Genomic DNA, 72089 nt, shown 5'->3' on the forward strand with positions numbered 1-72089 from the left:
AGCGGCTATAATTAAAATAGCAATGAATTCAACCCCCGGACAGGAGCCTCTCTAAAAGCCAATTGTGGTCCTAGATAGCTTAGAAAAAAAGAATTGTGTGCAAAGAAAAATAAACAGAGAACAATGTCAAAACTCTGTGTTGAAAGAATAGCGATAAGGATCATCTATTTAAACAAACCTAATGCTTGACTGCTTGTTGTGAGCTACATTTCATACATAAAATATGTTCTGTCACTGATATTGCCCCTTATCTAAAGGGAGAGAGGCAGACGAAATTTGCAGCCTGTGTGCAAGCAATGGGCTGTTTGTGGAGAGTGATAGAGGCCCAGAGCTGGAGATGCACGGCAGATAGCATCTGTCTGTCTGTCAGGCGTGCAGGCGGGCTGGAGCGGTGGGGAAACACAGGGAGACAGAGACAGAGGAGGGGGCAGGAGACTGAGTGGATGGGGCGCACACAGCGTGGACCAACAGACCAAAAGGCCCTGCCTCCTGAGCAAATAGGTGACTCCCAACACACACCGCCACCCCCCACCCCCTTCTCCCACATCATACAAACCCTGTCAAATGCCAAATCACTTGTAGGATATTTCCCAGCGGACCATGACAACAAAGAGAGGAGAATAAACAATACGCAAGCTGCCAGCGCTCCAGTGGGCGGTGCATTGGATGTGGCGAACATCACAGAGACAGCGGCTCTGGGTCACGTTAAGTTAAGTCACAGAGGTTGTAGGGTAAACGTGAAACTGTAAGGTTGGTCGTCTGCGGACCTCTGCCTGCGATACAATCACGGCTTCGCCTTTATCATGCTGACCACCTCATTATGTAACTGACCTTGGTGTTAGAGGAGTGCTCGTGATGAATTAGCCCGGTGAGCTGAGAATAGACCAGCACAGCAAAGTCAAGGCTGCAGCAGCAGCAGCCAGAAGAGGGGGGGGGTACTGTTAGTTGGTAGAACATTTCACATTACAGTTACAGAGGCGTGGAGGTCATGTGACCGCTGGGCCCTGAACGCAGCAGAAAAATACCAGCAAGAATCCTTGATTGAGAAATGATCAGAAGCAGCCAATGAATGAGCTCTATTGTTTGATATTTCTGCATTTTACTGTATGTCGGTATGCGAGAGGGCAGGGGCTCTAACATGCATAAGTATGCATGTATAAGCATTCAAATGCAGTTTGCTGATCTTTTCCCTACCTGGTCTGTGTAAACTAGGCTGGATATTTAAACAGGATTATCTGTTGGAATAAGGTCTGAGATGCAAGATGCTACCGTGCTGAAAAATTCCATTTGTCAGATCACTGGCTTTCATGAATACTTAAGAATGGAGGGGGGAAAAAAATCAACTGCTGAGTATCCAAGACTAATTACACTTGTAGGACACAGTGAGGCATGTGAAAAATAAATATATGCACTTAATTTAAAGAAAGAGGAGCGCTTTAAAGTCAAATATTGCTTACATTTGGAGGATTGTAGCTACTCGTGCTAACCACAGAGGGGAATGGTGGAGCAGGAGGGATTACCAGGCGATGTCACGTCGCAGATGATTGACCTGAAGATGAACACAGCTCCGCTTCCGTCTAGCTGTTTGCACATAACTATTAGCAGAACTCATCTGAGGGAGAGAGCCTGAGAGCGTGTCACAATTTGATTTGTGAATAAGTGGAGTGGAAAAACTTCCTGGTTATCAGTATGCAAGCCATTGTGTGAAATCTCCTTTGGCTAGTGTTGTAGCAGTGTTGTCCAGTTAATTTAAGGCTGCGTGGGAAAATGCACTATTGTTTATCTGACGCACCGGCTGAACTGATCAATATTGAACTGCTCTCTTGTATAAATTCATATTTTTTTCCCTCTAGATGACATTGTTTGTTGACGCTCTGTGCTGTTGTTCATGTCGAAGTCCAACCATTAAAAAAAAATAAAAATAAAAACAGCTCTGCACATGAAAGTCACAATAACTGGTGCTCAGCCCCCAATACATCAGTACACATTGATTAGACCTTGTAATGACATTCATACATTTTACACAACATGACTGAGGACCTTAAACTTCAAGAAAAAAAAAAAGCCCTTTAAGATTATTAAGATCAGATATGACACTAATGCAAACAACCGCCTTAAAAATCAATGGCATACCTAAGCTTCGGTGAGTAATTATTTCTGTGATTAGTATTGATCAGCGGCATGGCTATGTCAAGTTGCATTTTATTGGCAGAACAGTGCTGAGACAACTGACACAGTACTGGGGATGTGTGTGTGTGTGTGTGCGTGTGTGTGTGTGTGTGTGTGTGTGTGTGCGTGCGTGTGTCCACAAGTGAAATCCAATCATAAAGTGTGTGTCTGTAGTTACTTAAATGAGCATATTTAATCCACTCCGGTGGGGTTTGTTTTCTTCTCTGTGCACTTTTACGTAAATGTGACACAAACAATAATGTTCCCTTAGAAATTATCTTTATTATACTACTAATTAGTTTTACAAAATTGCAGGAAACATAATTATGCCCGTTGCCAAGTAAAGATTTGAGTGAATGAAGAGCTAAAATAGGAAGGAGTTCAGGGTGGATGGAGGGAACAGGACTTTGACATCAGAGACTAGGGGGGATCCTGACATCCTGACAGTGAAAGCAGCAGCAGCGGCGGCTTAAGGCTTTTTCTTTTTTTTTTTTTTTTTTTTTTAGTTTGCACAGTGTGAAAATGATATTACAACATGCACAAAAAGGCTACTTTTAGTCGATAAGTAAGCAGATGAGCTGTCTACCTATCATGAGTCACAACAGTACCGCAAACTGCGGCTGAATCCAAATGTCTGGACTTCTCTGTGCTGGTGACAGACTTGTCAGGGTATTCATAGAAAGTCTGGGAGGGTTTCTATGTCCACAATTCATCAGGTCCACAATGAGCTACGAGTAGATCTTCTGTGGATGTACTGAGAGTCCACTTGGGGGTGCTGACCTCACTGGACTTTGCTGAAACGATTACGCATAGTTCAGAGCAAATGGATGTGATAACGTGAAAGAAAGGAATAACAACTGCATTTCTGTTTTTGATGTACGTTTTATTGATGTAAAAAGAATATGGAATATGTACAGAATATGGATAGAGTGAATGATTTGGATTTGACTATTAAAGGAGCTATTTGCAAGTTTTTGCAATTGCTAAATAGGTAACGTTAGCATTAACAGCCGTTTACTTACTAATCTTGAAGAAAGGTTGCAAGCTCAGCATCAAACTTCATTTGTTTACTCGCCAAGAGCCGTCTCCAGTGGTTGAAAGCAACCATGACCTCCTTGTTTTGCTTCTATTTCTATCTCTTCTTTTATTCTACTGAAATTAGCATTCTAACCAGCTGGCCCCAGCGCGGTTAGCCCGTCTTGTCACTTTCCAATACCGAGTCACCGCAGCGTGTACTCTACCCTGAAGACGTAGCGCTGCTCGGAGGTCGTGTTATAACCTCTTGAATTGTCAAGGTTACGACAGCTGGAGCTCTTGGCAAGACTGGTAGGTAAACAGCTGTTAATGCTAACGTTGGCTATGTCGCAGTAGCAACACTTACAAATAGCTCCTTTAAAGTCTGCAGTGTTATAGGGGCAGAGGTTAGTTTTCATCTGTTTAGCAGCGCATGTAAAAGCCACATCCTATTTCTGTCATATACAAGGAAGCAAACCCTGTACATACTGTATCTCGGATGAAAACGCCAGTGTCAGAGCCATTAAGAACAGTTTCAAAAGACACTTTGCTACAGGGTCAGGAATTTCAATTAGCATCCATACAGTTCAGTCTGTTCTTAGCACATTTCATCCTCTCGTGGCCTTTGACTGTGATGTGACGTGATGACTGTGAAGTTGTCGCCGTGTGCAAGCTTCAGTCGCCACAAATGGATAATGTATTGCGACAGTGGATACTATTGAGAAAACAAATGAAACACGTCGTCCTTGGACATTTTGCAGATATGTTCTGTATGAACATTTAGAGACTTTGTGCATATGTCCAATTCTTAAGTCATGTGGCATTACATTTATGTCAAAATGTATTTCCTGTATATAATAAATCTCCATAATATTTTTCATTAAAACCAGAAATTTAAAAGTTATAGCTTTATAATTTAGGTGTGTATTATTATTATTATTATTTCCGCTGTTAGTGTGTACTCCTAGGTTGAAAACGCCTACAAGCAAACATTTTTTCCCCCACCGTTTTCCTCTTAGGCGGAGATCAGTAAGACAAGTGAGTGATCTATAGTTTGTCCTGAGACAGATTGTCTGGAAGGTTGCAGAGATTAGTCACATCTGGGGCTTTTAAGAATGCTGCAAATTGTGGCCTTTCTTTAACGCAGCCGATAAGGCGTTAAATGAAGGGAGCTGCCTTATCAGCCTGCTGCTACCCATAAATCACAATTGCCTGCTCCCCTCCTGTACCCCTGGTGGTTTCTATCTGCATCCCGGGGCTGGCAAGATCCCACCATCGCCGCCACTACCACCACCACATCACACAATAATCACACTATTTGCCTCCTAATTCACCCTCTACAGACAGTGCATTAGAAGCATTCTTCCATTATGTTTCCCACTCATCTGCTCTCTTTCAGTCTCTCTTTCTGTCTGTTCTTCTCTGCCTCTCGCCGTCCGTCTTTTCCTTTTGCGTGTATTCACGAGTCTTCAAACGGGGGAATCATTCTTCCTGTGAGTGCTATCAGACTTTAATCCACAGAAAAACACTGACACTCCACTACCAATTCAAATGAATAGAATGTGGAAACAGCCTTTAATGGGATATTGTTCTCCTTTTGTCTCATTCAAACCAAAAGGAAAATAGACTGGATAGTATAAGCTTTAATGAGCTTGTGTAAGTGACTCACATTTAATTATTTCTTTCTTTCTTTCTCAGTAATTATATGGCACTGACAGTGATTTTGTTGTGCTTGCCTGACAGTTTAAATTGCCTGAGCTCAGGAGTGACTGAAACAGAAATATTAACAATCCGAACTCGGGAACAATTCAACACCAGGAAATTCTGTGACAGAATTTGGTTTCTAATGAGAGACAGACACCAAACAGAGTGGCTGATAAACCAACCATAACACTGCTCTTTTCAACAAATTAAAAAAAACAAAAAAACAGTGTCTAGCGTTAGTTTAAAGGAATACTTCACCATTTTGGAAAATATGATTATTCGCTTTCTTCAGTTAAATGACAAGACAGTTAAGAAACGGTAAAACTCACTACCTCACAACCTTGTCGTCTTTCGCTAGCAGCTGTTGTGGAGTTAAATTCTGCATTTTAACGCTACAACTGTCTTTGCTGTTCCTCTGTTTGTCGTATTTTTCTGCAGCTAACCGACTGTAGGGTCGACGGTCGACTTCCTTTGTACACTGGCTTGTGTACGCCCAGTGTACGTGAATGGTCATGTGACGTTGCGTTTTCAGGTGTGTTAATCTGGATGGAGATGGAGTTTTTAAACGTACGTAGTGCGGACGTAACCTTGTTGATGGTTCGATCCCTGGCTCCGTGTGAACCCGGCAAGGGCATCCGGCGTAAAAACCTTCTTTAAATCCACTATGTGGACGGTGTTCCACTGTGGAGACTGACCCCTAATGGGAGCTGTGGAAGGACAACAACAACAACAACAACAACAACAACAACTACTTCACTAATGCTCCACTCTATTGACATGTTGTTGTTTGACATGTTGCTTGTCTCAGCTGTCTCGATTTAGTGATAATCAGTTATCAAAATTAAAATTATGTAATTATTTATGTCCATCAACTAATCAATTAATCAACTAACTTATTTTGAGTCAAATATATTGAACGCTACTCATCCAGAGGCTAAAAAAAATACAGTGCACTTGAAAATCCACCTTCAGAGTTGCACAAAAGCTGTAAAATGTCCCTTTACGTTCATGCTAATTAATGGGAGACATTTCCGTGGCTGCGTGTGTGCGTGTGTGTGTGTGTGTGTGTGTGTGTGTGTGTGTGTGTGTGCTTATCACTGTGTACCTGTGTGGCAGGTGATAGAGGTGAGAGCGGAGGCAGCCTACATGACAGCAGCAGGGCTGATGGAGCAGCTAAGCCTGAGGAGGAGTTAAAGACGTGGGCCTGGCCTGCGTTGTGTTGCTGGAGACCTAACTGGAGACAGATTAAGGACTGTGCATTTATCTTTGCTTGTAAATGAGTGACTGGCCAGTGTTGTTACTGCCAGGCCAGGGTATTGGAACAAGAGGCTTAAGATGTTATCACCGAATGCTGTGCCTGCAGGCACTCTGAAGATTATAAGGCATGGAAAAAGACAGTGGGAAAAGTGTTGACAAACAACCAGGGGTTATTAAACATTAATTATATGCTAAGCTAACTCTCTCTCTGACCCATCAACACAAAGCTTATGAGACCTTAGGGGTTCAGCGTCCCTTTATCAAGGTCAGAAGTCATCAGTTCAGTTTGATTGGCTCCGAGCTTCGTGTGTTAAATAGACAAAGAGTATCAGGACCCTTCTGCTTGTCTTCCTCTGTTTACAACTGAGAAAAGTCTACAAATGATTTTGTGATTTATTTGATATCGTTGAAAATCATGTCATAGATACACCTCACAACATGATGATGGAGTAAACAGAACGGTCACACGGGACAATTTGGTAGTTTGCCGAGAAAAGCCGTTGGTTTTTTACCCAAAGCAGAAATCGGATTTCTCTGGAGCCCGACTCTGACTGGTTCAGTCACAACAGCTTCTGGATTTGACCACTTAACATCCAAATCATACCGTGTGTCATAATTGAATTTCCTTTCCAGGGAATGTTGAGAAGTTACTAGGAAGTGATTCGGCATTTATCGACCTGTAAATGAAAGCATAAGCAAAACAGTCACTCGTGGAGATACTAGGCCTATAATCCAAAATGTTCCCACGGCGTCTGCAATCTCAGGGTTACTAACCAACCTTGAGCTAATTAAACTAGCTTAGCTTTTACCGTAGACCATGAGTGGGTCGAGTTGTGATTGGCGGCACAAGATCACGGACATTTGTGTTGCGGTTTCGTCTCAGTTTCTGAACTGTTACACCGTTGTTGAGAACGTCTCCGTGGTTGGTGCTTGTCGTCATCTAGCAGAACACTTGTGTTGTTTTTTTAGTTCTTCAGTTCATCAGGTACTTTAGACTGCGCCAATGGAACATTTGACCTCTGACCTTCTGGAAAAATGCTGCCTAGGATCTGGACTAAATCTATTAATTGACAACTTACTCACTGATTTACTGATTTTCGCTGTTTGCTTATCAGAAAGTACAAAACAGAGACTGATATTATTAATGACGTATTGACATTGTTACTGCAGATGTGACCGATTATTATAAATTAATTTCCCCTTAATGACTTTATTAATTACTTGACTATTGATGATTCACCAGCCACAGAGATTGTTCACAAACACTCCTCAAAAGTTGTTCTAATCACTGGCTCATAACTGACCAGTAAAATGTGAGTAAATGATGATAAATCAGTCAGTTACGACCCACAAAGCCTTAGTGACACTAAACTTTGTTTCATCGAGACCGTTAGTGAAGGCTAGACAGACCAGATTTTACCTGCAAGTGTGAAAACAGATGCTATTTCGTATGAGGACTGAACTTGACAGTGGCTGTACATTTGGTTGTGGTTGGTGCTTTTATGGGCAAAATTGCTGCTATAGAAGAAAGCCTGAGGTGCAGAGATGTTTTGTATTTTTAGGATTACAATTACATTTATTAAACTTCAGTGGTCAAATGATTGGTACAGTAACTGGTGACGGTATCAGCTATTGGGAAACGTGCGTATATTGACTCTGAAAGGTGATGAGTACTTCATAGAAATATAGTGGAGTAAAAGTCATACGTTTCCAAAAGAAATAATACTCAAGTAAAGTACAGATACTCAAAAAATATACTTAAATACAGTATTAAAGTAAAGTAAATGCACTCTGTTCCTGTTCACTCCTCTAGTTCGGTACGAAGATGCCTCATTGACTTGATCCCCCAGAAACAGCACTACAGTCATGTAGTAATTTCGAGTTAGTGGCGGTGGTTGTAATAGTGGTTGCTATTAGATTTATCATTTATTATCATTTATTTATTATTATTAATATATGTTATCAAAGTTATTTGTGTACATAGCTGCAACCCTTAGCTCTGCAACAAGCATGTGAACATTGCTCATATCCAACATATGATGCATTTCACATGTTTTGAGCAGCTAATAGCTTCTTTACTGGAGGAACACAGATCACACAATAAATAATATTAGACCTGATGAGAGTTGAATCTGAATCAAAGGACAAGTTTGTAGTTTTTGAACCCAAACCTTATTAAAAATCGCTTCCTGTCATTTCTTACACTCTCTCCCATTGCTTTATATAAGGGAACCTGCTTCTTACTGGGCTTTAATGCAGGTAAACTGGGCAACTGGAGCCTTCAAAAAAACAACAGACTGGTCTGAGTGAATCATTTATCGATGTAAAAATGCTGCATGTTGCACTCTGAGTCATAAACCAGTTATATTTGATCAGACTTTTGACTCTACTTTAATTTGAATGCCTGTGACTCATGACTCACTTTGGGCTCGACGGCAGCTGTGACATCTTGACACCTGCTCTGACAATCTGCCTTTGCCTGGCAGATAAACACATTACTGTTGTTCAGTTTCACATCCACGCTGAACCAAAGCCACCAGCAGCCATTCAGTGTACAGTGTGAATGGAGATTACCTCCTGAAATCTCCTGTATCCCTTCTAGACACCACCCAGCTGCAGAGACACTTACAAATTGGTATTTGGAAGACATGCTTCTGAAGATAATTAGCTTTACTTTCAAGGATTACACTGTCAACAACAAGACAAGAACTGCAGTTTGTACGACCCGAGGGTTGCAGATTGAAGGCAGGAATGCTCCAACTTCAAACTTTGTACCAGTTGAGATTACATAAAGAAAGGTTACAGTCAATGGCGACACAGGAGAGCTTTGTAACGTAAGGAAACTGTTGTTAGCTTTACTTGCATGAGCCCACTCACACCTAAGTAATCCATGTGCACTGGCCCCGACACAAGAACAGAGAGAGAGAGAGAGAGGGAGAAAACGGCAAGTAGTAAATGTTGAAATCAGTGTAGTCAGTGGTTTCTGTGCTGTGTACTTTAATCTAAGTAGATCCTAATTGCCAAGAAAATATGATTGTTAGTGTAAAGATTTTAAAACAGGTTGAATAATCTGAGCAAATTCTCTTCCAGTGAAACCCAACAGATTATTTTTCCTATTTAGTGGTTAAAGATGTTTTTTTATTTCTTTCTATTCTTTACAAACAGGAACTTTCTTCTTTGAAACTGGACTGGTAAATGTTTATTGGATTAAGGCTTGTATGCATTGTGGAGCATGGAACGGCACTAATTATCCTATATTTATACTTTGCACATATTTGACTGGCTGACATTTGTTACACGTTTTCCCGTGGTAAAGGAGAGATACCTAAAATTATACCTTATATAAAGCACTAGTGCAGATTTTGTTAAGGGTCTAAAATAGGATAAAAACAGTATGTGACGTATATGACTGATTCCCAACCTGGTGGCCAGGACCCTCCAGGTTATTCCATATGTTACACTGTCACTTGATTATTAATGATTACAAGAACAAATAATAAACTAATTATAGATAATTCTATTGATTTTTTTCTGGCTTCTAACTTGTGATCAGGAATCGCACGCTGACACTTTAAGGAGCAACAATGGCAATAACTTACAATGTGACACAAAAAACCGAATATTAAAGACAAAACGCGTCGCTCCAGCAGCAGGTTTTCAGACGCATGTTGAGGATGGAGGGGCGTCGCAGGGATCGGAGTGCTGACGGAGAAGGCCGAGCGTAGCCTGTGTTGGTGTTTTGGCACCGGGCTCCTGTCATGACCTCGTGCTGTAAGTAAGGACTTGGAGCATGCGGATACAAGAGATGAAAGAGGCAGCGGATGTAAAACTCAGGCTTCTGGGCATTCTGAGCAAGATTATGTTTGCCCTTCTCCCTGTGCCCTCCTCACTACACTGTACTTCAAATAATCCTGCAGGAGACTGTGGACCGCGTGTTACTTGTTAACTTTACCGCTGCTACTCTTTAAAAAAAAAAAAGGTTACAAACTCTCGGAATATAAGGCAACGGTCCAGCCTGGTTGTGAATAAGTTTGCTGACACCGTAAGGTTTTGAAATTTTCATTACAGGTTACAGGAAAGAAGGAGAACATGGGTGTTAAATGTCATGTTTTGGTGTCAGCCCCTCAGAGTCAAAGTGCAAGGACTTCTTCATACACTCACCGCTGTCACACGGGGAGGAATCTGATGTAGAGGACAGAGACGTACCAGTTCCTGCACTGATTCTAGCTTCAATAGGCCATAATGCAATGCAGCCACGAGATGATTTTTAGCAAAGGCCAAAGCTGTGATGAAAAGCACATCCCGGTGTACACAAGCTAGTGGCATGAAAGGTCTCCTAACACACTGTCTTAAATATTACAATACAGAAAAACATATTTCATTCAGGCACATTTAAATGCTCATTGAAAAGGAACCCAACAGATATCTAAACTGTGAAGTAGTGTAAAGTAGTAGTAGTAGTCGTAAAGTAGTGCCACTCGCTTTTCTCAACTAAACTCTCTGTCGCAGTCTAAAACCAGCTGGGCAAAGTTTTCACTAATCCAATGAAATATCTCACCGTCTGCTAGATGCATTGGCGCAACATTCATGGTCCCCAGATGATACATCCTAACGACTGCCGTGACCTCCAGATTCTTCCTCTTGCCGCACTAGGAGAAGGATATTTGTGATTTTATTATAAAATTCCTCCACCGTTATTTGATGGATTGCCATTAAGAATTTGGATATTCATGTTCCCCTCCGGATTGAACTGTAATAACTTTGGTGATTGTCTGACTTTTGATCTAGGGCCATCATCAGGTCAAAGTCTTCATTTGTCCAATTCTTTGCTTTGAAACCTGCAGAACTAATGTCATTCCCATTGGCCTGCTAATACCATCTTGCTGTAGGCCTGTTGGTTGCATATTTTCCACTGCACAGACTCCATGATGAGACTAATTGGAACAAGAAGAAAGGGAAGAGGAGATTTTGTGTTTGTCTGTGTCTATTTTTGGTACAGAAATATTAATAACATTTTGTTTTATTGCTTCTCAAACAGTAACAATACATATGTTTCCTCTTTGGTGTTCAGTCAGCAGTCAGCTTCCTGCTCGCTGACTGTGTTCTTCATTTATTATTTTAGATTTTTGTGAAAGTGTTTTTTACTTCTTTCGTATTTTACAATGGAAATGAATAAAATGTAGAAGTGCAACCTCAGCACTTTTTCTTAACTTTAGGATTTGTGTTCATGATGCAGATTATAAAGACGACTGGTGGTGGACTGACCTGAAGACCCCACTTGTACCTCACAGTAACATGGTGAAATCCTGTCTGTGTAAGGAAAACCACATGTTAATGCAGGTGTAAATGCACGTAGAACATATTGGACCAGGCAGGATTGGACTGACTTTTATTGTGATGTTCTGGTCTCCTGATGAGCCAGATGTAAATGAATCCATAGAACACAACCACACACCTTACAACTGATTAAAAAACAAACAACAAAACACCTATTACCATCTTTAGTGGACCAATCAGAAATCAACATGCAATAATGGAGTGAACAGTAAACTATTTCACACCACCACACGCATGATCATGTGTTTTAAATCTGTCAGACATGTTACTTTAATATTCATTGTATAACTATGTTTGTAGTTTCATAACACCATTGAAATTAGACGGTTGTGCTTCATCTGAGATACATCAAGTTTGTATTTTTTTAATTTTATTTTTTTTATTTATCCTTTATTATAAGATCTCTTTTTTGAGATGGCAGCAATATGGTGTCCCAAACAACATACCAAAAGAAATTACATTAAATAAAACACAAAATAATAACTCAAAAAAACATAAGCTTTGAGTGTGATGAATAAACTATATTTTCCCAACATTAGTTGTAATTTGACGCCGCGATCTACCGATTATTCATTTGACATTTTATCATGTAAACAGCTGTGGTTAAAGAAAAGTAAAATGGCCGCCTGGTTTCCATTAAGTCTGTTTTTTATTACTTTATTTTACAAAATTCCAACAGTTATTGACTTTAGTCAAGGGAAGGTTTTCATAACAACATTTTTTTAATAAATCCAAAAATCTACACAAATCACACAACATAACATTTTGCTCCCCCGTTTTTCACACGGCTGCTGTAAACACGCAGAGGTCAGAGGATGTTATGAAGTTCTCTGCTCCCTTCAGACATAACCCAACGTTCATCCCACCCTTTTGCAACCTTCAGCAATGCTCAGCCGCATTTCCCTCACCCCTTTTTTTCTCAAAGCAACATGAAACAAACCAGAGAGCAAGCAATTTTATTGTTCAGTGGTATCTTTAATTGTGATGAAAAAGGATTATGTAGATTTCTGTAAGCCTCCCTGACAAGACATATTTCAAAGTGAATAGGCCATAGAACAGGAATATGTGTCAGTGGTGGAGGCTTAGTGGAACGTCTTCTCAATAATAGGGTAATCCTGGAGTCTAGGGATCCCTCATTTACCCTCTCAGGCGAGAGACGATGTGCACTGGTCTCCAATTATAGCCCATGGTCTCTTTAAAGACAAAGGAGAAGACTCAGACTGTGTGACTAAATGTCATAAAGATGTTGCCTTTATCTTTATTACTTCTTATATTAGTAGCAGCAGGATAGAACAGCAGTAGCAGAACGAAAACAAGGGGGAAAAAAAACAAACTTTATTCCAGAAAAACAAAGAAAACAAACAACAGCGCTACCCTAATGTGCAGTTTACTGTATATTACATTCATAGTATTGTCCAAAGAGATTAACAACAAATGCATTTGGCCTCACGAGGGACAATCGAAAATTATAAATGCATCTCTCCATTGCTTTAAACTTTTGGTTACTTATTAAAGCAATTTAGCATGCTAAATAAATAAATAAATATATATATATATATATATATATATATATGTGTGTGTGTGTGTGATATGATAGCTCACATATGGACAGTTTTGCTTAACTGTATTATTAAAGTGAACCTTATTATAATCCACAATGAAAATGCTAATAGCTAATTATGCACTATGAGTTAAGAGGGAGGCTTCCTCCTTCGTAGAATCTGACCATTTTCCACCCATTCATTTTGTAATTTGTTCAGTTTATAGCACAAAAAATACTTTTGTTGCTCTCACCATGAGCTCTCACTCGTTCCGTTTTGTTTATGTGCAGCACATCTCGAGATGATGACGCTTGGAAACTCATCTATAGAGCCAAAGTGAAACTTCTGAGTCCTGTTCAAGAAGTGAGTAAAATAAAATCTCACATTCAAAATCCCACAAACATTTGTACCAATACTAGTAACTAAACTCTTCCAGCCTTGGAACAGACCTTCTCTGGGCTGTATGTTGTGCGGCTCACTTCATATGTTCAGATAAGGACGGGAGGTTAATTTCTTCTGACTCTCAAAAAGACGCTTCCTTGGCATCGCTTTGGGGCCAAACAAGTGCTTTGTGGAGTTTTTCTTTGTTAGTTGTAGGTTTTTTAGTTTTCTTTTCTTAGTTACAGTTGAGTTTTTTTAGTTAGAAATATCAATTTTGTGCTAAAATATTACCAGATATCCGGGAGATTTCTGGTGCTGTTGGTAGATTCACTGAAAAGAATGACAGAATACAAACTGTTAAGCTGTTTCACCATCATAACTTCAAATGTATTTATAACTATTAATTTCTTGCTGTGATATTTCACCAGGACGTGATTTACAGCAAGAGGTTGAGTTGGTTCAAAGGGAGTGTTGACTTCCTGATGTGTATGACTGCGGATTCTTTCAGTCTTTTTAACTTGGCTGAAACAAACGGAATGAAAAGAGCTGTGTGATTCTCTGTAAAAGATAAACAAAGACTAAGACTAATTGCTGCTGGAGGTCAGCGCTCCAACTCTATATTCAAAGCACTGGGTGTTGTCGTAAATTTATAGCAGTCACAGTTATTTAATAACCTGAATAGGCAATTTCGCAGTGAATCTACAGAGAAAGGGGACATGAAAAGTTGTGAAGAATTGATGATGGACTCTTTGAGAGTGAGTGAGATAAAATTGACCATGAAATCTAGAGCTTGGAATTAAATTGGTTGGAAGAAGCGGGGAGGGAAAAAAAAGGTGTGATCACAAAGACACTTGTGTCTTTGTGAAAATGCCAAGGTTAATTTGCACATCAGTTAAATGCATAATTAAATAGCAGAAGATCTGTTTGGACAAAGGAATCATATTAAGGAGAAATGTAGTAAATAGCCGAGATGGTTAAAGTGATTTGTGTTCAGCCTGGCATTTCTCCCTCAGTGCCTGTGGCTACGCAGCTCCTCCTCACGTAGATTCATCAGGAGTTTGCAATTTGAACGGCTGTGTTAATTTTTGTAAACACTTTTTTCTTTTTTTTTTTTTAGCCGAGTGGTGAACACACAATATTTAATCAAAGACAGCAACATTTCATTTTTAGTATGAAACAGTATTATAAGGGGGCTGTTGGCTGTATTTGATTGTCACTGCATGTTGGTTAATATTGGATGAATAATGAATTCAAATGTATTTTCAACTTGTATTTAGCATTTGACCTCAACTAGTGACAAGCTGAAGTAACAACATGGTAAAAAATAATTTACATACTAGTACTTTGCGCCTACTTCACTAATTTACTGTCTAAGCTTGTCATCATATCAAACCTCATTTTGAATACTGTCTATGGGCAGCATATTTCCAAAAATAGTCATTTGTTTTCTGTGTCTCTCTCTATAGTAGTTTTGATTGATGCTTGTGTTTTCCATCTTTTCCATGTGGGATTTAAGTGGCGAACTCATGCTCGGGGGCTTCACGGGAAACGATACGTGCACATGCTTGACATGATGTGGAAGATAAAATCTGGCGCATGTGTGTATTTCACATAGTGACATTCAGTTTTACAGCATTACCTGTTTTCTTTTTCAAAACAATGTGACGTCACAAATCCGTGTCCTGTAAGCAGATGCAAAAGTAGTTCTAAAGTATTTCTGACTTTTCACTTTCCCCGGTGGTTGAAACGTCTCATTTTTGAATGGAATAGACTTGCACATGTCTTTACCACCAGTAACCACTGATGTTGCAAAGTCAGCTCGCACAGATACATCTTCTTTGATGTATTTTTTTTCAAACATTGGGCAGTTGACAGAATAGCAGAAAGAAAACCTGGAGAGAGATGGCTATGGCGTGCAGCAAGGTGCAGCTTGTGATGAGGCGAGGGAGGCAACTGCCTGGGCCCCCAAAGCAGTGTCTCAAAATGGGGCTCCCTCCCCCTTAAACAACCAATGGACACTTTGCAATGAATAAATAAACAAAAATGACTCCAACTACGTATATAATTAGATATTTTTGTCCAGCAGCTTCTCAATGTGCCTCTAAAATCTAACTCTAAAAGAAACAGCTTTGTGCAGGCTGTTGCATAGACTGTGTAACTGAGGCATCATGGTAGAGCACTGGAATAATTTCACGATTGTTAACTCTGTCTATTTTGACAATAAAATGAAACTTGGATAGTAAAGTTAAGTTATTTAGAATAAAAAGAACGGTGATCAGTGATTGGTCATTCACATCTCTGTCTGGCTGATGATTGGTCGACCGAACGTGCTGACTGCCTTGGGCCCAAACGGACAATTAAATCGCCATTGCATTGCACTGCAAAGTTCCCAACCAGAAACTGGACCATGGACATCGTGGTCACACAGAGCAGATCGTAAGCTATATACATACAAAGAAAATATAACGCAGACTGTGAGTGTAATAATTACATATTTCAACAAGGTGCTCAAATGACAATAAAACCAAATGTTATAGCTACAGTTAACAAAAAAAAAAAAAATCTTATCTCCCCTGTTAGAAATGTTTTTGTGTAATCTTCTTCTCAACAATAAGCTGAATATCACATAGAAGTGAAAAGATTCCATTTGTCCGTACAGTCTTTTCAGGTTTTCACTGATTGTCTGTACAGTATTAAAAACCACTTGAAGAAACCTGAAACTTGCCAGAGGTGTTTGATAAATCATAGAGAATAGCGCAGCTTTTATTTTTGCCAAGGTTAGATTACAGTTTTGAAAACACTCTCTTGTTGGTGTGTTCAGAGGCTCTTGGGAAGATAAAAAATTAATCAATATAGAATCTATGGAATGCATTGGAAAAAATACACACCATTATGACGGGGCCTTTTGTAGTAATTGTTAAATCTTCATATTTTCAGGGAGTCACGTCCACCTCTTAAAGTGTATGATATCAACAGCTTTACACTCATGTTTCACTTCAAACATCGTCAACACCCCAGATTTCTTTGTCACCCGACAATACGTTTTAAGAGCATTTAAAAAAAAGAAAAGAAAAAGAAATTCAATGCATAACCAAAGCTAATAAGTTGGATCTATTCATCAGTGTACGTTGGCATTAGCACATGAAATGGATTATTAATTTTCTTTTAGCTGCTGAAGGATCATTTTGAATGATCAAGGATATCCACTGATATGATGACTGCAGTGTAACAAGAATCGATTATGAGAAGTTTCTGAGCAGGATGAGGGCCAGGCTCTTTTGAACTTTTCAAACAGCAAAAAAAAAAAAAAAAACTTGGTGAACTTTCAGAAAAATTCAGCTCTTCCTACGCTCATGAGACGCCAACGGAAATGTGATAAATTCTCCTCAAAGGTGAAACAAAGGCGTGTGGATTTGGTTTCAGAAATGGAGGCGACTTAGTTTGCTTGATAGAGACGGATGAATGACAGATACCGTTAAAGAGCCCTGTGCTTGTACTTTCTTTTATGTTCAACTCTAGCATATTTTAGGAGAATATTAATTGCACAGATTAGATTATTGTTTTACCCGAAAAAGAGTCTCCATACAGCCCAAACTACCTCCAGACACATGGCCACAGGGTAGGCTGTGCAGTGAAACCCATGCAGGGCTAGAAGTGTGTGCAGCACCGGCTGCTTATTGCTCTGAGCATGTGGTCATAACTGAGGGATGGGTTTTTATTAACTCCTCTTTTCTCGTATCTGGGTGTAAGAGAACAATGATCGGAGAGGTTTTAGTAAGAAAATTGACCTGTACAATAGAAGTGATGGGGACACTACTGTTATTGGGTGTTTTTGCAATCGTAAATAAACATTGCAGCCACAGAAAGCTCCAGTAGCTTATACGTTTGTCGGTTAATGTCAATGTAACACAGCGTCCAACTGGAAATTCAAAACATTTATTGATCAAAAGTGATTTTCCATTATCTCCCTAATGTTGTCAAAGCCCTCTGTTGGCCAGGAGACGAGGCTGGATTACCAGCTGGGAACCCCCCACCCCCCAAAAGCCACAGGTTCCATGTGCAGCAGCTGCTTTGTGGTTATTTAGTTGTAACTGTTTTTGCAACGTGGGGAAATGTAAGTGACATGATACGGGCCATAAGGTGGGTCCTGCTTTATTACACAGTGTTTAGGGGCTCTATGTCAAAATCTAGTGTTAAGACCTGAACTGTTCACTATTTCATGGTGCACGTTTGTACATTTATTTGTAATATTTCAGCACAGGAATACAAAACAAAGCAAAACAAAGAAAAACTGAATCCTATGTGGATCCACTTACCCAGTGATAAAAGTGCATTTACAGTATGAACTTGAAAAAGGAAAACACAGCTGAGTCATTTTTATGTCTTTGCCTGTTTTTTTCCTTGCAGGTTCTCTTGAGCTGCATGAGGCCCAGCAATCATCTGATTGGTGGGTATGTGGCCAAGGTTATGTGCACTGCAGCTGTAGCATCAGTACCTTAAAATGATACGAGGTTACACTGACAGTAGAAATGAGAAAGAAACCACATGGACCAATAATAGATATAAAATTCATAGAATTACAGTGAATGGCTGGTTAAAAGTGAAACTAACATACCTCCATTTTTGGTGTAGAGCTTTATATAAAACAAACCGGATGTACTGAACAGCCACGGTGCATCCAAGGTATTGAATAATTTCACCCAGTTGTATTTATGCCATGCTGGAGCTATATGACTTGCAAGTTGGAGAATTATTGAAACTCTCCCCTGCTCAGATGAGGCGGAGTCAGACACGGACGATATCGACCATCTTATCCAAGATTGCTTGATTTCGAAGGCAGTGTTAGATTGAAAACAAAATCAACCTTCTCATTAATGTGAGACGTCATCTACATCAAAGTCACTTCCATGAAAGAGTCTGGGTTGGACCAGGGTGCAATCCATTGCCCGGGGAGGCCCTTTGTGCATCATGGTAATAGAGAACAAAGAAGGCCAAAACCTTATGCTATTAAAATAGATTCACCAAAACAAATTGTAGTATATTAGCTTGGAAATGACACAGAGGAACTGACGAGGGTTTTTTCGTGGCAGATGGAGTTTCCCCATACCATGAAATTTGTAGACTTGGCTACTAAGAAAACAATTCTTGCTGGTACGTTGAGCAGCCTTCCTGTTTTCAGAGAGAAAGTGACACTGGGAGAGTGAGAGAGTGTGAAGCCTCTTTAATTGCCTTCGGTCACCCACAACGTTGAACCGGAGTGCCACGCAGCTTAGCAAAGGAACCGGGCAGAGGGCCTGATAGATATTTTATCGCCCAAGTTAACGGTTAATGAATTCCCAAAGTGAAATCTGTCACTTCAAAAATAAAGAGGAAGGCAAATTAAAGGGAGATAGAGAGAGACAGGGGAAGAAAGGAACTGGAGAGGGTGACACAGTTTTAAAATGCCCTATCTTTTGGCCATCCCCGGTTTTTCAATGGAATAAAGAAAAATCAGCCTCTTTCTTCTCTTCTTTTCTTCCCCTACTTCTTTTTTTTTCTCCCTCCCATCCTCCTATCTCTCACTCCGCTTTTCTCTGAAAAAATTCTCATGAATGATTTATATGTGTCTTGTTATCAGCAATGATTTCTATAGACCCCAACGCATTCACCAAGACATTTGTGGCGTAATTGTTAATTTTAATGCCATAATGGCTTCAGATGGGAGCTCTGATTAGACATTTATTACACAATTAAATGAAACATACTCAAGAATCACAAAAGCCTTCCGTAATTATTTCAGGCCATTAATAAAATGGGCATTAAATTATATTGGACACAAAAGAGAAGTGAAATAGATTTCCATTAGAGCAATAGAGGCAGAGAGGGGTAATAGATCCTGCCTGAATTCACTATGAAATTAATTGTTGCCCAGCCTATTTCCACACACAGTGGAATAAATGAATGAGAAAAGAGAGGAAGAGAAGAACGAGTTGGTGGCCGAGAGAGTGAGGGGAGGGGGTTACATTAAGAACCTCTGATAAAAACCTTTTGTTTGACGTACTACAATGGACCCTCGATTCAAAAGAGAGAGAGAGAGAGAGAGTGAGAGTCTGCCCAATTTCAATCTTAGTCCACCCCTCCAGAGTTCTGAGTCGAGGTTATATCCGCTTTGCAAGTTTTGTTTGCCTCTGAATAAACAGCTATCAAAGATCTACCTGTGAATGCACATATCTAAAAGTGATACTTATTAGGAAGAAATGTGCGGGTCAGAGCGAGAGCCAATGACGACTGCTGTTGAAGAAAAGCTGGAATAAAAGTAGATGACAGGAAATCAATCTTTTCTTTGATTAATAAATGATCTGCTGCGTCAAAAGCTCTTTGACACCAAGTCTCTTTCCAGCTATAACACGATGGAGGTCAAGCTTGATAGACTCATAAATAACTGCGATTCATTCAAAATCTTTGTCCTTCAAGAGAAAGGTCAGTATTTATTAAATTATAACGTAACAGTCAGGGCGGATACACATACCTTCAAATGATGGATTTAAGATGATTAAATACTGTACGTTCATATACTGAAAACTAGTCTGCGCCTCATGCTCTGTACTATATCTACGCTTGTGACGGTGTACGTAGATTTTCATATGGACACATCTATGAAAATCTTTTATATTTTTGTGGTGTACCTCGAATGTAATGTTAAGTCAAGAAAAAAAAAAGCACTTACAATGGAAAAAATTAGCAGAATTTATTTTCCCCACGTCTGAACAGTTAGAGTACGACATTTAAAACACATCAAAGCCCAACGTATGGCAAAGACTTTCTGAAACCATTTCCAGTGGGAACTCTAAATTGAACCGTCTTTTGAACTAGCAGTCTCTGGAGATCTTCTGTAAAAGTGTAAAAGAAATGGAAACTGATATCTCACAGGGCTAGAACAGATCATTCAACAAAAATTAATTAATCATTCACTGATACAGATTTGTAGAATTGTATTTTTTCTTCTCTCTCGTCAGTCTGTCTGGCTTCAAAAGCTTTTACATTACGTAACTGTCTCTTTTTTTTTTTTTTTTTTTCCATTATGCTACGTCCGAGTTGTCGCTGTTTTTGATTTTACAATACCTACAGCCCAGCTCAGATTTCACAAGCAGCTGTTTGTGCACCGAAAAGGTTTTCCCCCGCTTCATAATTCAGGATGCAGAGGTCTGTAAACAAAACGGAGAGAAAAGGTACAAGAGGAGAGGGGGTGATTGATATGTGTAATTCAAGAGTAGCACTGTGGAATATTGATTTTCAGTCTCAGTTTTGAATTCATCACCTGACGCGTGGGAGCGTTGCACCGCATCTTGAAGTTCAGGTCCCAGTCTCAGTGGAGGCACTGTTAGTCCTATGGTGAGAGATAAAAAAAAAAACAGACGTTTGGTAAAGAGAAGGATATATATATATATATATATATATATATATAAATGAATATAAGATATATGTATGTTTTCTTATCTACTTGTATTTAGCATTTCAAGTATAGATAGTTTGATCTGACTCTCTGTTATGTAGATCTTCATAGTCGACCACCCCGATATGCTTTCCCATCAAACGCCACATTTGTTTTACCTCTGGGTATCTGCGCTGCCATATAACCACCACATCCAATGAATCTAAACGTCATACTTCACTATGTGCTGTGCTGTATTTATCATAAAGCATTTTTCCAATAATTAAAAAAAAAGGACTGACGGAGCCTGAATGTCAATGCTGGGCACGCACGCCAACAGACAACTTAACGTCCACTGATGAGATATGGCTTCAGGCTATAATGAAAGGTAATGAGTGAGTGTAAATGTGTCATAGGCGTTATCATGAATATTTTACTTTAAAAGTTGTAAAACAGCTGATATTTAATTGGAAAATTTTTGTAGTACGTAATCATGAATAACATTAGCTGTGATTTGGGAGCGCTTGTCAGAGGTGAGTCTTGTACATCATCGTCTTCTCTTAGCCATGATGGTATTTGGTAAAGATTATTACCTCAAGCTTTGTATGGCATTAAGAAAGTGAAACTTCTTCATAAATCAAGTTTTTCAATATACAATTAAAACAGATAAATATATGAATAAAATAAGAATTAGATTAATTTAAATTAAATTAATTAAATGAATCTCCAAAAATAACTGTGCCAGAGCTCAAGAAGAAGTGATGATGACTCTGGTTGTGACTTTTACGGATAATCATTTCCCAACAGACTACTTATTTAGGTTTCATATATCCTTAGCAATCACTTCCCCTAGGGTTAGGGTTAGGGAGGAAAACAGGGATGGAGGTATGGTTGTTGGCACAGTCATGACAGGAATCATTTTCCTATGGACAGTTGTTTCATGCAAACAGTTTAAAGGTTAGTTGGATCCATTGGAAATTGGCAACTGGATCAACACTGAAGATGTGAAAGCAAGGATCCAGGAGCATTCCTCTGGACAACCAGTCTGCCAGGTCCTGGAAACCACCCTCCACAGCAATGCACTCTCAGCAGGCGATGGACAGTGTGGGTGGACGGAGGCATGGCGGAAATGTTGGCTTCGAAGTGGAGGTCAGGTGGCGGGTGGAGACTGGCTTGAGTTGGCAAAACCAGATGGGACCCTGGGAGTTCAGCCAGGCAATAGCAGGAACTTGAAAGGACCTTGGAGCTTCTTGGTGCAGAGCTATACCTTCTTCTATGGACTGTGGTACAACAGGATCGCTTTCTCTGGTATCACAGCAGCATGGACAAGACCTTGTTCCAAGTCTGACTGATGAAAGCAGTCATGGTCCCATATTTACATCTTTCTCCTGCCTGTGAAGAAAGGTGGATGGTATCCCAGGGATCAATAATAGAAGAACTCAAAAGAAAGATTTAGTACTCACATCCTAGAGATGACTGCTCCAGGTAGTGGATTTCTTGGACATCAGGAAGTCAAGGATACCCTCAAGGTCCCTGTTGAAGTTTCCCTGGCTGCCAAAAGGGGAAAGAAGTGTGAGGTTAGATCAGTGGAAGAGCCCAAGAGTTAGCTGACGATTTCACAGAGCCGAGACATGAACTATTGGTCTGTATTGCACGCAGTGTTCTGGAGAAGACATTGCAGTTAGAAAAGAAAGAAGCTGGAAGAAAGAATCTAAGTTTGCAGGGCAAAGTGGGCAGTCTTGAAGGAGATGATGATGATGATGATGATGATGATGATGATGATGATGATGATGGTGATGGATCAGTGGAGACGTGGGACCATGATGGTCATCAGGAATAGGAAGAGGATGTTTGGACGTTTGTCTTCATGGAGTGCCATCAGTACAATTGCTGGTGTAAGCAAAGTGTGTGACGGACAACCGGATGATGGGTGAGGTTTGTGTGACGGAGGGAAACGGTGAGCTTTGCTCAGTGTTCCTTCTAGAGTTATCAAAGTGGTGGGAAAGCACATCAGATTCTTTGACACTGTAAAATTCAAGAAGAGGACAGCCCAACTGGCTCACACATACTTTGCTTACTCTGAGCCTTTGCTGTGTGGGTAAAGGCAAGGTCAGTCCACATATCATCCAAGAGTGTTTTGGTCTCTTCAGCCGCTGCTTCCATTCTTCTGGGGGCCTCGTGCTGAGTCAGCACCCCTCAGTGGCTGATCTTGTAGTTTTGTTTAGCAGATTTATGATGACAAGGAGGGAAGGCACAATGGTGGAGCTTCTCGACCTCGACAGACAGTGTTCAGATGAACTTGCATGGGGAGGGCATTAGTCTATAAAGTGCTGCTTTAGTTTTGCGTTGACTGGTTCATTACCTCAGCACTGTACTCAACTCATTTGTCGGATGTTTTTCAGGCCCTCTCACTACAGAGGTTGTTGATTCAGTGCGAATGGGCATCTACAATACATATGTGGCTGGCTGCAATAGAAAGAGTCAACACCTTCAAGGTGTCAGATTATTGAGCTGTTAAGACAGCGGCAAGAGTTATAGAAAATGTTATGCTACCATCACAATAAAAAGGATTCGTTAAGAATCAGTACAGTTCCTACTGCTTAGTTGTTCAACTATATGTTCAACTGTTTATTTTCCTGTTTCTGATTTTTTTGAAATTATTCCAGTTATATACATATTATATTATTTACATTCACTATTTATTGTGTAATGTATCATTTATTATCCTGAATATATATTTTATTATTTTATTGTTGAGCAGTAGCTCAGATTCTCGTTCATACTCCGTAAATCTTATCTAGTGAGTCACAGTCTCATGTGAAAGGCTGAAATCCCCCTGCATGGAAGGCCAGCTCTAAATGAGTTTTTTTCTCTTAATGAAGGTCAGGAGAGAGTCACATCTTTCCTTTTGTGATAATTTATCCCTATCTCCTGTTATCTCTGTTTTGCCCCTTTAATCCTAATTGTATTGTATAATTGTGTGATGTGGACCTTGTGGTCTTTGAAGTATTGCCCCTATCCTTTCATTATTACCTGATGCCTTGAACCTTTGTTAATTTTTTTCTGCTTTGCCCTGCACCATCCAGTGTTGCAGAATAAAAGACAGAACAGCTTAAGTTTAGTCTTTTTAAATTGTATTCAAGTCCAATTTTACTATCTTACTGAGAGAACGATGTTGCCACAAAGATATGATATATATGTATATTTTCTGTAATACATGCCCCATGTTGGCGATACATCTCACATACTGCTCATTGCGTACATTTTGATTGCTTCTCAGTGTCAGTGAATGGTACTTGTAAGCAGATAATGTCAAAAGACCTTCAGTATTGTGTGCTGAATTTGAGTTTTGTAATTATTTTCATATTGGTAAAAGAAAGCCTTCTTGTATAGTACAGTTATCAGCAATTCAAGCATACATACACTTTTCTGTATCACTTCCATGAACAACATAGTAATATCCATCTAAACTGGAAATAAATACCTTGACCATGAGCTCAGTATTTTTGGTATTTGAAGATATAGAATATTTTTGTTTCATTTAACATTGTTAAACGGAGATTGTATTATATACAGTAGCTGTTAAATGACTCCACTTTCTACTTTAACATGTTCTTGTAGAGGAATCTGAGCAATGGCATGTCAGGGTTTGGCATTCTGCTGTGTAAGGGAGTAAATTACAGTGAACTTCATGTTGTATAGATTGTATAGATTTTGGGTACAGATCAGCTGAACATTGTCTGTGTGTGTGTGTGTGTGTGTGTGTGTGTGTGTGTGTGTTTGTGCATGCACGTTTTTGACCATCAGTTCATTCGGAGTTGATGAAAAGTGGAGGTGCTGCACACTAATTCACAGTTTTCAATAGGTTGAGTTAAGCACCTCTTTGAAGAGGTGATCTCAGTCAGTTTGTTCTTACTTTGTGTGTTTTTCCCTTTTCAAGTCTTGTGTTCTCTGTATTGTCGCCAATAGTCCACAGCAGCATTCAGTCATTCCCTTATCAATGCCAACACTTCATCTTTTAAGCAATAATTAGGTACAACAACTTAATAGGCGATGATATAATGTCTACTATATTGAGAAGGCACTGGCTAAATTACACTTAAGCCCATATTGATGCTGAAATAAAGGACAGTCAGGCAACATAAAAACGTCTTTATGATCATTTATGGTGCCATAATTTATTAGTTCCAAATGTGGTTCAACAGTGGATATTCCACACCATGAAAACAGGCTTAACTCATTCTTCTGCTTAAAAAAAAAAAAAAAAAAAAAGTTAGAAAAGTTGTAGACCATGTGAGTTGTCTCAGTTTCTAATATTTTATTTTATTTTTTACAGAGAACCATCACTAAATAGGATGGAAATACAATAAAAGGCATTGAAATGTCAAGTCTAGCTTTTAAGAGTTTTTGAGGCAGGACGCAAGTGAGCAGTAAAGAAAACCTCTTACCGCTTCAGCACCATGGACAGTTACGGTGGGGGAGCTTACCTCATGCTCTCCCCGGGAGCCCAAGTTGGCTAATAGGCTCTCTGTGTGTCAGGCCGCTCCCCATTCACTTTTTAAGGCGAGATGGATGGACATGTGTCCTCTGATAATCCTAGTTTTGTGTGTGTGTGTGTGTGTGTGTGTGTGTGTCCGCGTGCGTGTGTACGTGTGTATTTGTATGTGTGTGTGGGTGGGTGAGTGAGTGGGTGGGTGGTGTTTGTCTCGCGAGCGCTCACCGTGCCTCTGTCTGTGTGTGATTTGAATTTGTTGATTATTACTCTCAGTTAAATAAAGTTCCAGTGAGTTAGAATAATCTTTCACCAACTACTGACAGCTGTGATCGAGCTGCTGCTCTCACGTTTACACTCTTTACAAAGCAAATATAAGTTCTAGATTTATGGAGATCTTATTTTTCACTTTTTTAAATGTTTATTTATTTTATTTTTGCTCATGTTGTCACATTCTAATCTATTCACATTTCCAAATGCCTGAAGTTTGGAGATGGAGGAAAGTTTTTACGTGGTGACGCAAATTTTATTTAGGCTATTAACTGTATTTGGACGGTTTTACCTCACACAATACACTGAGTCAAATGTACTAACGATCATATTTGAGGAGAAAAAAAAAGCAGAAGAGAAACTGCCGATGGAAATAATAATCATCTCACTCCTTGACAAATCAAAACCTATTGCATTTCTCATTATCCCGTTGAATTGTCGAGGGAACTTTCAGGCGTGCATTTATTAGACAATCAGTTTTTGAATAAGAAACATAGCTGACTTCTCCCTCGTGAGTAGGAGGCTCAGCCCCTAAAATAATTTCCTGCTATCTCATTCATTGATCTCAAAATGAAGCCTAAGCTGCTGTGGGTATATAGCAGCCTAAACGCTACATGTCAAATTGCATATGCGCTGCTCGGTGAAAGATAGCATAACACAATTTATAACTTCAAAATAAGCCGGAATATACAGTGCAAACATGCAGCATACTACCTCGTGGTTGCAGATGAACATCACAGCCTGCCGATTGGGAGGATTTGAGAAGCTTTTTCTTTTTGCTTTTTCCGATCGGCGCTTGTACTGAAAAAAAAAAAAAAAAGAGTCGGGGGGCGTCCTCAGCTGTGGGCGACATTGTTCTCTAGGTCGGGGTGAGGAGGGTTTTTTTTTTCCCCGAAAAGGGGAATTTTTTTAAACGATGATTTCAGGGTTTGTAAAGAAAAAATATGATGGAAATCTTCTTGTTACACGCTGCCGATTGACGCATGCGTGTGTGAGGAGGCAGGGAGCAGAGAGAGAGTGTGAGAAAGAGACGCAGATGTGTTGAAATATGAGAATATCACAGGCAGGAAAATAAACTCCATTTTGTCCTACTTTAGGTACAAAAATAAAATGAGCCTGCTCTGCATAAGATCATGTTTTTAAAAAAAAAAAAAAAATCTTATGTTAATATTAGTACTGAAAATATATACTTTAGAAATGTGTATAACCTATAAATTAAGTTTCTTTTTGCTGCAGCATTTGTAAAAAATATTTTATTTATTATAATACAAATTTATTTATTTCTCATGCTAACATATTAGACATATACTCTGTCACTGCGATGTGGTGACATGCTAAAGAAACTCCATCTTTGAAGTTGCGTGTGTGACCTCTTTGTGACACACACACACACACACACACACTGAGAGAGAGAGAGAGAGAGAGAGAGAGAGAGAGAAAGATGAGATGATAATTGGATGTGATGCACGACATCCACGTGTATGTGTGTGCTCGTGTGCGCGCACAAGTATGTACAGCTATATAGGCCAAAGACCACCTTAAATAAATCTACTTAGCAGTGTAACTAACGAGAGACGACTCTCAGGGTTGTATCTCCAATCACAGCATTTTGGTGGTGTGAGAAAAAAAAAAAACAAATCAGCTGTCTGCGTTTGGTTTAATAATCACAGCTGAAGGAATCATATATCACGCACATTAGCCCGAGGGCTATTAAGCAATGGTCCTCAGTGAAATTAGCATTTTAAAACGATCACTCTGTGCCTCCTTAAAACCACACTGTCAAATTGATGTGAGCTAATGCAACAATTATAGTCTCACTATGACGCTTTTCTTAACATTTACAGTTGATGTAATATTTTCTTGGTGTTTGTAATTCTGTCACTATAGCTGAGCTGAGGGTCAATAATATCAACGGCACGGGCCTGAACTGTGAGCGCGCGTGTGTCCTTCCTGTGTGTGAGTGTGTGTGTGTGTGCTCGCGCGTGTCTGTTTGACGGACCTTTGTTTATTTATTTATTACTATAAAGGAAATGCTAGTTTTTGTCAGTACGTGTGGATTCCTTTAGAGTGAAATGTTGAGAAAACGTTAGCCCACATTTCTCTGAAGTGTAGCCACTGAAGCTACAGCTGACATGTTCTGACCCCCCCCCCCCCCCCCTCTGAGACAGGGGTTAAAGTCCTGCTGAAGTGTCCTTGAGCAGGACACCGAGGCCCCGCCAGGTGCAGACGGGCTGCCATGTTGTGTTTGTCAAATCCAAGGGAGGGAAAATAATATTGATAATATAAAAACATGATTTTCTGTAAGGAATGAATGACCTATTCTTTATTATTATTGTTATTATTATTATTATTATTATTATACTTTCACACTTTTCACAACTAAATTGCCTGTAAGCAAATCGACATCAATAACTTCAAGCCGAACTATATGTATTTGTGGCGACACACGCGTGAAGGTGCTCCCCTGCATTTAGTGTGAAGCTGTACAGTGAATTGGCTGCACGGTGTAGTCACCTCTCTGGATTGAAGTCAGGTTTTAACTGGAGAAGAGGTTGAAGGTCCATGTTTGTTGCGATTCATTACATTAAATGGGATCGAGGAGGGATCCTGAGTATTACCCCCCCCCCCTTTCTCACACACACACACACACGCACACACGCTCCCCTTTTTCCTTATTTTTTTTCTCTCTTCTACTACCAGCCGCTCTTTGTTTATGTTGTAATGTACATATATTTTTCCTGAAGGTATTATAATAGCCGGTCTCCGTGCTGATTGGGCGCTCAGGTTGGTGAGTGAACGCCCTGCAGATTATGTCAGATTGCGTGCAGAAACCAAACCAGCCCAGCCTTTGAACTTCACCGCTTTTGGCTCGTATTCACGCTCTTCCGCTCATTTCCAAGCCAGGTGCTTGACGACAAACCTCAGAGAGAGAGAGAGAGAGAGAGAGAGAGTGTGACAGAAAAAAAAATAACACTCAACACTTTTACGACTCCTGCAAACTGACTGCGGAACATTGCTTTCACCTTTGTGGATTTTGTTACGTGTGTGCATCTTGCATGTATTTTTTTCCTGTATTGCCCACCGCAGGTCTGAAAGAGAGTTGTAACTGGACTTAACCGAAGGCGCATCAGTGTTTTAACTCGGGAAAAGTGAAGCGGCCGCTGGATTTTTATTTTATTTTGTTTTATTTTTGCCGTTTTCCAGACTCAGAACATCCCAGACGGGGCATGACTGGTATCTGGCATCTAGACAGGTGAATAGTTTCCCTTCCTTCCGATAAGAACTTTTCCTCGTCATTATCATTGGGGATAAAAGTATCCTTTCTAAAGATGTCAAAGCCCGCTGATCATATCAAGAGACCCATGAACGCGTTCATGGTTTGGTCCCGGGGCCAGAGGAGGAAAATGGCACAGGAGAATCCCAAAATGCACAACTCGGAGATCAGCAAAAGACTGGGCGCCGAGTGGAAGCTGCTTTCAGAGTCTGAGAAGAGACCTTACATTGACGAGGCCAAGAGGCTGCGGGCTCAGCACATGAAGGAGCACCCCGACTACAAGTACAGACCCAGGCGCAAACCCAAAAACCTGCTCAAGAAGGACAGGTACGTTTTCCCTTTGCCTTACCTCGGGGACACCGATCACTTGAAGGGACTTCCCGTGTCTGCCGCGGACTCTCTTTTGGGCTCCTCGGAGAAAGCCAGAGCGTTTCTGCCGCCGACGTCCGCTCCTTACTCCTTCCTCGATCCGAGTCAGTTCAGCTCCAGCGCCATCCAGAAGATGACGGAGATGCCCCACACGTTGAGCACCAGCACTTTGCCGTACGCGTCCTCGTTGGGATACCAGAACGGCGCTTTCGGCACCCTTGGGTGCCCCAGTCAGCACACCCACACCCACCCGTCGCCCACAAACCCGGGCTATGTCGTCCCGTGTAACTGCACAGCCTGGTCAGCGTCAAGTTTACAGCCCCCGGTGGCCTACATACTTTTTCCAGGTATGACCAAGACTGGGATAGACCCATATTCATCCGCACATGCCACTGCCATGTAACCCTCAAGACTCTTTTCCTCTTTTTAATTCACTTGAATACTGAAATGCATGTAAATATATTATGGACAGCGCGCCCCATTAAAAAGACATGAACAATATTAACTGCCTTGGACTTGTTATGGCAAAAAAAAAAAAAAATGACAAAAGAAAAAAAAAACAAAAAACAAACAAACTTTTCCAGAAATCGAACAAGTTCCTGACCCGAGCAGAGAAGCTGGGATTTGGTGTAAAGGACGGTGCCCTGTGAACTGTAAGAAATGTAAATGTTATAACGTTTATGGCAGCCAGAAAAGGAGGCCTTTAACTTTATTTATTGTGTACATTTCAATGCTGATAGGCTGATTTGTGTTGATTATTGATAGGCTACTCTTTTATTTTGAAAATTTGGCTTGCACAATTAGCATTCTTATTTCCTGTATAGGCCTAAGTAGTCTACATTTTGGCACTCGTAATTTTATGATGTTCTGGATAGGGTCAAAATCAGGACCTATAGGCTGGATTATATACGGGTTATATTGTTTATATTTATCAAAAACTGGCACATAAAACTAGACGGTCTATTTAAGATGACAAAAGAAAAAAAAATCATTTACATCCAAATGTTTCATTTTGCATTTTTCCTGTGGTTCAGTGCTAATATAGTCACACGCGTCATTTTTTTTTTTGTTTTGTTTTGTTTTTTTGTTTTGTTTTTGAGGATAACTTCTATTTGAATTCAAGGAGTTATATGTGTATTTTCTATCTAAGATGGTAATTTAAAACCTGTCATGTTATGGAAAGGATAATGTATCTAGAAGGTTGATACCTCCTGCTCTTTGTTCAATTGCTGAGCAAAGACGTTTCGAATAAAGACAATCTGTCTTCAAACGATATCAATTTCCTGTATTTGTAGGTTACTGGGTGCTTGAGATGACAAAGATAATGTAATAGTGTGTAGGTGCTGCGGGGACGTTAAAGCTGCCACAATAAAGGCCCAATTAAACTCATTTTAAATTGTTCTAAAAAAACAAAAATAAAAATACATAAAAGAAAATAGGATAAAAACTTAAAACGGAAATAATAATTCACCAAAAAGCGACTGTAAGTTTTCAACACTTAAGAAAAAAAAAAACTCTTTACATTTCAAGTGCTAGACCCAACTTGACCCCAAACTGATCAATACTGTTGACAGACTGAACGGAAACAAACTGGCATCGCAGTAGAACAATAACACGAGGATCGATCCCCTCTGACTCTCTCTCCCTCTCTCCCTCTCTCTCCCTCTCTCTCTCCCTCTCTCTCTCTCCCCCTGTGTCTGAGCTGTGTGGCTGCTGAAGCTGTCAAACTCCTCCACTCTGATCATTTCCTAAAAACCAGCCTTAATTTGCCTGTGTATTTGGCTGCTGCTTGTTTTTGTATTATTTGAAGCAGGTTCCAGGCATGTTCCGCGGTGCACTACACCGAAGGTGTTTTTTATGACACTGGGCTGAACCGGTTGGGATCTTTTTGATGTTTGACAGTTCAGGAGAGGCCTCCCCGGAGGGATTCCGCCCGTCCGACTCGTCTGACTGCTTAATCACTTCAAGGAGAAAGCCTTCTGCTTAATTATAGGTTTAACAAAAGGGAACAAACTCAATGTGATGTGATTTATTTTTCTTTTTTTTTTTCCTTTTTTTTTTTCTTTTTTTATTTTCGTGTAACTTGCTGGCTGCTGTGTGAAGCAGCCCACCACTGCTGTGCGGTTTAAACATCTCTGCGTGTGTGTTGATACTTTTCAAAAAAAAAAAAAGAAAGGTGCTGCAGCCAAAACCCCGCGGAAGCCTTTTATCATCAACTCATACACGCGTGTTTAAACCTGCACAAAACTTGTGAATGATAGGTCTGACTCTCATTAAGACAATACAGCTTACAACCCGGAGCAGGAGGAATTATACACACGCATTTAAAGATTTGAACGTGGATTCAGATCAGCTTCTCTCCTCCACTCTGGTAATGGAGAGCAGGATTTGCAGACCGCGCTGTACAGCCCCACATTAGACGACTGTGGTATTAATTAAAAATTTCATTCCACATCCAAATTGTTTACTTATCTGCCAGGAACATATGCTGAGAGAAGTTAAGATTCACGATTCTGCACTATTGCCCAAGGTGCAATTCAATCCTGGGGAGGGAGGAGGAGGGGGGGGGAGAACGTGTTTGTTTCGAGGAAGGGGTGGGGGGGGGGGGGTGGGGGGGAGGAAGACGGGCAGATTTTTATGACAGACTTAGTCCTTATCTGAAGCTGTAAATTAGGGTGATACTTCATTGAACCGAATGTGAAGTTTTACATCAAACCCCTAAAGCATCCTAATTCAACTTTGAAATTAGACAATTATAATTACTTTCAGGAGCAGCTGCAGACGTTATTATTTTTTTTCTCCATGATGAAAATGAGGCGAATAACCTTTTATATATATTTATATATAAGACCGAACTGTTTGTTTTAAATCACTGCTTTTATATTTTCTATATTTTCTTAAAGCTGCTGTAACTTTGCTCGGGTACGATCCACTCACCACCTGTAATTATCCAACTTAGTCACGGGAATTGACTGGAGTTACAACGCCCTGAAATAAATAACGACATGTGAGAGGTATAATGGGAGGGAAATTATGATTTGAAATTATAAAGGGGGGGTTGGTTTTAAATCTCTCTTTAACTCCCCCCCCCTCCCTCCCTTGACGTTTTTATTGGAGCACAACAGAGAGAATTCAATCTGCCTTATCTCTCCAGGACTCCTTTATAGCGCGAGATCAGAGAAAAAGGAGAGGATAATTGTTCTTTATTTTATTTAATTTAACGCGACAGCCAGGCGCTTTCAGGTCATTTATATGCTTCATTTAGTGATAAAAGTCAACGAGGAGGGGGACACCGAGCAAAGCAGCCGCTTCCACTTTTCTTCTCCTCAACACTTAAAGTAAAAAAAAAAAAAAGAAAGAAAAGAAAAGAAAGTAAAACAGATGAAACAAAAAATATTGAAGGGAGGGAGGAGGAGACAAGACATTTTTAATTAAAAGCCATGGGTCATTTACATTATTGTCTTTTAATATTACCCTGAAATCATCTGCAGCAAATGGAGTTTGATAAGTGGCTGTTGAGAATGAGGTTTTGTATTTAAGCGCACTAATTTCCTAAATCAAAAGGAGGTAAAAAAAAAAAGGGGGGATACCCTGGAGGAAAGGTAGAAAAAAAATCTCTACTGATAATAATGATGATGACTGTCTCACTGTTTGTTTCTTCGTCTGATGATGATGATGATGATGATGATGAGAGAGAAAAAAGGGGACTATTATTTATATTAACAAGCTCGCTTATCAGAAGCATTAATTTTTGCGTGTGTCAACGCGAGATTTGATACAACACATAGAGAAATTGAGAAAAACTGATCTCATTTCAGTATATTAAATATTGTCTCCGAAAGACCAAAAAAAAAAAAAAAAAAAATCATCACTGGCTAAATCCCGGTCTATCTAAAATTGAATCTGGGATACCATTTTGACGGGAGAAAAAGTAAAACCGTACAGTTGTGTTGTTTGAAGACGCGGGGGCTTGAATTTGGGGGTCCCTGAATTCTCATTTGAAAGAAATGAAATCGTGAACGAGCTGATAAAGAAAAAAGGGAACGGATGAGCAGAGAGAAAAGGAATCATGCCACGGTTGTTTAATGTGCTGTGCCAGACGGAAAAGTGATTTACACCAAGACTTTATTCCCCCCGACTGATATAAAGACAGTGCATGTCTTTTTGTTATTTTTTATTTAGGCTATCGGACACACACACACACACACACACACACACACACACACACACACACACACACACACACACACACACACACACACATACATACATACACACGCACACACACACACACACACACACACACACGCATTTGGGCCCATATGTGGTCAATTCTCTGGAGTTCATCGGATACAGATATGGAAAGCATCGGTAGGATAATATTACATGCTTCACTTAGAGCCGCGTCTGGCTTCCACCAGGTTGATTTCCTGCGCCGGACAGTGACAGTCAACTCTGACTCTGGACACTGTCTCAGCCTTCACTTTTTATTTGCTCATAATAACCAGTTTATTTTGCATGTGGCAGCTTCCCTGCAGCTCTTCAGCCTTTGAAGCCCACAGATATTCTCCTTATTTCCATCATTATACACTTTATTATATTCATATGGCGTTTTATAAATTAGCTATAGGCCTGCTAATGCTGATATCTACATAAGATTTAAAAGAGCATGAATTAATCACAAGTCTCACACATTTCTTAAATATTTCAATCAGTTATTTTTCTTGATATTTAAAGTAATATTTTGAGTAAATGGTTTTTGTGTCTTGGAGCTCCAGACCTGAAAGAAAAAGAATTGTTTGACACTTGTATTTTTATTGTATTATTTTTTTCATCATATAATTTTTTTGGTGGAAATACTTCCTGCATCTCATTGAAGCCAGTGTTGACGACAGTTTAATGTCATCTTACTCCAAAGCTTGTGGTTAAATTAGAAGCCACATGGGACCCCCCCCATCCCACCCCACCCCCCCTACCCTCCCACCATCTCAACAACACTGAGGAGAATGAATCTTAAACCGGTGATTTTATCTTATGACCCCTTAAAATGAGGCAGTGTCCACATGTGACCCCCCCTGTCACACACTACAAATGGCAATAAATGACGTGCAGTTGCACCAAAGAGTGACTCTTAACTTCTCAGACTGTTTTTATTTGAAAACGTTTTTAGAGCCACACAGATGTAAAACGATCTGCTCAGATAAAAGTCAGAAAAAATGGAATCACTGTGTGTAGCAGGACGACGCGTTTTCTTCTCTCTTATCCCGTTAACTATCAGGTGATGCCTGTGATTTATGTTGTGACCCCTTGGAGGGGTCCTGACCCCGAAACTGGAAGCCACTGTTCCAGACTAACCACATATCCTCAGTGTCTCACACATGTAGGTTATATTCATGTTTCCTCATTATGCTGCTCTCGTAGTTTTTAGTTTTTTTGTTTAAATATACGCAGTGTTTCAGCTCCAGAAGCTGCTGATTCAGAGCTGCTAAAGTTTGTGCGATCACACACTCGTCTCCACAAGTGACCACACACTCGGAGGCCACTTTATCAGTCTGCTTGATTTTTCCTCATGCATATTTATTCACTGTGCGTGTGCTGCTTCCTCAGACGCCTTCCGTACATAAAATGTGTGTCATGATTTACAGTGTACGTGTGGGTGTGTGAGATGTCACGTGTGCGTTTGTGTGTACGAATGTGTGCTTCATTTTCATACAGCGTCTACTTTTGATTTCCTGTGCTGTGTCTTTGTTGCTCATGCACTTTCCATGCATCAAACATGAGGATGGATGAGTTTTTCTTTTTTTTTTTTGCTGTCTTTGCTCATGAATACTCCAGGTTGAGTCATTCAGTTATTTATTTTTTACATGCATAAGACTCCTGCATTTGTTTGTCATTAATTATATATATAAAAAAAAATACAGTATATCACAAAATGCTCAGTATGAGTCATAAAATCCCTGTTAGTGATTCTTAATTGTCCGAGTTGAAGTCACACAGTTCTAGTCGGCTTCCTGTTAGTGTAGTGTTGTTATATCATGTGATATTAGATACAAACGCCGGTTCTGTTTCCTGTTGCAAACCTGCACATATTCAGTAAAACTTGATCCGTATTATTACTTATGAGAACTAATGAAAAGTTGGCTGAGGATGCAAATGAGTGTAGTGCAGCTGAATTCACTGGAGGAAGCCGCCAACAGCCAAGTTTAAGGTCGTTCCAGATTTCAAAACGTGATGCAAAACTTCAAATGAGCGGTGACCGTCATTCTTTTATCCACACTTTCAAAAATAAAGCTGATTTTCTCAGAAAAGTTATTTGCATTGATTTGTTTGCTTTTTTTAAAAGTTACATTTTGGATATTTTTTTTTTTTTTTTTTTGAAAGTATTTGTGGCGATTACCTGATCAAACGCTGGGTGTGATATGTGATTTATCAGTGTAGTTGCTTGTAGGTGTGTAGAGTTCTCCACACGTTACAGTAACTGTGGTGGCTCTGTGATCACTGGGAAGCTTACTGAGCCTCTGTGTCAGCTTGTGTTTCTCTCTTTAATCACTGGTCGCTTCTTTAACTAAACAAATCTCTTCAACAAATCTCGGAAAAAAGTACTGAGCGATGTGTCACACTAAAGGACAATTCCTGCTAAAAATGAGATAAAGCATGAGGGTTTGCTGAACAGCAAGATGAATATAATCTGATTCACCAAGAAAACAAACTTGAGTGAATTTCTCCATTTAGGGTCGTATCAGTTGATTACACAGTAAAGGCTTCCTTAAATACACTGTGATGCTACTGGTTTGTATCTGACCCATTGTGCAGAGCTGGAGATGTCATTGGGGACAGAGAGGTCATGACCTCTGTAATGTATCTGTGAATTTTTTTTTTGGAGCAGCTAATGACATTAAAGGATTTGCATATTCTATGATTGTACACATATCAGTCAGGTTGGGGTTGTAAAAGCCGAGTCTCTATTAGAATTAGTTTGACAAAATAAAATATAAGGGAGTTTGTTTTCACCACCTATAATCAAATGACAAAATCTGTAATTGAACAATAAAGTGATTAAATAAGATTTGAAATTTTGTAAAATGCTTTTTTTTTTCTTTTCTTTTTTTTTTCGTTTTTAAATCAGTTTGATTGGTGGTTAATCAAAACATTCTTGGGGTCGGTTTGGGAATTTGGGCTCATGACCTTGGTATTTTAAAATTCTTGTTTACAGCCCTGACATGAAATACATGTTGGCAAAATGACCCGTCAAGAATATTTGAGCTGATCTACTACGAGGAAGGTAAATAGAGGAAACACACCTCCTGATATCAAGTTGTCAAACACACAGCTATGAAGGGTGGATGCAGAGGCACACACACACACACACACACACACACACACACACACACACACACACACGAGCCACACACAGAAGTACCTGGCTGATTTAGAGCCTTCAGCGACTCAGGTTGAGGGCAGCACTGGCAGTCCAAGCCAATGGAATCCCTTGGTAAAGAGGATGCTAATCGTAGCTTCTTGTGCCTGAGCATGTCTTCCTGGGCCAAATGAGATTAGAGGGAGTGGGATATGGCGAAGCGACGTGCGTGGGGTTCTGGAGGTGAAAGGTAAAGGCACTTATCAGGAGGGTTCCCCTCGGGGTCCTCGACGGCTGACTCAATCAAAACCCTGCACGCACTTCTCACTGGATTAGACTAATCAGGAAGGAGCAGGGGATGTATAGACCACTTATCTGAAAAAAAAACATTGGGCTCTCTTTCCCTTTGAAGAGACCCTACAGAAATGTTTGTTAATTTTATTTATTACAGGATGCTTGTCGATGTGGCAATCTTCCATGGAATCATTAAAAAGGGCTCTTCCACTCACTGAAGGCACGCACTGTTTACATGCTACAAAGATAGAGGAGCCTTTGATGTTCCAAATTTCCCCCCCCTTCACTCATTGTCATTATTATTTATATATTTACTTAGATTTTTTTCTTAATTTATTTTCTCCATTTGTGTTTCTCGTGCCACAACAGATCATACTGATGGAAGGTAGTCAACATAACAAAGACCCTGAAAGGTATATGAATATTTATTACCAGGACGACTTCAGAGCCAGACAGGCCGTTAGCAGTGAAAGGAATAGTGAGAAGATAACAGCAATTTTCACACTTATGATTACCTTCAAATTAATCTCTGTTTCTTGAAGGGATGTGGGATAGTTGACTAGTCTATCTCTCATTTCTCAATTAAAAAAGTTATTTAATCCAAGTTTCAACTACTTGTTTGACAAAATAATCCAAAAACAATTGTACATTTTCAAGTGTGTATGTAGAAAAGGGTGAAATACTGGAGAATTTTGCCACATCCAAAAACATTTTTGTTTGAGTGAGAGCTTTCAACATATCAGCTGAGACTCTGTACTTTATTATTTAAAGAAGAGACCAAACATGCAGCTTCTCTCTAGAGTCCAAACGTCTCTATTTTAAAGTGAGGCTGTGTAACTTGTGAAACAGGAAATAACACATTTTTCCTCTTACAAATGAAAAGTTGAAAGAATTTGAGAAATAAAACCCACCCTTGTTGACTTTCAATACACTCAGGGGTTTTGCTGCTACAGCCTTACTTGGTCTTGTATGACCAGTGGCTAATGGCGGCTAGCGTTAGCTAATGCTACCGCAGCAAACACTACACAGATACTGCTGTGTAACGGACGCCAATAAGTCAGTTTGCTGACTTAATGACTTTACTGTTAAACTACGTAAACACAATGTATATATTAGCATTTAGCAGCTTGTAATTTGTCTTTGTGGCCACAGCGGCCGCCACGTAGCAAAAGCTGTATAACCTAGCTTTAAAGTTACAACAGTTTGCGTAAAGAAAATAGAAACTATATGTAGTCACTATTCGTTGGGGCTTTTGGCATTAAAAGCTCTGTGAGTCTATTATTGCAGCCCTATCTCCTAGAAATTACATATATATATATATATATATATATATATATATATATACAACTAGCTTATAACGGCAATGTGTAAAATGTTCACTGAAAACATGTTTTCTGCCAAAATATCTGATCTTGCAATGCACCTGTAACGATCACAGCATTATTAGTTTTATATATGGTTGTGTTTAGGCCCTCTTGGTTGGCTGGTCTTGGTTTAATATAGAAAAAAGTCTGCAGAAGCATGAGACACAATGTGTTTATTAACATTTAACTGAACCTACAATCTTATCCTAACCTCAACCCAAAGCGCTTTTGTTGCCTAAACCCTCACCACTCAGGACTCTGCTATCTATCAAGGTCCTCTCTGTGAGTCTAGAGAGCACCATTAACTTCACTCGCTCACAAAAAAATTTGACCTCTGATATTGAGCTAGATATTAGCTTATTGCAGCAGTTAAGTAACAAGAAACTGCAGTACAAACTAGGTGTTAGGTAGTTGTCTACTTCACATGGTTTGTCTGCCACAGAGTTCATGCACATCATGTATGTTGACATTCAAAAAAAGCTAATTTAAAGGATCCATATCAACATTGTTTGTGTATGTTATGTATTTAGGTAAAAAAAAAACTAAAACTATTGTACATTATATTGAAAATAAATGGAACAGCATTATCATTTGCAGGTGCCATGTTACTGTACATGTTCTCATGTGGGAGCTGGTGTTTTGTCCTTGCCTATTTATCCCTGACACACCCTGAACTGAGTGGCTACAGTATCTGATGAAACCAAAAAGAGCGGCCTTGATTGTCTCAAAAATTCTTAAATATACTCCGATAATTCTGATAATTTGCAGGAAACCTTGTATGCGAATAATAATACGGTAATCTTTTTGGTTCGCTGTATTGATTTACCTTGACTCAGGAACCAGAGATGGAATGAGAAGTGCCTCTTTTACTCCGCATTCAGTGTTCAGCAACACAAAATGATGGGCTCGGTACAACATTGTTATCACCACAAAGCAGTACAGTGTTGATTATGCCAACTAATTATGCCAGCAAATACTTGAGGAAGCGCAGAGCAGCAGATGAATAAGATATAAGCCTTGTAGAAAGGCTTGATTTGCTGTATTGTTGAATAATGTAAGGAATCAGGTGCCTCCCAGTACCTGACATGATAGTGAGCTTCATACAAGATAGTTGGTTAATTTCACATTGTTTCAATTGTTACATTGCTGTTGTATCACAACCTTCAAAGCTTAAAACATGTCATGTTAAGTATGAATTCATGCACTCTGTGTTTTACTGTATTTTACTGACAGATGCAGGGACAAACACATAATTGCCTTTGCAGCAGTTCCTTCACATGTCAGTGAATGCAGTGCTATAGGCCTGTAGCCGAGATATGACCGACTGAATCTGATCCCACTGAATATTCACTCACATTACTCTGTCGCTTCTAATTTAGTCCAGTCAGGGAAGATACTCTCTGCTTTATCTCAGTCAGGAGGAAAAAAAAAACGACCTAATTTTCAAATTAGAATGTTGTTTTTAATTCTTGAAAATGTTGGTAATAGTAAACACGTCTCCCCTCTTTAAATAAAGCAGAACTTGTCCTGATCAATCACTGACAAATCCACTGTGTCAGTTTCATTGGTGACAAGCAAAAGAAATGAGATCAGCAGTGTCACAAATGTTGTGTGTGCCAAGTGGATGAAGACATGCAGCGTGGAGCAGCAACATGAAAAATCAGGGAAAGTGGGAATATTTCAGAGTGATGTGATGAGATGCCAACACCTGTACGGTGCATAGTGAACATGCTGGATGAAGATACAAATGCACAGGCGATTGAATGAAACCAACACGCAAGCAAACACCGGCCGATAATAATAGAAAGATTGAAAACCCATGACAGCTCTTATATATTCTGGATGGGAATTGAGACTGAGACTCCTGTAAAAAAAAAACAAACAGCACATAGGTTGTTTGTGCAGCAGGTTATCATGACCTATAGTTACGTTTTGTTGCTAGGCGACATCTAGTGGCCGTAGTAATTATGACAGGAGCAAAGGGAAAAGTGCGGTGATGTGTTATAGAGAGCAACAAAGTCTGCGTTAGGATGAGGTTGTGGTGGATGGATGGGTCGACAAAATGTGATGCAGGAGAGCGGTGTTCGATTCCCATGTAGAAGTAGCAGTTTATGTTGTTAACCACGTTGTTATTATTGTAACCATGACAACAAAGATCGTCTAATGTTGAGGAAGTACTTATTTTAACCCAAATCACAATCTTTTCCCTAAACTTAACCAAGTAGTTTTTTAGTACTTAAATCTAACCAAACCCTGACCGTTATCATAGTAACAATGGCGACGAAAGTAGTTACACCGCTCTCGGTACAGTCTGCGTGTATATTATTGTAACCATGACAACCAAGGTGTGGTACGCCTGCCACCGTAGGACTAGCGCTGTTTCAGGAGACACTTCTATGGCTCATATCAGAGGGTTGAAAAAAAAAAAACCTATATGGTTGTTCAGGTTGGAGGACTTGTTGCGGTAATTATACCTTCACCTCCCCCTCCACTTATTTCTGAGTCCACATTAGTTTTGAGTGGCCCTCAAAAAGGCCTCAAGGGATGGAGGTAGAGAAAAAAAAAAAAGCACCACCGACTGACAAGAGCTCACCAACGGCAGGATGGAAACCAAGTGGAGAGACCAACCCCATTAGTGTAAAGAGCAATCTTCTTTCTTCTTCTTGTTTAATGGTGGATCCCATCAAGTTTAATCTAATCTAATTTTCATCTTGTAAGTGACAGAGGATGGTGCTAAGAGCAAGTGACCAGGATAATGAGATGTTCTCCTCAATTACAAAAAAAAAAAACACATGACAGAAACATTTCTCCTGAGCATCTTGCAGGGACCTGAGGTTGGATAACCAACGGGGCAAAACAAAACTGCCCCATGTGTGTTTTCTTTTCTAACCTTAACATTGGGTCAGACTCTGTAATTTTAATGCAAAGCCCAACTTGAGTGTGGACAAGTGGCTGTTGGGCCTCACAGTCGGCATTAACTGTCCTGCACTGAGATCAGACACTGAGGCACCTTTTCAAATACAAGTTTGGTTTTTTAAAAGTGCTTGTTGTTTTGTCAGAAACAGACCACCAACAAGCACAAAACACAACATGTGTAACGTTGTGTTACATGGATTGGGATTATGCAGATTGGCATCACTGCTAAAAGCAACAAGTAGGGCTAATGTTGTCTATACTTGCTATACTGCCCACAGGCTCAGTCACGACATTGGAGAAGGTAGTGGTAAAACCTTGGTGGTGTACAGGATGACTTGGTAGATTAACATGCTAGCCAGCTGGTAACGCGCCAGTGCTAGTCAACACAGTCATAGCTGCAACAGCTCTAACAAGTTAGCTTGTTAGTCTGGTCGAACAATAAGTTCAGACACTGGAGAGGTGTGTTTGTAACATCGACTCCCGTCTCCTAACTGTGTGATGGTGGACAGTTGGCAGCGAACACCACGTAACACTTCCCCCTTTTTGGAATTTATAAGCAGCATATAAACATGTAATGAATGGTTTATAACACACTATAATGTAGTGAGGGCATTTCTAAGTGTTTTTTTTTTTTATTGTTTGTCATTTGTCATCACTTATAACTTCTCTTTTGACGACATATTGTCTGTTATTGCAAATGTGTGTTACTGTTTTGTCATTTATTATCTGTTCATACACAGGAGGAGTTAAAGTTGTTGACCAGTACATTAATAAATACCATAGACTGTAAATAAAGATGGACGTAGCCTCTATGACGTCACCCATAGGTTTTGGAGCTCAGAGTGGGCTGCTCCGCCATCGCCATCTTGGCAGTACCAGACTCAACCTAACTCCTGGCTAATCCAAGAGGAGGCCACGCCCTCAATTATACATAACTTTAAGCCTTAATAACATTTAAACGAGCGGATTGTATATAAATTCAACCCTGTACAGTTGTCATGAAGGGGGAAATTAGCTGTAGAGACTAAAATTGTTTTTTGTAGGAGGCTTTAAACAAGTTTATTAAGTTGGACATTTTAACATGGGAGTCTATGTGGAGTCACTCACTGTTGGAGCCAGACTCTAGTGGTCTCTCCAGCTACTGCAGTTTTTGGCACTTCCATGTTGGTTTCATTTTCCAGCCCTGGAAGTTGCTATCTTCTTTTAGCATGTTATAAACCATTTATTAACTGTCTATATACTGTTTATACTGTGAATATAAAATACAGGCTCTTAAAGGTGGAAGTGTTATCCAGCATAGCTAATAAACTTAGCTTCCACCATTATTTTGTTGTCCCCATAATCAAATCGACTGATGTGCACTGTCACCATATTATATTCTGGCAAAAAGGTAATCAGCACACCAGTTTAAAAACCTGATTTAATTTGTACACCAACAGGACACTAAAGAACAAGACCGAGCCCCCCCCTCTGCTTCATGTGTGGCGGCTTCCTCACCATATGACAAGCATTTAGTCTGAACTGCTTGAGCTGAACTTGCAGTGACTCGAGCTCCAAGGCGCTGGGGATGAGCAACTTGCTGGGCGACCATGAGAATGTAATGAATGAAAAACATGTTTGAGATGCTGTGAGCGTAAAGCTGAGGCTGAAACTTCCAGGCCAAATCATCTGAATTCACAGCCAGGTCGGACTCAGCATTTTAGGTTTATTGGTGGTGCTGTGATATTTTACACCTACTGGAAATTTTAATGATTGAGAACATGAAGCTGAGGAGATTTACTCTTTTAAATTCTTGCTTTGCTCTAAATAATTTTAATGTGGAGTAGGGGTGTAATTAGACAACCCAGCCCAAAGTATTGGTGACTTTTGAAGAGGTTGCAGTGGCCACAGCACCACACCATCGTGGGGGTATTATGCGGGCCTCTTTTGTCTCTCTGGAAAATGTCAAGGCGTAATTGATATTTCTCACTGGGCCCTTTATCTTTGTGCCATGTTTCAGGTTCTGTGATCTGGGTTCATGCTGACCTTTAGCAGTGCACTCTTTTCTCTCGCTTCTTTTGGGCCTCACTAAAAATAGCTCAATAGGATTTCAATGGGGTGTCTTTCATTTGAGACAATCTTCTCTTCCTTCTCCTGCCCGCAGCCTCTTTGACGGTGGCTATTTATTTTGAGACTCAACTTTTCAGCATGTTGTTTGATCTGAGATTTACTCCGGGTGCTTTGTCCACTGAGGTCTGAAAAATCATCCTGTTCCTCAGCAGTGACAGAGGAGATGTGCTGCTGCTGCTGCTGCTGTCGCCACTGTCCTCGGCTGCCAACTCATCAAGGTAAATGTGCTTGACGTTGTATTATCACACAACACAAAGCTGAAATTGGATTAAATTAAGTTTTGTGTTTTCAGTAATTAATGGAACAGCCCTCTGTAGAAGTGACTTTTCAAAAGTAAAGGTGCGAAACATGAGAACAACAATTTGGCTCAGGCACAATCCAGAAAAGCCAGAATGATGTCAGCTTGTTCTTGATGTCTATTATTTCTTTACTTTATTGTTTGTGGTAATGATTTGGTCTGACACTATCCCCGCTGTGTTAACCTTGATATTTCCTTTTTAATTAGTCTCTTTCTCCGCCTTTATAACCACCTGACCAAGGACTAGAAACCTAAACTCCATTTGCTGAACGCTTCCATTGTTCTCTAAGTTAATAGAGTTGCACAGAAAATCACTGGCCTTCATGAGCCCACTAATATCACACTGGGCTTCACTGCTGTGTTTTTCAGGTTTTGGCAAAGACTCAAATAAACAACACAATTAAACCCTTCCAACGTGACTCAAACACCGTTTCACTTACTCCTCACTGCTGGTGAGGATGATAACGTGCATCCACTTAACTGTATGTTAACTCTAAATCATTAGAGCTTCATTATGAGGAAACAAAGAAAATCCTGCCGGCTCTATAAAATTTTGCCAAAAGGAAACACATTTCAGCCACATGCATCCACTTGTTTTCAATTTTACCATTTGCACCTTATGAACATGGAGATGTTAAGTTTCGTCCATGAGATCCACCAAACGTAGTTTATGAAATGCAGTAACTTCAAGATTAAAGAGTTTCTAGAGGCAGCGTGTTATATTGTTATTTAGACAGTCCTACTTACTATAGAATTCAATATCAGTTCATCTTTTTGGATAGTGTACTAACAAAGTTATTGCATTCAAATAGTCACGACAGTAACAATAACAATAACTTCTATAAAGGTTCAGTTGCGTGCTTACACTCTCACTCTCTCATGTCAAATCGCAGCAGCCACTTTAAATGATCTGCAGCAGCCCTGTTGTGTACACAACTGTAGTTGTGGACTTGATTCCCTTTGTGACGGAGTTAAATGGTGACAACCCAGCAGTTTGCGGTGTCCATGCCGTCCATTGTCAGAGCTGCTCAGACAGTTTAACTCATCTCAGTCTGCAGCTTCTTTCTCGTCTCTAGCGACCCTAAGCCACATAGCAGTGTTGGGCAATGGCCTTGATACAAGTAGTGGCATCACTAGTTTCACTGCATTTCTAAGTAGAGTGGCCATTATGGTAATGTTGTCTGAATCAAATAAATTTTCAATAGAGAAGCTCTTTTATTAATCATGTAGTGAAGTAGCATCCATACAAGCTACATATTTTTTTTGTGGTCCAGCATTTTGGTCTCATTTTATGTCTCTGAAAAGACCTTTGAATAACAATGAATGAATGACTGATTTCACACAAAGCTTTAACAGCTATGACGATGACCATCATGTGATATGATTGAAAGCTGAAGAACACAAGAGAAATTGTTATTATGTTTTCGGGTTGTCTGTCTGTCTGTTCCTATTCTCATTGATACCTCAGTAACACCTTGAGACATTTTCTTCAGATTTGTCACAAACACTCACTTGGACTCAAAGATGAACTGATTAGATTTTTTGGTGTAAAAAGGTCAAAGGTCACAGTCACTGCGCCCTCACAAAACACGTTTTTGGCCATAACGCTTCACAAATTCATATTGACACACTAACTATGATACAGTGTAACACAGATGTCTAATAGGGTAAAATGATGAAGGGATGACATTTTATCTCCAAAAAAGGTCAAAGGTCAACTTCACTGTGACATCACAACGTTCTGCAAAAACACTTCTGGCCATTATTCAACGCTGTAACTCAGGAAGGGGAGATTGGGACCATATTTCCATTCCAGTTCTTGTCAACTTTGAAGTTTGAAAAAAAAATCTACAATTCTTTGAAAACTTAGCAAACTGAATCTGCGACTGAAGATCATGTCATGTGATCAAATAGGATTGTATTGTCAACTGTTTTCTCATTTACTGTGGGTCAGCACTGTATGATATGGCAAGTCATAAAAATACAAAAAAAAAAATCCAGTGTTCATCTACTGACTTCTCTCACTCTCACAGTAATATAACAACATACTGACTGAGGTGTGGAAATGTGAATTCAGTGATTTTTATGTGCGTTCAAAATGTGGCGAATCTGTTGAGTTCATTTGTTGCTTTTGCTAAAATACTATTCAATAATGCTGCTCAACAGATGCTCAATTTTCTATTTACCAGCTGCCGTCAGGTCCAAACGTCCTGAACGTATTTCTTAACACGCAGAAGTTTTCAGGCCTGTTTTCTTTCTGTGTAGTGAAAGTATTGTAATTTGTTTGTATATTGATTTTCTTGCAGCAAAAATGAATATCAGCTCAATGAAATTCGATTCAGTGAGGAACACTGACAGATTCTTGTTCTGAGGCATGCGCAACTGTTGTCATTTCCACAAGGAGTCATTGTGTAGTTGAATTTGTAATCCCTTTTGAAATGCAAAAATACGCTTTATATATGATATGGTTGAATGCATCCAATTATGGCCTTTAATTTTTAAATGATTTGCCGTTGAAACATATTCCAGGCAAGTGTTCCTCACTAAAATGCTTGTACTCTTTAATCTTGCACCGAGTGTGGAGTGAAGGGGAGAACTACACCGACCAAAATGGGCTTTCATAACTTAAGTGAAAATCACCCAACCTCACACAAGTGTTAGGCTGATGGCCTTGCAGTAGTGTGTCATTAGCATTCATTATAGTCCTATAAGCCAGAGTAATTACAGGCCCAAGTGCAGGGAGGAATAGCAGTTTACACTGCTAGTAATTTGATTTGCATCTACGCTAATAACTTCTTTTGTGTGTGTTTATGTGCCGTGTCAGAACACAAGTGCCATTTGGCTGCAGGCTGTATGAGGCAAAAAAAAAGCCTTTTAAATTCTAAGATTGAGTTGCCTTTGCTTTCAGCACTCGAAGCTCTCAATCTGCTAAAGCGTTCAGATTAGCGTGATCACAGAACAAGTGATACTGCATTTTTCTGAAAGTCATTTTGATGGGTTTTGAAGGAAATGTGGGGCAGTAAAGGAACAGGAAATCAGACGTGCAGCTGAAAGTTTCTCGGCGCAGTTTTTCTTTGCAACCTGCAAAACGTGTCTCGGTGTGTCATTGAAAATCATCGGCATCACAATTTACACGGAATTTATTTTCATGGAATAGATTGCCTGGTTATCTCCATATGAAAGCATTTTCTGCACAAAGAGCGTGGTATCATAACTGCCTCTTTTATGAAGCTGTTGAAGGACATTAAAGCAAACACCCATGTTGCCACAAGTTGCGGTGCTTGTATCCTGTTCTGCAAGTGCACCAGCGGGCCCTGAGGGGACTAATACCTGTGCTGTCTGGGCAGTGTCTTGAAAAGAGCCAGGCTCCCTCTTCTGATGACTGACTGAGAATAGAAAAGCATTCCCCAAAGCTGATGAGGTCACGGGGTTAAGACTATGCTTTTGTTGCGAGACAATGACATCCTATTTACCTGGTGGGGTCCTGCTTTCTTCTCCATGCAACTGTGACCTCAGTGTGAAAACCAGACCTTTGTCTCCTCGACAAATAGAGGCTCAACGTTCAGATTCGCTTGGTTACACCTCAGTGGGCCCTAGTTGCGAGGCCTGCGGGCTCCTTATGTGGACACAATGTTAGGTTCTGCTAAAGATATATCAGCAACAGGACCTGAGTTTTTGATCCAGTTTACAAGTTTAGGCATATTACCTTAGAAATCTCTTTAATCAAACCGTAAAGCCAATTTTGCAGTTTACTGTACGCATACTAGTGCTCTACACATTATATTTTTACTGATGTTAAAGCTGCTTCAGTTGATATTTTTATATTAACAATGAATCAGTTGAGTATGTGTAATGCAAAAGGTGTCACTCATACTGATGTACCCACAGAGAATTATCCCTCGGCTGTGCAGTTCCCTCACGGTGCTTTGTAGTGACCTTTAACCCTTTGTTTTGTTTTTACATCTTGCAACTTTAAAGGTTCCATATAGTATAAAAGTAGATGTCCATGTGTTGTTTGATTATAAAGCAGGTTTAGGATCTATATTAATACTATGAAAGTATCAAAGCGCTCAGTTCACAGAGAAATTCACACAGCCTGTATTCAGAAACGGAGCCTTAAAACAAGTCATCAGGACTTCTGTAACTTTATGATGTCACAACAAAGCAGTCAATACCCTCAGCCATGCGCCCAGCTTGGTCCACCTGCACCCACCATCCAAACTTTGCAAAATTTGGTTTCTCTGAGTGTTTACCTGAAATATGCTATATTTTTATTGGATCACTCAGAAAACAGTCAGCCAATCAAAAGAGAGGATCAGAGCCTCCTCTCGTCTGATTGGCTCAAGCCTAAGAGAGGAGATGTAAAACTACATTGAGATGATTTCTGGTTCTTAAAACCACACATACTGTATATCTTATAATGGATCAACACTATAAATAAAACACTGGACAGATGTGAAATATAGGCCCTTTAATATTTTAGTTCACTCTCACTGTTCTCATCAGCATTGTTCCCAGATGCAGCAAACAGCTGTTTTTGTGAAAAAGCTCTAAGCAAACCCACAGTACCTGCCCAGTACCAAACGTTAGCGATTAGCTGATGAACACGGTTTTAGCATTTAGCGGCTAAAAAGCCAGATGTTTTCATATAGACTTTAAGACTTTCATTTCACCTATTTCTTTCTAGTGCTTACATTAATTGAATAATTAATGTAAGCACAGACCCCAAATGTCAGTCTTTCACAAATCGTTTAGTTATTCAACCTCCTGATTAAAAGTCTGACAAATACTTGAGTTATATTGGTTTGTTTACCAGCTGGTACTGATAGCATCTTCTGGCACTGCCCCAGCTTCTTTTTTTTTTATTAAGAGGAAGCTGTGGGTGACAGTGTAGATGCCAGTAAGCCAGTGTAAGTCTTAACTTGTTAAAAGGGGTGATGCCACAATCGTCAGTTCAGTCAGCCACTTTTCTTTCATGCTCTGCTCATGTGTTCCCGTCAAAACGAGATGGTTAATGCTGATGGTTAACCACTTGCAGTTCAATCACAACCTGGGAAGTTTAAGGACTTGTCAACTTTTTAAAGATGATAACAAAGACAACCACCCACTAAATCTTACCTTTTATCTGATATTCTAACTATATGTCTTATATAATTTGATTAGCAAGTTTAAACCAACGGCCGATCTGGTTTCCAGCCCTGGATGGTCATTTGAGGACGTCAGTTATGAAAGCCACCTGATAGCTGGCCCCCAGAGCCCTTCCTCTTGCGTTTAACCGCTCTCCTAATCCGCCGCTAATGGTTAGCAATGGAGGCCCAGAGGCCGTTGGTGTGTGGAAATCCCTGCTGGAGTGGGAGTGTCGCGCTTGAGGAAGTACTCAGCGAAGCGCGCCAGAGACAGCGACGGGACCCTCATGCCATGTGCACCAAAATGCTCAAGGTGACCCGGCAACACAAATTTACCAACCACACACTCTCGTACACACACACTAAAGGGACACACTTTGATTGTGATCACTGGGAAAAGCTGTGCCGTAAAGAAGGGGGATCTTCCTCTCTGAAAATGTTCCAGATCTGTCACGTTGTTGAAGCTGAATTTAATTTGTTGTGTCCTCTCACTTGTTGTTTTGGTAATGAGTTCTTGTGAATTCTGACGTGAGGATATCTGAGACTAGAATCAACTTCAAGTGAGACTATGAGACAGAGGCAGAACACAGACGCCAGCAGAAACAAAAGACCTGAAAAAAACCTACTGCAAACTGCCCGAGGCGTTTAGGGCAATTGTAGAGAAGTGGTGGCAGAGATGTGATATAGCACGATAGCACATAAACTGCTAATTAAATGTTTCAGGGTTGCAGCCGTGTAATTTCCTTCATCAGCTGATAAGGGACTTTAAGGTTTGTTCTCTCCATCTTCCTTGCAGTGCTTTGGCCTCAGCTTTGTTAGCCTTTGATGGATGACTTTGTCATTATTTCACAGGTCTAACTTTTTCATACAGAATTATTGTCACAGTCAAACACAGTGTGTGGAAGGAACATTGTTGTTTCGCCTCATTGTTTCAGCCTCAGGGCCCAAGGTCAGGTTTAGATGCCATTTGTTAGCGTCTGGGTAAGTGCTGGAGGTCCGAACTTTGACCCTACTTATGTCTGAGTGGGATGCTGGTGTCAGTGCTGAACAATGGCAGGGTGACAGGACAAACTGATATGGTGTGGTCGAGGCTGTTGCCACAGGCCTTTGGTGTAACCTTTGGCCAGCAGTGCTGTCACCAGGGTAAAAAGACGAACCTGAAGCCGTCTCTTAAGTCGACCCTGCTTCCCATTTTCATTTAATTTTACACAAAGCCATCGTTCAATCGTGCATTTTCTCCCCACATAATAAACTCAGCTCCCTGATTCAGCTCACTGCTACATGAAGAAATATTGGCCATGTGCCAGTTTTAAAAATGTTTGTGTGTGTGTGTGTGTGTGTGTATGTGTGTGTGTGTGTGTGTACGTGTGGGGAAGAGTTGATTTGCATGGCATCAACTTATGCAAGCTGAACTTGGACGTATATGCGCGCACAAAAATACCAATTTAGGATTTTATTCTTCGAGAGCAAAGTATGTTTCACACTGTCCCTCTTAGAGCAAAATGAATGTCAGGATGGGGCAAAAAGAGAGGTGCTAATCTCAATGAAGAGAAGGGTAAAAAGAAGATTGATATTAATATCAAATCAGGGCATGTGTGGGAGAGGCAGTGTAGCGCGAAATGCTCAATCTAAACCACAGGGATGTCTGTCGAGGAAGCACTAAATGTGGACTGACCTCCTTAACCCATCCACCAGGATCCTTTTTGCTGTAATAAATAATAGAGGATTGGTTGGGTCAAGCAAAGCACCACTGGGTGCCCTCTCCTCCCACACGAAGGGTCCGTTCGCTGATCACCCCTGAAGACACGATACACAATGTGTCCCAGAAGCCTCAATCAATTATTGATGCTTGATGAGAGAGGAGCCAAGACAATCTCTTAACTTCTAACTTCTTGGTGATATGAAAGTGAGATTGAATGGTCCTGGAGTACACGGCACACCCTCCAGGTTAATTGTGGTTAAGCATCATTTGTGTGCACGCAGCGTGATTGCTGCCCAGCACAGCTGAGATGAGACTGACCCCGAAATGGGCGCTTTGAAATTGGTTCTGCGCACAGATTTTGTCTGGAGTACTATTAAATTGTGAATTTATTTGAGCTCAGTCTAGCAAGTGTGCATGCTCGTGCTAAAATACTTCAGCTCGCCTGCAAGTTTCGTTTCCCCCCTTCTTACTCCTCTTTCCTTTTTCTTTCTTTCCCCCGTTCTCTCCAGCCACCGCGTTCGCTACTTCGCCCCAGAAACCAGTCGCTGCCTGATGCACACGCTGAGCAAATATGTACAGATCAAAAACAACTCCCATGTAGTCTCACGTTTCAGCCTAAATGCATGTAGTGTCCTAAACAGAGATTATCTGGGCAGCTGATCTTGATTGTCTTCCCCTTTTCGCTCCCAGGTGGCAGAGCGAGGTCCACATGTTTGCACAGGCACAGCAGCAGTCCCTTGGGGGCAATGCTACTGCAGCTAAACCCTCTGATGCTTCTGATCGCACATCACTCCGTGTATGTGTGTGTGTTTATCTGTCTATGCATACAACACGCGGACACATCCACACATTGAAGGTACAGTTGATAGACTATATCACACCCTATTATGCCACAAAGAGATTGAGATAGCACCAGGTTTGTACGATGCTAATCTCCTTCGCTGAAACACAGTTTTACCTGACACTCGTGAGATAATCAAACAGGAGACTTCTTAATCTGTCTCTTCGATATAATATTATGATAAAGTAAAGAACAATAAAATTGCATTAGTGGCTTTGTGCTGTGAAAGCTGACTGATTTGCCATCACTCGGATTCATGACAGTTGTTTATTGATGCCTTGGGGCCAGACGACAAAATGATGAATAGAAAGGAAGTAATCAGAAGCTCTCTGAGATGCACCACAGATACGCTCCCTCCACAGGGCCTGCTACAGTGCCATATAACAATTAGACTGCTGGATGATTTTATTAATAATATTATTCTCATTAAAATGTACCCTGACGTGGAGAAAATAAAAAAGGATGCATGACCTGGATTGGCCTTTTCGGGCGATCAAAATGAAAACCAGGAGATTTTTTTTTTTACCTATGTCTGCACTGCACTGAAAACAATGTGGAAAAGCAGTTTATTTCCACTAATCACATCACTATTGTGCCGTTTCCCACTTTTCCATCTTTTATCTTAAGGTTTCACACGGTTGTGGTTTATGTGGGGATATTGGTGCCCAAGGTTAAACGCACTATGTCTGCGTTCAAGCCAGCAGTTTTGCTCAGCTTTACACAATTAAAGAGAATTAAACTCTGTTTTCTCCCAAACATAATTACAGGCTATGAAATGAGTCATAGTGGAGTGTTAGAGACTCAACAATGGTGGAGGAAAAACTTGTTCATCCGATTGTGACTGCCAGAACATTGCCCCGTGGAGACAGGAGGGAAACAAACACACACACACAAACAAACAAACACACACACACACATATGCAGAAAAAATAAATCCAAATTCATCTCCTTATTCTTTCATTCTTGCATCCTTTTATTTGAATACAGATGTATTTACTTCTGTGTCAGTCACTCTTTTAAAAATGCTCGTCTCGACTTTTTTACAGTGAAGCTGTATTTACTGTTCAGGGCGGCTGCTGAATGCCAAAGATTTTACTCTCATTGTGACAAATTTCCTGCTGCTCAGAGACACTGACAGACTAAACTTTCTTTCTTTCTTCCCCCCCCCCCCTTTTTTTTTTTTCTCGGGTAAATAGAAACACAAGGACACAAAGTGTGTATGTGTGGGGAGGGGTGCAGGGGTGCAGGGGATGGGGGAGTGGGGTGTGTAACAGCGAGAGGTCGCTCGCCCCGTGGGAGGATTTGCCCATGAAAATATGTTTGCAATCAGGAGTGAATCAAATAGATAATAAGTGTTTAAGAATCTGTGAACCCTATGGAGTGCGTTCTCTTCCCTTTTATCTGATGCAACTATCGCTTGTCTTTTCTTTATCAGCTTACAGTATGGGATGCCACACAGCAGCAGCAGCAGCAGCAGCAGCAGCAAGAGCAAACGTTGGAGGGGGAAAATGCTTGGCTGCAGTGCCCTCTTGTGGCAGCTGGTCCTCAAAAAGAGAAGCTTGTCCAAAGGAGTGTAGTCACGCCTGAAGTTGTGTTCAGCCAGAAGACTTATAAAGAATGTCATCATCTCTTCTTTTGTGCTCTGCTGAGACTCAGAAACGATATATTTTAAAGAGCACACTTTTAGGTATCTCTCTTTGATACTAGTTCACCGTGGCCGCTAACATGTGCAGAACTACTGGAGACAAGTGTTGTGGTCAAGTTTAAAGTGTTAAAGTCGCCCTCCGAGAGCCAAATCCCCCTGCCATGTTTGGATTCTTTTGTCCACCGCCTACCCAAATGAGTCCCCCCCCCGACCCCCCCTCCTTCCCCTGCTATGGGGATGAGAGGACAGGAGATAGGATTATGCGATGACTTGTGTTTGCAGATGATGAACAAGCCCTCGTTAGCGGGCACTTTAATGTGCGGACAGATAGTGCGCTCATTAGCTCTAGTAATGACCACTTCACAGTGTATTGGTGCTCTAATTGCATGTTTTGTTCTCTCTGAGGCTGCAGCGCTGCAGAGTGGGAGACGTCTCTCTCCTTCCCTTCCAAGAACTGAGTGCCATCGCTCTCTCTAACTTACTGTCTTTTCTCCTCCTCTGCTTCAGCCATCTATCACAGCTTGAGGACGTGGCATATTTGTGGTCACCGTTGCGTCTGAATGAGGCATGGCAGATTAGGAGCTCAGGAAAATCATGTCGACTAAATGGAACAGATGAGACTGGGATGAAAACCCGGGTATTGTCCCTGTAGCTAGGGCAACAGAGGTTTCAACTCAATTGTACTTCTGTCGATTAATTCAGTTATGCAGCAGTAATAATTTTTGAAGATACTGAACGATATGATGGAGAACTAGAAATGTGAAAAACTTAAGATCTCACCTTTTGATGCAGGAAAAAAATATGAGTAGCTTCCAGCATCAAAAGCCCTAATCATATCATATTTTCTCAACATAAAAGGCTCTCTCCTTTCCTCATTTTATTTCCTCTGCTGTAGTGATATGTCGTGTCAATCGCTATATTATGCACAAGTGCTGTCTTTTTTATTGTGAATTCCTGATCGGGTGGGACATTTGATATGGAAGCTCAGAGGATTCTGATGCCCTTCTATTTTCCTTGATTTCGTTACCAGTGGGACATTTTTGCCTCCATATTCTTTCATGTCCCTCCCTTCTCTGAAAGTAAGTTGTTTATTCTCCATGATGACTATCTCAGGCTCAAAAAATATTTTCTGAAAAGACTTCTGAGCAAATCTGTCCAGGCTTGGTCCCTTTTTAAATCTAAGGCTTGGGTAGGAGCCTACAATGGCTTAGACTTCCTTGGAGGAGGCAGCTTTCTTTTACTCTCTTTCTCCATTCCCAGTCATCTTTGTGATACTTGTGAACACACAGCTTTATGACAAGGAGCTAACTTAAATCAATTTAAAACAGCTTTTGAAATGCCTTTCGATATGCCATTGTGTTTACTTGAAAAAGAATGAAAAGAAAATCTGAATTGTAACATCTGTCATATTGGGTGCCCCCCTCCCGTGCAGCTTTCGTCACACGCACAATGAAGTATTGATCGATTCAAGTCCATTTAGGTTTTGAAATAAATATAAAAAAAAAAAAACGTATAATCTATCGGGGCTAGAAAGCAGAGAAAGCAGGGAGAAAGAATCGGAGGGCCTGCAGGCAAACAAACGCATTAAAGACATCCAGAGCACAGAGGCAGCCAAGCTATGCTAAGCCAGCAGGATGATTCATTTAAGCACATCTCTCGTCTCTGTAAGCGCCACAGTCATTGTTGCTCAGCTGTGTACACTGCAGTGAACAGCAGCTTTAAGTGGAAGGGAACTGTGGTGGTCATTCTTTGGAACAACAGTAAAAACTATCAAAGTTTGCAGAATAAAGAGCTGTTCGCTCAGTTCATCTGGTTACTGTATTTCAGACCTAGGCTTGAGTGCTTTTTCTACCCGAGAGGATCAAGTGCCACTTGAAATCATAGGCGGTACTGACCATGAAAAAGACCTCAGCCTCATGTTCCACATTATATCTCATAGACCATCAGCCTGGCGCACAATGCAACTCAAGACCCTTAAAGTGACATCTTAGTACGAACAGAACGGGAGAATAGCACTGAAATACCTCTTTGCAGAAGCCAACCTGAGCTACAAGCAAATCCTTTTAATCCAGTACAGTATACTTAAGGACTGACCATTGGTAAACCCTAGAGAAGAGAGAAGTATTAATAAGCTGTCACAAGGCTTACTCATTCTATGATTTCCACAGACACTTAACTGCCATGGTGAGAGGCAGGGGAGGGCTTGGGGATGAGTGCTCACCCCTGATCTTTACCCCTCTTAAAGCAGTAGGGAAAATGGAGGCAGGCAGGGGATTATGGAGTGCAGTAATTGTGGAGAGGTGTTGGAGTCAGGATGCAGCGTTTCTGCTGGATTAAGACAAGAAGACAGGCTAATCTTGGATTGGGAGAGGAGACACAAGGGTCGGAGTTGTTCTGGAGCCCTGAGGCCGTTTGGAAAGCTTAAGTGGCAAAAAAGAGGACTGCTTATCCATACCTCTCTTGTGCTACGAGATGGCCCTCTTCAAAATCACGCAACGCAACCATCTTTTAACATATTAAACATGTCCATATGTTGTCATTTAGCACGGTGGAAGCACTCGACTTGAACCGAAGTCTAATTTTCTTGCTTCTAGTGTTGCTAATGGAAAGGAAAGGGATGAGACTTTGGAGAATGGTCACTTTCCTTCTCTTCGTTTTTATGCTACTGCTGACATTCAGCAGCCCTTGATGCTTATTAGCAATAATAATCGTGATGGAAAGAGCTGGTAAATTGCATTTTTCCGACTTTATTTCCCCCTCTTTGCCTTCCTCTCGAGGCCTTTGTGCCGGCACAGTCCCCGGTGCTTCCTCACTCCAGTTTGTTGTTGTGCTTCCATTGTCTCCCTGAGGGGAGGTGACCCCGTGTCTGTTGGTTGTATCAGCAGCCCTGCATTGTACTCAGGGGGGGATTTAGACTCTCAAAGCATCTTCCCGCTGCAGCTTTCCCAGCAAACACCCAAAGTGGTATCTCGCCTTTTCTCTCGCTCAGACATTAATCTTGCTCTACCCTTCTACATCAAAAATGCTTGTATTGTCAGGGAGCGCTAATGTTTGCCTCCTATTCACTATATATACACATATATGTATTTTTGTGTCTGAGGGAATCAGTCGAATGCATTGTTCCCAAATCATTGTAATATCTATTTAGAGTGGCAACAGCACTGGCTGCCGATGCTCAGTATTCATGGAGCATAAACCAGCCTTAAGACTTAGAAAAGCTGAAAGGGCTTATCCCTATATTCTTAAACTCCCCTCTTTTATGTTGGTCTTAGGCATTAAGGATAGGATTGTGAATAGCAATTGTTCAACTGCTGCACTGAGAGTGAGTGTGTATACGTGGGTGGGGGTGTTTTATTCCCTGGCAAAATCCGTTCCCTTTCTCCCATTTTTTTCAACTGTAAATATTAACTGTGTTCTTAACTCTTAACGGTGTATGGGACAGAGTAATGTGCTTTTAAGGATATATTATGTGAAAGATTTTCCACTGCATACACTGCTGCTTGAAATAAGAAAAGGCTATTTTATGGAGCCTGAAAACAAATTTGCTATGGCAGAAGAAAAAGAAGAAGAAGGAGAAAAAAAACAGATAGAACTTTGCAGTATCAAGTCGTCAGCAAACAATGAAGGAAAGATCTCAAGGGGGCTGGGCGACTCTTTAAAAAATGATTGCATCCCATTTTTATTTATTCATTTTTTTTTTTTCTTTCTCTTTTTTGTTCCGTCACTATGTTTCAAATCCGTGCTTGGTCTTTCTTCAGAAAGTGTGTAGTGCTAATGCATTTCAAAAACCCATTTTCAAAGCACAATAGAATATCGCCATAGAAGTTTAGTGGTTCCGCTAAAGAAAGTGGCTCAGTCATTGAGAGCTGTACTCCATTGTGCCGGAGCCTAAGACATTCTCGCTGAAAAGTCACCATCATTTTTTCAGTTTTCATAGCTGCAGCCGGAGTTAAAAGGTTGTCCAAAAAGCTTACATATTTCTGTGCTGCCTTATAACATGTTCTAATAATTACCGTTGCGAATCGAATTGTGCGAGGCACTACTTTACAGCAGAATAAGATCTAGTATATAAAGAGGAAGCAAAGACGCACAGATTTCAAGTTAAGTTCCTCACAAGGCTGAGTCAGTGTCGTGGTACCAGAGTTGTTTTGTAGAGACTCACGCTGTAACTTGACTTTGGCACAGCCTGTATAAACATATATTTTGTCAAGGTGTAAGAGCAGCGTAGAGAAAACCATTACATGTACTGTAAAGTGCAGTCAACTGTGTATAATCAAAACAGAGAGTGGCACTTAGGGGATTGTGACAGCTGCAGCCACTCCTGTTGATATCAAATAAGACCTTCTGAAACCTTAAGGATGAGTTAGCATGAAACAAATTGCTCCTAATTGTCAAGAGGATAAATTGTGACTGTGAGCGTTTGTAATTCTGTCAGCCACCATTCACCCCCTCATCTCCATTCATCTGGGCCCAAGCCCTTTAATTGACAGGGTCTGGACTGGCTGAGTGAATTGGTAATAGAAATAAGGACCCGGTGTGGATATTTTAATCAGCAGTGACTTCTGTACCGGGGCAGAAATGAGCCAGCGCACCACGGAGCGGCGGGCCATCCATCTCCAGAGCCTCAGGTGGAGATGGAAGAGTGGCTTCTCCATTGGATGTGACAGTCACTCAGGGGGGCTAATGGCTCAGCACTCACTACTGATGGTTATTGGGATTTATGCTCCCCATCAAAAACAATAAAGTTACCTCTCTGAATCGGCACAAGCCGAGAGATCGTCACCGGGAGAAACAAGAGGTTACTGCTGTGCTATTGCTACCCAGTGGTGGAATGTACTGTACCTAAGCACATTTTTACGTGGGTATTGTCGGCGTCTGATTTGTGTGCCAAGACATTTCAGATTTAAAAATTGCACTTTTTACTCCATTTATTCAACAGCTATAGTTACTGGTTGCTTTACAGATCAGGATTCTACGCATTGTTATTAAAGACATGATGTGATTTAAGGCTGGGGTGATGCTTATACATTAATGTATTGGTAATAATATTTAAGTAATCTATAAAACGGGCCACTTTGCTACATTATCAATACTTTTATTTTCTGATACTTTCAGTACATTTTACTGATACAACTTTTATACTTTTACTTCAAGGAATGGTTTTAAATTTTGAGAAATGCAGGTATTTGCTTTCTTGTAGAGGGTTAGATGAGCGGATCATTACCACAGTTAGCTTAGCTTAGCATAGTTTAGCTTAGTTTAGTTTAGCATAAAGACTGGAAGTGTAAAAACAACAATGTTGAGATATGATGACAAAATTCCAGGATGTCATTGTAGTAAGCCTAGAAATAGACACTGAACCACCAGTAAAACCACTAATTGTTGTTTTTACACACAATACACTTCTCCTGGAGAGACATTAGAGTTTTATCAATCTTAATTCAGATGTGGTATTCCTGCTTTTTACTGAAGAGTACAGTCTGAGCTGCGTCTTCCATCCCTGGTGCCGGCTCAGTGTTGGTGCAGTCGTGCTGACTGCTAGATGTGTAAATGCTAATCATTCACTCCGTGTCTGCAGCATTATTGCACATGACAGCTGAAGCCTTTGTCCATTTAAAAACACATACTCTAGTAGTTCATAAATAGGCCGACAGGACTATTTATAAAATGGGACAGCAGGGAGCGGAGCAGAATGCATGTCTATTTATTTAGCTCCAGGATATTTGGCGTGGCCGGCACATGCTAACTTCTGCATATTCTAATTTGTCCTTGTCATGTTTATCATTAATCTTTGGCCCTGGTTTGCTTGAGACAAGGTGATTTGTTGAGATGTCCTCTGGGAGGACTAAAGACATTCCCCACTATGATAATGGCATTATGCCCACCTCAGTGAAAATTTGTCATATAAATTATACATTATCAGTGGCTACATGCGTCATATGTTGATATGGCAGTCGTCAGTCTCGGGCAAAACACTTGGAGGTGTCATTTACATTTTCACCCAGTTAGATCACCTATCAAAGCTCAACAGTGGTCTTTGATTATAACTCATATATACAGCTGATATTCATTCACTGAGGAATATACAGGATTCTCTATAATCAAATGAAAATGCAAAAAACATCAAATAATACATGATTTTATCGAGAAGAAAACAGGATTCATTTAGCGTTACAAGGGATATGCCTTCATGATTTTACTATTATTTGGTGGACGTAGTGACAACGAGGATGTGTTAAGTTTTGAAGGTTGTTGGTAACATAAATTTTATTTCATTATCTCCCTTTTCATAAATCATTCACGTGACAGATGCATAAACTGTTTTAGGCTGTCGCTTGACAAAACTCATCAATCAAATGATACAGCACAGCACACTCGATATTATTGGGTATTATTCACCATTGTCCCTCAGTGAGTACACTTTCTGAACGTAGTCGGCTCATATATCAATCACATGCATTGTTAACTATTGATAATTTCAACCAGGCGGAATCACAAGATTAAAAAGGAATAATTAATCATGAGGTTTTTTTTGGTTTTTTTTTGCTAGTTGTTGTGTTGTCATCAGTTTAATGTGTTTTTTTTTTTTTTTCTTGTTGTGTTTAATGTTACTTTTGCAAGGAAAAAAAAAAAGCGGAAGAGGCTGATGACTGGGTGAATCAGTGGACTTATGGGCCTCATTTTGGTGCAGTCGGGAAGAAAAGGAAAGTAGAGACGTGCTGCTGGCAGAGATGAATTAGAGCTGTGGAAAAGCACTCAGATACTAGCAGGTGACATTTTTCGCCCTGCCTCTCTGTTCCCTCTCTCTTCCATTTTCTCTCCACCAAAAAAAGGGAACAGAGGGTAAAAAGGGTTGCATTGTGCAAAATGGGACAAAGTATAAAACATATTCAAAGTAAGTATGAAATTCCCCAACTTCAGAAAGCCATTTAGATCATCCATCCGAGTGACGTAAGGGAAAATAATATACTTGACCCTTTTGTCTGTGCACTTTGAGAAGTTTGTTATAATGGCAAGCCCTGTAATAATTCACTGTACCTCATGTATATTAAGTAGAAATTCACTGGCTTTTATGATAAATTGCCAGGGTAACGCCAGGACACCTCTTTTGCATTTCAATGCGAGAGAGTGTCAGATTCTTATTTCATTACCAGGCGACACATTAGCTGATGGATTTTAATTTTCTTTTTTCTTTTTTTTTTCTTCCTCCTGCATGGAGGAATCCACAGAGACCAGATGGAAACAGAAAGGGTTTGAATATGAGGATAGGTGAAAAATTTAATAAATAAATACAAATCAGTGTCAAGTACTTTTATTGCAATTTTGAGACCATCACCAAATAAAATTAATAAAAAAGGAAAGTCAGTTCGTGATCTTTGCATACCTTTGTGGATTGCCTGTCCAGGGTGTGAAATGATGTAGCCCCAATATCACTGGTGCAGCTCTCTTGCTGAGTGGACAGAAAATCAAGGTTTAATTCATGTAGTGATAAAAATCTGGATGTGGTTGAATCTAAGACATGCTGAGCAGGGGCAATGTGGAGCAGACGTGAGAGCATAGCCTTTTCAGAGCGTCACACAGCAGGGTGCTGAGCTGCTCCTCAGCCCTCCCTGCCTTCGCTGCAAAGCTAAAAACTCTGCTGAGGGATTCTCTCTGCTCAGCTACAGGGAAGAGAGAACAAAACACAGGTGCCAAAAGCAATTATCAAATTACCTAAGCCTTTCTTGCTCCTGTTTAATCTGTTTGTAGCAAATCCAGCTAATAATACATTAGGGTATTAAATGTGGCCCTCTATAGAGGTAATAATAGCTTCAGTTTTCAATGGGGAAAGAAGGAACAAAACTAGGTCAGTGTGAAAACTCTTCTAAAACATAAGTTCTCTTTCAGGTCTTGGCCTTGTTGGGCTGTACAAATACAACTGACTTGACTTTACCAGTAATAATCTGCTTTCAATAGGCAGGGAACTCTTTTAACTGTGTAACTGTAAATGTCAATGAGGCTGTAGCAGCATATACATGGGTTCTTCATGTCAAACATTCACAGTTCACTACAAACTCACTACTAATCTCCAGGTCAACTGTAATCAAAAGGTCAAGTCAGTGGTGTATTCTCAAATTATTTATCTCTTAATACAAGTAATTTGACACTTATATTTAGATCAAAATGTCGGGGAACTATTTTGATGAACAATCGAATGAGAGAGTTGTTTTTATGATGAGTCCGTGAATTTAAGGTGGCTGAAGTTAAAGCCACATGACATCTGAATATTTCACGTAAAAATTCTTTGTTGATTATTTTTCCAATCATAAAGTGAGTGTGTATTTGATCTTTTGGGAAAAATGCTTTTCCCATTTTGAAATTACACATGAAAGCAGTTTTCCACTAGTGCTTAAACAGAATATGTTTGTGGATCAGGAACCTTGTTAAGTTAAGTTTTGTTATAAAAGACATAAAAAATCAACTAAACTATTTGCCACTGTGTAACCTGGAAAACTTTTGTTAGCTTAATTACATTTTTGATCTCTTAATACATGAATGATTGGGTTGCAGATTGGTAGTTTATAACTAACCGGCAATAAACCATAAATAGCATAAATAAAGTTTATAACTAACCGAGTTCTCAGTAATCACTGCCTAGTTTCAAACTAGTGATTTACTAAATCACGTTGCACCATTAATTCTTAAGGAATGACTTAGCTTGCAAAGACTTCGCTAATGTAGAAAGTCAATTTAGCGTTATTAGTTAAACAGCAAGTTTTAGGAGAACTAGCAATATTACACTTGACTGACTGATGCTTGTGAATGTAGGTTTCTTTTATATGCATACAGAAATATTCATATGTTTTGGAATGAATAGGAAATAACCAATGAAGCTAACCTAGCCAACACTACTTGATCATTTAGGCTAACATCATTGACATAATGTTTTGTGATTTAATTACATTGTGTTATTTTTATGAATTAACTTTAATTAAAATAGCATTTACACATTCCGCTTTTTTCACTCTTCTTTATTGATCATTTATTAGCAAGCTAACATGTTAGTAGCCTCACTTAGCAGCAGTTAAACCTAGCAGTTACTGGGTGTAAATATTTACTAATAAGTAATCATAACATAACTTTAGTGTAGTGTAGTTTATATGTAAATCTCCACTTTACCACTTGTGTTATGACTAGTCTAAGTTTGAATTTAAACATAGCTGGTGCAATCAGCTCCAGGTGTCTCCATGTATACGGTCCATCATTTTTAACTGATATGTCCGCTAGGATAGTAGGCCATCCAATTGTATTTAGCTGTTGGGGTTTTGCCTAAACCTGTCTCGTCTTGTATGTTGAATATCTCCACCGCTGAGAAGGAGCACTGCAGCCTTTCTGCCTCCCACATCTGCCTATATTCACACTCAGTGACAACAAGAACCTCTCTCATTTCACACCCAGTCCTCCGTCCGTGGAGCGTGTTCCTACCATCCATTGTCACCGCATTAACCGTAGGCTAACATAAAAGTAATTGGAAACTGATGCGAGCCAAAGCTTCAATTAATGCACCACCAAAGTCCCCGTTCTGTGTAATCGGCAATAATGGTTTCATGTTTGGGAGGGCGTTTGGTCACTCGCATTCAGCACTCACCTCCTGACAGAGACTGTTAAACCCTGCTCAAAATCCCCACTCCACAGTAATCTTCATTTCAGTCATTTTCCCTTTTTCTCCATCTCTGATGACAGCTTCAGTGTCTTCGCATTGCTTGCAGTCAGATCGTGCGCCCGAGTGAACAGGAGGTGTAATTGACTACTGACAACTCAGCGACAGGATTCTTAATTATTACTCTAGGGTATGGTGGCTGGCTGGCCTGGGTTCAGCTCTCTTACTGAGTATGCTAACAGAGTCATTTTCCTCTTCTCTGTGAATATTGAAATGCAGTTTTGTTCGCTGCATTTCCACGTCGGACCCCAAGACTTTGAATTTACGGGATGATTGCAAATGAAATGCAGGTGCTGTTAGTTTAATACTGCACAGATTTTACACCAGTGCACTGCGGGCTGTAGAAGTGGGTCCCTGGTACTACAGCCGCATCAATAACTGACCCTGTCAGCGCTGCTGTAAGCCAGTTTATTTTCAAGATATTACAGTTGTCATTTGTGTGAATCCTTAATATACATTTGATTAGTGATTTATACTTAAAAATATATAACATTTTGGCTCCAAACATGACACTATATGGTACCTTTTGTTTCCTTCGCCTTTGTGTGTCAATACTTCATCTGCCCTTACAGTGATAAGACATTACACTGAGGCTTCTGCTGCTACTAGTGCTACACAAGAGCATAATTCCTCTGGTCCTTGCCTGTTTGTGCTTGCACTGGGCCTGCTCAGTGTGATAGAGCAGAGTAAAGAGGGTGAGCATCGCTTTGTGCTGCAGTCTGTATCTTTTGTGCGGGTGGATATGGAAGAGGGCGTGAAACAATTGGACAAAATGGCCCTAATGTGCTTAAAGAATCTTCTGTCTTTAATCAAAGCTCACACACATGCACCACAAAGGCAGACAGAGCAAACCCAATTCTCCGCTGCTTCTGCCGAGTGACTGTTCCTCTTCTGGCTTCAGCGCTTCTCCTCTCTGTGCTCAAAATCAGGATCAGGTTGGCTTTGTGAGGTTCTTTTCTCAACTGTCATTCTCATAGATTCATTGCCTCATCTCTTAAGGAAGTGACAACAGGGATTTGGCTTTAAGACCAGACAGCAAAGTGTAACTTTGTGTTTGTGTTGTTACGATTATAGCCCATTGTTTGATCGCTTGATCCACGGAGAAGTAATAATTTTCCAGCCACCTATTCCACATCATTTTCTAAAAAAGTAGCTGGAAAGAAAAGTAAATACATTCATAATGGAAAAAATTAAATAAGCGTTAGCTAAACCTTTCCTCTACACAGCAAATCTGTCAAGCTTTCAGTTTCTCCACATGCTGAAACAGTGTTCACAGGGTCGCAGCGTGAGTGATACTTGGCATTTTCAGAGTCTGAAGGGTGGCGTCTTTTATTTTAGCTTTTCCAGGCCCAAAAACACAAGGTTAAAAGTGTAAGGAGTGAAAAAAAAGTGTATTTATCTCCTCTGCAAGCTTGAATTGTTAGCCTGTTCAAATAACTGACTTACTACTTCCAAGGCTGAAGAGCTGAACAGCACAGTATTAGCTAGGTTGTAATAGTTTGTGGGGTTACAGGTGATGTAAAAAAATGACTTTATGACTAGCACATATACTGTGTTGTACTTCTCCACTGTGTGGAAGTTAGTCCTGGATGCTATCATAGTTTAAGCTAACATTAGCAGCAACCCCAGCCAACATGGGGATCACGCTACTTTTGCCAGACATGACGTTAGCCCTTATGCTAAGTCTTTTCTCCTGTAACATTAAAAGTGAAAACATATTGTATGTTAAAACAAACTGTCTGATCTTACCTTTTTACTTTTATCATATTTATATTGCTAACTAGCTCGACACTGCAGTACAAGAACAATACTATTTCCAGCAACGGATAAACATGGATCAGCTTCTGAGGAATCTGACTTTTTACCCTTTCAAATTTTCATCTTTAGTCTCAGGCTTTTAGCTATCATGGATGTAGCCATAAAGTGCTTTTACAGCAATCTCGCTTTAACCATTTAAAAGTAAGCAGAGTTTTCAACCAACTCATGGAGCTAGTGTTAGCTAGCTAGCTAGCTATGGATGATAAAAGCTGAATTTATAACATAGACAGTCTCACTGTCTGAAATCAAAAAAAGGTAAATCTGCCACTATTGTCAATGTAAACTGCATATGTGCTGTGCGATTACGGGTTTACGATAGAAGTAACAAAAATATCTAAAAGGTGGGCTGCAGTTTAGCGATTAGTCATTTGTGACGTTTAAATGCATTTAGGTTTTGTTTATGATCATGCGGCGCAGTTTTAGTGATTACCACTGACATCAAATTTATTTCTTTATTCCCAGTTCTGCCTACCCAGCACAGTTAAAAGATCAAGAGAGTGATCAGAAATGGTCGCTCATGTCATCTGTAATTTGATGATGAAATAGATGGGAATGAAAGGAAAAAAGGGGAGCGTACCTGGGAGCGTAAAAAAAAAGCATGATGGTTGCTTCATGACCGCTCCTCTTGCCCTTAGTGTAACATTCAGGGGAAGAGTGTCCCTTTGTTATGGCCCCCCTCTCCCTGGCAATTATCACAAACTCCACTTCCCCTGCCCTCCGGAGCCCAGAGAACTGAGCGGCCGGAGTGGGAGAATAGCTACATTTATAATTTTTTTCTTCTCTTTCCATAGATTAATTTTCTAGGAAGCCCTGTCACTGCTGTACAGGAAAGCGGAGAGAGAGGAATAGAGTGTAAAAGGGGGGAGATGGAGGGGGGGGGGGGTTGTGGCGGGGGGGGGCTGTGGGAGAGATTGGGGCTACAGTGCACAAGCTTTCTCGCTTTTTCGTTTCCTTTTTTTTTTTTTTCTTCCTTTTTTTTTTTTTTTTCCTTGACAGATCATTTTCCATGCAGGGGTATCAGGGGGTCTGGCCGATAATTGGCATGCAGATTGCAGCTGATGGCGTCCTGCAACAGAAGAAAAGAACTGGCTAGTTAGAATAATGAGCCAGCCTGCCTGATGGATGGGCGAGGGAGGAGGTCATACAAAATGTTTCAGACACAATTCTTAACCCCCCCTTCCTCCTCCCAACCACACTGCTACCTGCACCTCCCATTTTTATTTTTCTATTTTTCACAAAGCCCTGATATTTCATTATTTCCTCCTCTCTCTACCCTTCTAGGGCAATGAAAGCGTCCCATCTTCCCCTTTCTTCTCCTCTCCTTTTATTTTCGTCTTCTTCCTAGCCCCCTGCGAACGCTTCCCTCGCACTGTGCAGAACTGTCTGCACATAGGTAGCGCACGGTGACAGTACAGTTTTGGGTACGCGGAGCCTCTAAAATGTCACAACTCATTAGGAGCCTGACACCCTTAAGAGACTCTAGTGTTTTAATTACAGTAAAGGAGTTAATTACTGGCCTCTCAATGGATTTCTGTTTCTCACCCTCTGCTAGCTAGGAGAGTCCAAGTTTCAAATACAGGAAGTATGCCTACATATAGTGGAAATCAAACTCTGACAGGCTCATGAATGCACTTTTTTTGTTGGAAACTTTTAATAGGCTTTGAAGGTGGGATGGGTAGGTATTTCTTTCACTTGATTATCTTCAAAATGGCTTCATACAATTTTGAAGTAAACTTTTCTACACTGGAAACCATTGTATTAAAACATCAACTGACATTTATGAGCAATTCTGGATACTTAAATCCCTTTGTACAGTAAAATCAAAGAACTGCAACTATCTCAATTTATTTATGCATAGTTAAAAACATTAATTTATATGTTAGGTGCCCTTTTAACACAACTCCTCTCTTTGGGTGAGTCTTAGTATTCCTTCCCTCCAGAAAGCATGTTTTACCTCTCCACCGTCCTCAGGTTTGCATTTTATTGTGAATTCCTTTAATCCTTGCAGCTTTACAGATAATTAACCCAGACTGTCATTTTACCCTGTGTGTCACTGCGCTTTTGATCTACCTTCCAGGTCAGGTAGTTAGGTAAACTGAGGAATTGTAATAGCCTGTAAGTGTTATTAAGTACCTTGTTGTATGGGAGGATCAAGCACCTTTACTTGTTTTGCTACCAACACATTTTGTTTTCTTTTGCTGATTGATTTTTACCTCTGCTTTGGTGAAGCAACCAAGAGTGCACTGTGGTGTTAAAGGAAATTATTAAGGTCCGAGCACAAACATGAGCGAATTATTACTAAACCCCCAGTAATTTATATTAAAGTCTCAGTGCATGTTTTGCGGCTTGAACTTGATAATCAGAGGTATAATTTTACTTAATTACATACAAAATATGATGCATTGTTAAAGATGAAACTACCCAGGATACAAAGTGGGGTAATACCCCATCCCCAACCAAGATACAACATTTAAATGTATCTGACACATTAATGATAATAATCAAATAATGAAATATATAATAATCTATGATAATGTCATATATTTTGAGTGGGTTTACTTGCTCCCAATGCTACTTTATGTATATGCAATTACTACTCCCACCACTGCTGATAACTGATTGTTTACCTACCAGCTGTTTAAAGTTTCTATATTACAGCAGGTTTTCTGTCACCTATTGTAGTGTTTGATATTCTTTGTTTAATGCTATAGCTGTCTTAATTACAACATACTATAAACTGTAAAGGACTGATAATAATACCAGACCACAAAATACAAAAATGCTCCCCCTGAATAAGTAAAACGGTGCTTTAAGACAAATAGCAAAGTCTGGTCCCCCAGTGCGTATGTACTTTATACGACTATGGACCGTAGCGCCAGTGCACGGTCCTCCGTCACCTTCCTCTGGCAAATTTGGCCGACCACAGGCAGCAGCTCTGTGAAACTGAGCAACTGTCTGGATTGCCGTGTTGCATTATAAACCTGTTTTGTGGAAATAAAATTGAACAAACGTCCTATTTGCCAATGACAACAAACCGAAATGTGTTCCATACCCTCACTGCATATATGTACTGTATACACTTCGTACTACACACTGATTGTCATAGTTTACTGTTGTGCAGTTAGTGTATAAAAAAGTCAACAGACTAACTCGTGATGATGCAGTTCACACACGGCTGGATGTCAGTTCAGCTTCATTTAATTTGTTTTGATTTGCATCTTTTACATTTTTGCAGCTGTTCGTAACTCTTGCATTTCCATTCTGCATTGCATTGTGGGAGAATACTGTCCGTCCTCATCCTCAGAAACAACCACTTTTTTTAATATGAGTACCGACTATTGGGTGTCTTTGACTGTGTTACTGTGTGAATACAGTACACACAAAACCCTCTCACAATTAGTATGCAGTATGAAACTGGGACACAGCCACTGATTGGTCCATTCGTATTGATTTGTACATGCTTTATGGTCGGGCAAATTACAGCAGCTTCCTGGGAGAAATGGAAGCACACTGGAAACCTTTAAAATACATGAGAGTGAGGGAAATAATGAAAATGCTGTCATGATGGCAAGCAAGATCACAGGAAGAGTGTCATTCTCTCATTAACATCACTGATGCATTTAACACGAGTAGCTCTATTATTGTGGAAGAAGTGAAGAAAACAAAGAAAAGTTTAATGCTGGAAAGAGCAAACATCTTGTCAATGTTTGATCAAGTTCTGTGGCGGCAGCAGCAGCTCTCCAAGCAGCTCTGCAAGCTTAATCTCACTTGCACCCTCATCAACACAACACAGAAGGGAACAAATTCACTGTTTCATCCTCATTCTTCCAGGCACGCTAAGGAGCTGTATACAGTACACACCAGATCAAAGCCTTAATTGAAAAATAATTATAGGTACTTAATCATAGAAAGCACTGGGCTAATTGAAGTGAAAACAAGGAGGCAAACGCAGACCCTCAGAATCGTGGCAGAAAGAGGATATTGTAAAAGCTTCTTCTTCAATCCCCATTGTCTTCCAGATTAAATAGGAGAGGGCTATTAGCAGAGTTAATTGGCTCTCTAATTTAGATCTCGCCCCACTGAAAGCATAACGGATGCGAGCCTGTCGACCAATGATGTGTGCACTCTGTCACACTGTCCTGCTGGACTGTGATTGGTTAATTGCTCAGGGATTTTTGAAGTTTTCTCTCATTCTTCAAATGTAACAGATTTGTGGGGGGCTGTGTCCGTCTCCCTGGCTGCCCAGGTAGCGTTCATTGTTTGGAGGTTTGAAGTGGGTGAGAGTGGGAACTCGTGTGACTCATTTACCACAACTAGATCACTCAAGTCTGCCTTCTGGCTCACATTAAATCAGTTTATTTCTTTCTTTTTTTTTTGTTTCATTCAACCAAATGCTGTTGATTCAAACAGTTCTCTGGCATATGCAACCTTATTCATAGAAGGAAATATGTACCGAAACCCTGATCGTCCTCCGTCTGACCTGCTCATATTTTGTAGAAGTTCCTGATGCCGTCAGAGAAACGGCACGTTCTCCTTAGCCCTTGTCACCTGAAAGGCCTCCTTGTCCCAGCAAGTTTGTCTCCCTGCTGCCACAGCTGCCCGTGTTCTCTGCACTCACTCTGCCCTCTAGTGTCAGTCAGCCAGCAGTGAACTGATTGCTGAATAAAAATCCATTTAGACTCCCAAAAGGTGGACGAAAGTAAATGGGCCATTTTTCTACCATTTTCCAAGACAGCCTTTCATCATTTCAGCACATCTCTTTCTAGTGTTTTCTTATTGTAGCCTGAGTGATAATGGAGCTCTTGACTGGAGTTCAAAATAGAAGCTGGTGTGGAAATTTTTCTTTTCAAGGTCTGTCACAAACTTTCTTTTTTTTTTTTTTTTCTTTACCAAAGTCAGTGAACGTGACATTCTGTTTGTGGGACTACATCAGGGAGGACTCACTTGCATACAGTTTTTCCCCTTTTGTTTCCACTCAAGTTGCTGTAAAGCTGCTCTAATCAATATTTTTTTTAGTCATGTCAGCTGTAGGGGATGGGCAGTGCAGCTCTTTCCATCAGTCATTTCGTCCACCACTTTGGTGGATGGATTGCCATGAAATTAGCTACACACATTCATCTCCTGACCATTCATCTCACCTCCTTTTCATCTAGCCTCACAGAGCTGCTAGCATGGTTGTAGACGCTCAGTGTTGTTACATTGAAAATGGGGGAAATGACCTTGTATACTGCAGAAAGTGGTCGGCTGTAGTGTCAAACCCACACATAATTATAACCTGACTCTGCCGGTCCCCTCTGCTCTACAGGGGGTTTAACATCTTTTCACTCAGCGTGTTGATGTTATAGTCTGCAGCTGTACCTGCCCAGCACAAAACAGTATGCAGACTCAGTTAGTGACTTAGCTGGTGAACACAGTGGAGAATTTAGCAGCTAAAGCTTTTAACAGACTGCTGTGACCTTCAGGGTGAGGGTTACATGATCGATACAGTTTACGTATGTCGGCTGTTTGGGGCAAATGAAGCAGTGGTCACTGGATTGTTTTTCCCACTAAGGATGCAAGCCAAAAATTTACTTCACTTTCTGTCTGAACGCATCTTTAGAACAACACCAGAGTGGGTCTATAAAATACAATATGTCAGGCAACTGTAAACATGCTAGTAGATTAGCTTCCTAGCAGCCTGGCTATCCCGGTCGATCATGTGACCCTCACCTTGCGGGTCATACGTGTTTCGTCAAATCAGAGCCAAAAGGAGCGTGAATATTGGACTGAAATTCATCAGCTGGACACAAACACAACTCCACATGGTCTGCTTGACATATTTTAAGGCAATTGTTTCCTAACATGATATCTAAGGTAATAATATATCACAGTTGTGTTTACAGTTTGTAATGGTTGTTTAAATCATCTCATTCCATATTATCTGACTGTAGTGTGTTCTTCATCAGCTTGTCCCTGCTCCTCACTGTACATCATGTTTATCAAGTAAAATAAAATAAAATCTAAAATGTTTTTTTATGGCTTTGTTGTTCCATCAAAGGAAATATCACTTTTTATACATTTTCTGTATCATTGAAAACTTTTGGATGATTGGTTTTGGATGGATTCATAGCAAAACAAAAGTCCTTACAACAAATAAGTCTTATCATTGTAGCTACTTGGCATATACATTTGTGTGAAGTGGCTTTTCTTTTCATGTGTATTTCTATGCGCGGCTCACGATAAGTAAACAGTGGCTCCTGCGGATGCTGGAAAAAGTTGTTTGCTCAAGGTTCAACCTGCTGGGCGGCAAATGGCTTTACCTAGCAGGCAGCAAAAATCATTAGCGCCGCATGTAGCAGCAGGCTTCTGTTATTTACTGACAGTGATCAAATCAGGTTTCCTGTGTGAGTGTGTGGGACCTGCTTTCTTGGGTGGGTCATTTGAACTGCTTTCACAATACTTTTATCAGTGATTTACTGCACAAAGAGCGACCTGCAGGGCCAAGTCTTTCTTTAGACATATTTATTTAACCTCATTTGCTACTTGTCTTTAGCTCATGTGGATTTTCCTCATAGCAGCATGAGTAATTATTTTTTTAGTACTTGCACTGAGGATGAATGCTGAGATTCTAGTAATAATTTTAAAGTGTATATATTTTCCCATATCATTCTCAAATCTACTTGATAATTAGCTACTGAGATAATTAATTTATGTCTGGCAATGCTTCTTTTACCACCAGCCGTCAGACACATTGTCTAACTTTGTTTGATAAAGAAAAAAATTAGGTTTCTCATAATTAACTGTTAAATGATAATTATTATTGTACATGTTTAAAAACGAAGTGCACTACATGAGGCTCGGGACACTTGACATTGATTCTTGAGTTCAGCATAGGTACAACTGCGTGTTTAAAATAATATGTACATATTCACCGGTACAAGTTGTGTTGTGCACACTGAACAAAGCTTCAGCCCAGTTTCAATTCCGTCTCACACGTTCTCTTCAACATATCAGCCGCAGCCAAATTGGTTTCAGTTCATTACAATCATATCAGTATTTACTTTTTCTTGATTGGCTGCTGGTGCCACAACGATATGGAGCACCCACCCCGACAACAGTGTCATCTAGTATCGTTTAACGTAGCCCGGCTGAGGCATAGAGCAATATTTAACCTGTAAATGTGAAACCTCTGAAATGAAATACTTTTTACAAATGTTAAGATACAGTTCTGTGCAGAACGAATAGGCTACCCAAACTAACTCAACGACTCTTTAAAGTAATGTTTACGTATAAAGTACGTTTTATTATCACTACAGTAAGGCTGTTTCTGTATATATTTTTTTTTTATCCTGGAGTAAAGTAAACAGAATGAGTCAGCACAGTATAATGTGAGTGTTTCCTGAGTGTTACAGTTTTGGCAGACAGCAATTATGAGCAGGAAGTAGCAGAACATATTTACATCTCCCAGTATCCTCCAAAGTATTAACGCCTACCAGCCACCATATTCAGGCCTTACACCATTAGAATATGAGCGAGATGCTGTAAACATGACAGTGTTAAGATTGATATGTTATAGACTTACTGCTTATATAATTTTGTAGTTTTATAGGCAGCAGAACATTTTTAACCTTAATGTCTTCACGACCGTGAATTCAGAACACGTTGCACAGTTAAAAGCCACTTGGAAAGAGCATTAAAATGAGACAATGTAGGTTCTTCTA

General features: G+C 40.2%; 1 protein-coding gene across 1 annotated transcript; it reads left to right on the forward strand.

The window, feature by feature from the left end:
• Positions 1 to 28507: 28507 nt before the first annotated feature.
• LOC111231986 (transcription factor Sox-14) lies at positions 28508 to 29689 on the forward strand. Its single transcript, XM_022759301.1, has one exon. It carries the CDS (start codon positions 28906 to 28908, stop codon positions 29620 to 29622), a length of 717 nt encoding a protein of 238 aa, XP_022615022.1. The 5' UTR covers positions 28508 to 28905; the 3' UTR covers positions 29623 to 29689.
• Positions 29690 to 72089: the final 42400 nt, after the last annotated feature.

This window comes from Seriola dumerili, unplaced genomic scaffold, assembly GCF_002260705.1.
Source record: "Seriola dumerili isolate Sdu_G_001 unplaced genomic scaffold, Sdu_1.0 BDQW01000321.1, whole genome shotgun sequence".
Taxonomy (NCBI): Eukaryota; Metazoa; Chordata; class Actinopteri; order Carangiformes; family Carangidae; genus Seriola; species Seriola dumerili.

What these genes read in the sequence shown, in the direction of transcription:
- LOC111231986 (XM_022759301.1), top strand. Translation starts at nt 28,906, where the DNA reads ATGTCAAAGCCCGCTGATCATATCAAGAGACCCATGAACGCGTTCATG.